Raw genomic sequence first — 60,948 nt, forward strand, 5'->3', positions numbered from 1 at the left:
TCGCTCCATATGTACACACTGAAGGAAGACCATGTGAAGATATTGTGAGTGATGGTCTATAAGCCAAGAAGAGAAAACCTCAACAGGAACCAAAGTCAACCGGCACCTTGATCTTGAGCTTGCCAGCCTCCAGGCTGTGAGAAATAACTTTCTGTTGTTTAAACCATCCTGTCTATGGCACTTTGTTATGAAAGCCCTAGGAGACTAATATAATGAGCAACATCAGAGTACCACTGGGAGGTCAGGATGGTTCCAGCGCCTGGTTTATACAACGCTGGTCTTCAGGCAGAAACTGAACCCAAGAATAGACAGAGCTGGGGCTCAGAGAAGTCTCCCCAGTCATTTCAAGGAGGAAGGAAAAAGAAAGACAGTGGAGAGTGATTTACTACAAGTGACTCATCAATTCACCAACTGAAGCTGAGAACACTGAACCAGGCCAGTTAAGATAAGAGCATGGCGAGGGTCAGATATGGAGAGAGCTGAATACTGTGGGGCAGGCAGAGGAATTCTGTGTACATGTGGTCAGGACAAACCTTGAAGCAGAACAATTCACACTCAATGTTGTTCATGAACCAAAATGTCCTGAGAATCTCCTTCCAGCCCCCAGAGCCTAACTCTTCCTCCATTGTAGGAGAATTTCCAGCCATCTGTGGCAACCTAACCTTTTAAAACATTAAAAAAGAAAAGAAAAAAAAAATGGGTCAAGAGAAAAAAAAAAAAAAAACCTTTGCATTACCAAAAAGTTTAAACACTGAGTTTATAAAAGAATTTATCTACTGAAAGCAGTACACATACAGGGAAAAAAAAAAAGATTCTTAGGAAGCATTTGATTCAACAATTAGGGCACAGCCAATCAGAGCCTTAACTCATTGCAGCAAATACTAGTCTTCTGTGCAGAGGTTTGACTTAATTCCTCTTTTCTTTGCAAAGGGATGAATGGTAAAGATAGTTTAAAGCATTAATTCTATCTAATTTGTAGACTTCATCTATTTGATGGAAAGAGAGCAGAGGGGGAGAGAAGAAAAAAGACCACTCCTTCCTTTATCCTCTGAAGTCATCCCAGAATTTAAGAGTGTCACATAACACTCTAAGCCAATAACCCTTTTACAAAGGAAATGTGGGTGAAAAAATAAAACAACACGGACTTCAAATTTGGGCTTCCAAAATGTTATAAACAGTGAAAGGAATAAAAATTAAATTATGGTAGGAAAGAAAAAATCCTTCTGATGCTTTGTTGATGAAGAATAACATGAACGCTCTTTATTAAGTCTGAACATCTTATGAAGGCCACATTTTTAGCCTCTGGCATTAATTATGGTTGCACCACTGATGGGGTCCAAGGAAGCCAATTCAACCCGCTTCATCCTGAGGGACAGAGAGCATCCACAAGTTCAGAGAATAATTAATGATCTCCATTTTATTGTCCAACAGAGTAAACAGGGAACTGAAACCTTGTGCTTCATTAAATGAGTTGGTCAAGCCTGAAATGTGGGTCTATTTCTTCACCCACCATCAAAAATGCATTATCCACTTTGAGAAACGTGTGTCTCTTCCATTCTTCCAAAGGGCTGAGATGCGAGATGAGTTTAGTAATCATTAAACCTGAGTTTTAGTACTCGGTAAACATCACGGAATTATTTTTTACTTTTCTACCATTTGTTTACTTTTCTACCATTTGTTCCAAAGGGCTGAGATGCGAGATGAGTTTAGTAATCATTAAACCTGAGTTTTAGTACTCGGTAAACATCACGGAATTATTTTTTACTTTTCTACCATTTGTTTTTTAAGGAGAGATTAGAAGTTGGTTTCTAATCATTCCCTGTGATTATTGTGGTTTCTGCAGAATTTCATAAGCTTACAGTGTTTGCAGCAAGACTTCTTCATTGGTATGTGGCTGTGCCAGTTGCCATAATCTAGTTATCTAGTTATCATTATCATTATCAATACTAAGTAATATCAAGAATTAACAACTTCATCTAGGAGGTCATTGGTGTGAATTGCTCAGACTCTGGTGGATATGAGAAGTCATGAGACAGGACAAGAACCTTGCAAAATCAGACCTGTGGACACATTTGTATTACCTTGAGCAGGCGACCATAACAGGACACCACAAAGTGGACGGCTTAAACAACAGAAATGTATTTTCTTATAGTTATGGAGACCAGAAGTCCAAGATCAAGGTATTGACTTGCAGATGGCCAGCTTCTTCCCGTGTTTCTTCACATCATCTTCCTTCTGTGTGTTGTTCCTTCTGGGTGTTCTATTTCTCTATACATCATGATTTTTTATAAGGATGCCAGTTATATTGAATTAGGAGTCCACCCTATTCTAATGCAATTTCATCTTAACTAATTGCATCCGCAAGACCTTATTTCCAAATAAAGCCACATTCTTAAGTACTGGGTGTTGGATCTTCAACATGTAAATGGATGGGGATCATTTCAGCACAATATCCATGGGATAACACTGTCTCTCCAAACAGGTGGCCCTTCCTTTCTGTGTGTGAGTGTGTGTGTGTGTGTGTGTGTGTGTGTGTACATACACATGTTATACATATGTTATAGATGGACATAATACCTTTATTTTATTTGTTTATTTTTATGTGGTGCCAGGGATTGAACCCAGTGCCTCACGCTTGATAGGCAAGCATTCTACCACTTTGCCACAATCCAAGCCCCAGCCCTTCCTTTCTTAAACTATCATTTGAAGCAGGCAAGTATCATTCATCACCGTAATTAATTATTGTATATCTCTCTTGGTCTGCTAGCGCTGCCATAACAAAACAGCATAGGCTGGATGTCTGAAACAAAAGAAATTTATTTCCTCACGGTTTTGGAGGCTAGGAAGTGTAAGATCAAAGTTCAGAAGATTTTAGTTTCTGGAGAGGACTCTCCTCCTGGCTTGTAAGCAACCACCTATAAACCACTCTGTGCTCAGGTGACCTCTCCTCTGTGGAGAAAGAGAGAGGAGAGGGAGGAAGGAAGTGAGAGAGAACTCCAGCATCTTCAGTTCTTCTTCTAAGGGCACTGGCTCTACAAATTTAGGACCCCAAGAGGTCACTTGACCTTTATGACTTCCTCACAGGCCTCATCTCCAAATACAGTCAATTTGAGAGTTAGGTCTTCAACATCCAAATTCTAGGACACAATTTAGTTCACAAAATCCCAGATTGAGGAAACAGAGGTATACAGAGGTTAACCTCCAGGTTCTACAACTAGAACTAGTATGAAATGCAAGTGAGGCTCAACTTCAAAATCCATTCTCTGCCCTATATGCCGCGTGTACCAAACTAGGACCTAAAATGGGGAGGTTTGCACATGATCTAGTTATTTCTTTCACTGAGAGATGAAAGGAGAGGGTTGAAAAATATAAATCCTGCTTCTATTATACTAAATTATACACACTTGTCCTTTTGGAAATGAAGGGTCAAATATGGGTCATATCATATAGTGCAACCAATAATGAGAAAGGAAAAATTTTGAAAGGCCTTTCAGGCATCTGTAACCAGCAGAAGGATATGGCCTGCCTCCTTGTCATATGCTGACTGCTCAGCTCTTTCCCAGGACCCAGACATCATAAGGATCCAAAAGGGAGACTGGACTAAGGACCAGACCCCCTGGGCTGAAACCGGCTTTGAATCTCAGCTTGACTACTCATTATGATCTAATGTAAATTGGTTCATTGAACTCTCTGTGCCTCAGTTTCCTCATTTGGAAATAGAGATAATGTTCCTCTCTGTATGATCATAGTGAGCGCCAAAAGAGTTAATACACATAAGGAGTTTTAGCACAAAGCCTGGCACATGGTAAATGCTTTATAAATATTAGTTTTTATCATAATAGTCATTATTAAATTTATATTGGAAAGGGGAATAAAAGCTTTAAGAATAGAAGGTCTTGCCCAGTGATACGTGTAATCCCAGTAACTCAGGACTCTGAGGCAGGAAAATCTCAAGTTCAAGACCAGCCTCTGCAACTTAGACCTTGTCTCAAAAATAAGAAGGGCTGGGGATATAGGTCAGTGCTAGAGCACCCTTGGGTTCAATTTCCAGTACCATCGGAAAAGAAAAAAATAGAGGGTCTTAAAATATTCCCAAGTTCCTTAAACTGACTAGTTAGCTTCATGATTTCCAACTCTGCTGTGCATTGGGGGCTCTAGAAACTAATTTCCATATATCAATTTAATACAAACTATTCCCAAATGTATTCTGATGTTGGCAGGGAAGATCCAAGTAGGAGACACCTGTGCTGGAATCCAGCAGTGACCTGTCTTATCTATAAAAAGGCACGAGTATGAATCAGGCTGGGTCTATTTCCATCCCCGCCCCCACCGTCATCCATTTTTCTTCTTCCTCAAAGTCTAAAAGTTTATTGACCTGCAGCTCATAAAATGAATTACTCAAGCAGCCTTGCAATTGTCGACTGGCCAGCTTTAGATCTCTTGTTTCTCTCAATCCAATGTATCAAATGATCTGCTCCAATGCCACCCTTTTGGTAGAGGGTGGGAGGCTGGGGGAGGGAGTGATGAAAGAAAAAAATTACAAATGACTGAAGTCCTCTGTGCTCCTGGAATAGGTCCTGAGGGTGGGAGCGGTGGGCCAGGAGGGAATGTCGGTGAAGTCAAATTCAAAAGACTCAAGCCTTGTAAGTATCCTTGGCATCCCCAGGTATAAATCCAGGTAACCGGTAAGGTCCAAGTTCTCTCCAACCTGTCACACATTCCAAATCAAAGGCTGGCCCGAAGGGTAATGAGGGAGAAGGGCCACATGGAGGATACCTCGAAGACGATTCTTCCTTTTAGGGACCCGCTTGCCTCCAGCTGGTTCGGTCGAGGAGGACCCTTCACTCACTCGACTTCACCAACTGCTCTAGAGCTGCTGCTTCTTTCCCAACTGCAAGGAAAGCTCTAGACTCCCTACCACCCGGCTGCAAGAAGCAGCCACTTCCCCCACAGCCGGCCCAAAGCTCGGCGACTTGTGGCCGTCATTTGAATGCGTTTCCTTTTCAGCACGAACAAAGGTTGGAGCCCGCCGCGCGGGTCAGGAAAGTACACGCCGAGTGACCCCCGAGAAGGCAAAGGGGAAAACACCAATCCTCGGGGCGCTGGACTTTTTCGACTTTTCCTTTAAAAAGAAAAAAAGTTTTTCAAGCCGTAGGTTCCAAGAAGAGGCAGGAGGGGGGCGAGGCGGGGGGTTTTACAGAAAAGGCGCCTGGTCGGTTATGAGTCACAAGTGGGTTATAAAAGGGTCGCACGTTCGCAGCCTCGGGCTTCCTGTGCGCGGCCCAGCTGGGGCTCAGCGCCGCCGGCCAGCGCGGGACCGTCGCCAGCCTCGGGAAGGAACCGGACCGCGAGGCTCCGAGCCCGGGAGAGGAAGCGCGGGGAAAGGAGGAAGCCGCTCGGGGCCGGCAGGTACGCCGACTTGGCCCTTGCCCGCCCGCCAGCCCGCCCTCTTTCACGTGGCGGGGGCGCCACGGGGCGCGCTGCGACGGTCCCCGCGGGCCGGCGGGGCAGGGCGGGAGCAGCGCGCACGTGGCCGCGGAGCCAGCCCGGCGCGACCGCCCGCGGGTGCCCACCGAGGGGCGCCGTCCAGCGCGACCCGCCTGGGCAAGAGTTCGGCCCACGCGGGAGCCGAGGTCGCTCTGATGTTCCCGGGGGGAAGAGAGGAGGGCAAGGAGGGGGTTAAGAAAAAATACTCGTGCTCTTGGCAAAGCTTCCATAGATGATAGAGGAGGTACCTTGGTGCAGCCCAGGAGAGGCAGGGAAGAGCGCGGGACGCCAGAGGGCCAGGGTGCATCAGAAGACACTGCCTGCAGAACATGTGTCTTTTCTGTTAGTTTTTTTTTTTTTTTTTAATAATTAATAGCCTACTTAATTTTACAAAGTTGGAGTCATACCATTTTAGATATCAATGTGTTTGTTTAATAGAAATGAAACCTGAGCAAAGCTCTCCTGTTATTTATTTGCTCCCATTTGTGGCAGGGTGCAGTTTTGCTCACAAAACTCCTGTGAATGTCTTTGACATTTTACAGCCTCTAAAGGGTGGACCAAGTCTTCTGAATTTTATGTCATCGAAAGCAGGCGTATTAGGTTCATTAAGAATAAAATTTAACCCTAAATCCTGACGTTGGCAGCTGACAAAGATGTGAAAATCCAAACGATCTTAAAAAGAGGAAAACCCAACAGAGAGGTGAAGTTATCTGCATCATACAGCACCAGCAGTATCTAATGATGCTCATAATTTACATATTGTGTCAAATAGATGAAGTCAAGTAGACATTGTATTTCAAAGCAAAGTTACTGCTTATTTCCATTCGTTTGTCCAAAAAAGTAGTGCTTCTTTTATATAACTTTGACATAATGTATAATCTAAGTAAACTAGGGTACACGAACTTTTAAGAATCATAGGATTGATATTTTAAAAATAGATGTGTAAAGTACTTAATTTGTTTATCTATGTGAACAGTAATATAAGTTAAAAAGTTTTCAAAACAATTCCCTGCCTGTCATCAAACTTTATAGTGACAATGACAGGAAGTTGGCAGGGTAGGTGGTGTTATCCCCATTTTGACCATTGAGGATTGTGACTCAGAGAATTTGAGTTTTCTCTGGTAAGGTCACTCAGTCCTTCATGCAAAGGATGCTTTTAGGTACGGATGTGGGATGTGGGATGGTTGGGTTGGTTGGGGGGAGACCGCAGGCTTTTGACTCTCAGTTTAGGCTCAGTTCCATGATACCTTGCTGCCCTCACTCCCTGGTTTCTGCCAAGGGATCAAGGCATTTAGTAATTACTTCTGCTAGGGCTACTCCTTAATGAGCTGTAATAAGTGAGTTCCCTCACAGGTTGGGCTGGCTCACTCAGGCCATGGGTCCCAGCATCCATGCGTGTTAAGAAAGAGACACATCATTGCTAACATATACCATATCCTCAAAGCAGAACAGTGGCATTTGCACAAACTTCCACTCTTGTTTTAGCCTAATCATGTAAAAAGTATACTGTTTAATTTATTGATCTTTACCCCCCACCCCAAAAAAAAGTGCCACGTTATCTATTATCTTCTGGGATGGTCGTCATCACATTCTGCTGTGCCAGACACTTCGCTTGAAGCTGGAGAGACAAAGGTGAGCCAGATAGGCACGGCCTACCCTCACAATCCTAAAAAGTGCTAAGAAAGGCTAACAAGACATTGCTATACAATTAGATATCATTTCAACTGTGGTAATGTAAATGCTTGAACTAATTAGAATATACTAAGGATTTTATCACTCTTTACTTTCCATTTGCGAACATGATGAATTCATAACTTTCCTCTTTCTTCATATCTCATGAAATCAGTCTTTGGTGAATCAGAAACTCCATCCATAAAAGCTCTAGGTTTTAACTTCTGAAATTTTCTCATCAGCTATTCTATGGCATGACTAAGATCTACCATCCAATTTAAAGAAGTTTTTTCACTGTAGAGCAATAGTTCATTAACCCCCTTTTTCCTACCTCTTTGGTTTCTAACAGAAGTTACGTATACTTTTCCCAGAATTGCTTTTTTAACATGCTTCCTCATAAACAATTTTACATTCACTATCAGCAGGTTAGAGGCTTCTTTGACTCTTCTTTTGACCCTACAGGGTGGTCCAGTTTCATATTCCCTATTCTAAATAACTTGATGGAGGAACATGATGTGCAGATTTCTTACTGAAGAGTCCGACTTACTACTTGGTGTCTCCATTTTTGTGAGCTATTGCTTAGCTGAAGCTATTGATCAGCCTTAACTGTTCTGATGTGAGGCCTCCAACCCTTCATAAAAAGAGCACCCATCTGAAAACCATGGCAAGTTTCTAGTACCAACTTTGTGCAAAGTCCTGTGACTCCTTTTTCTTATCTCTCAAACAAGTGGCCAGGACTGAATCATTTCTAAAATCCCTTAAACTGATGAAATTCTGTGGTTCCGGCATGACTGTCAGACTCACTTTCACATAGCTCCTAAGGCACAGCTACGTGAATTCATATTTTCCATGTTCAAAGAAAGTCAGAGTAAGTGCTATTATAATTCACTATAGAATGTATTTTTGTCTTTCACTGGTCTTACTGGGTCCAAAACTGGCACACATTTCCTGAAACTGGGTATAGCAGAAAATGTGTAAAACACTTTTTTCCCCCAAAGAAAATATTAAAATTCAAAAACCTCTTTTTATTCCACTTTTGCACTGACTTCAATTTTCTTTAATATATATGCATATGTAATGTAAGGAATATAGATATAATAAGCTGTAATTTCATATATATATATATATGTGTGTGTGTGTGTGTATATATATATATATATATATATATATATATATATATGCTTTTATCTCAGTACTTTTAAGTTGATCACTACTGTATAATTCTCACTTGCCATGAAACACTTAAGCCCTGTCCATCACTCAGTGTCTTTGAGCTTGTAATATCCAGGGCCTCAAGCAAAACCACCTCAAAAAGCACATTTACCCTCCAATTAACACACCACATATCAGAGAAGTTCAGTGTCCTCACTCACTACCTCAAGGCTCTCATCGATGTGAGATTTCTAAAATTACCAACCTTACACAGCACCAGAAAATGAGGCTTAATGTTAATCAAGTGGCTGTGATTTAACATGGATTATGACTATCTGGGCTAATTCTGAAAAACAATAACCATATGTGGAAAGGCAAGATTAAGACACTGGCAGACGGAAAGATTAGTGAAGAATATCAAACAGCTGATTGAATCAAACTGTGAAGCCATTTAGATTATGATGACATTCAGTGAATGTGCCATTTCTCCATAAATGAGAGTGTTGTACACAAAGTGTTGTCTCCTGTCTGCTGTCTTAACAAAATGCCTTTGTCTTCTATATGCCGGTCCACTGTCAGGTAGGCTAAAAGTACTTAGGTGAATGTACGCTAGAACCAGACTGCTCAGATGTGTATCCCAGCTGTGCCCCTCCTCACTCATTGTTTAACCATGGGCAGGATACCCATGAGCCTCAGTACCCCTCTGGCATGCGGGAAAGATATTCATTCCTTAATTCCCAAAATTGTGAAGAGGAATAAGAAGCAAGTTAGTATACACCAAGTACCTGGAATAGTGCCTGGCACAAGAGTCCCAATTGAGTATTTTGTTTTTATTATCTATAAATGGATGATCTTGTCTTCAAGAAACCAACTTGGAAAGTAAGATAGGAATGGAGTCTAGAAAGTAAAAAGTATAGGTACAAAGGACTATGTTGACACAGTAAAACAACTGTTAGGTTTTAAAGTTTTTAACAGTTTCAGAATTTATCTCTTTCTTTATTCATTTAGAACCAGGGATGATTGAACTCAGAGGCACTTAACCTGCATATCCCCAATTCTTCTTCTTCCTTTTTTTTTTTTTTTTTTTGAGATAGTCAGGGTCTCTCTAAGTTGCTTAGGACCTAACTAAGTTGCTGAGGCCGGCTTTGAACCTGTGAATTCTCCTGCCTCAGGCTCCCAAGTCACTGGGGATTATAGGCATGCACCACCAGGCCCAGCTCTCTGTCTCTTTAACCAAAAGAATAATTAATAAAACACTCCTGAATTTTCCCCCCCAAGGAAACCTCTTAGAAGTTATTTTATGACTTAAAGATTGGGATAAACCAAAGAATTTTAAAATTTAATTTTATTTGTAATATTTTTGTTAGTACATTTTTGATATATATAATACTGGGATTCATTTTGACATAATCATATATGTGCCATAAAACTTGCTCCATTTCAATTCTCAAGAATTTTTAAAATGTGGCTCTTGTAGACTTTTAGATAGTTACCAAATTATATAAAGATTCATGTATAGACTAGTAAATATATCTGGACATGAACATTTAAAATGGTAAGTTAACATGTGACAGATGTTCAGGTGCTTACAAGGTATCCAGCAAGTACTGATGACAGTACCATCATCAAAATCCTTTGAGCTCCAATTGTAAGCCTCTTATCTGAGTAGATGCTTTGTATGTACTGTGTCACTTCATCCATACAATGACTTTTTAAGGAAATTCTATCTTTATGACTATTTTAGAGAAGAAACTAAGGCTTGAAGAGGTTTATTAACTTGCCAAATATTACACAGCTAATAACATTGGTCAGATCAGGATGAAACCCAGGCAAGCAGAAAACAGAACAATGAACACCCCTAGACCTTTCAGGTAGATTTACTAATTGTTGCCATTTGCCACATTTGCTTTATGCTTCCCTGTCCCTATGCATCTATTTTCTTTTTTCTATATATCTACATGAATTTCATCTCTAAATACTTTAATGCATACCCTCTAAGAGCAACAATATAGTCCTAACAGTGAAAACGCACGATTATGGCATCCAAGTGTGGTTTAAAAAATAGGGTTGAAGCCCAGTTTTTACCCATAAGTCCAGAGATTATTTATTCTCATATTCTTCAGCTTTTCTCTATGATGATTATATTTTGTGGACTGAAAGTCAAGCCTGGAATTCTTTAAAAGGTTCTATTACTAATCTAGAGTGCTAACAAATCTTATTAATGTCTTTCCACATTTATAAATTTCTACACTAATTCTCCAAGAACCTGCCTATTAATTAAATCCTATTAAAATACTCCAGTGCCAAATCTAAGCCCATGATGCAGATAGAAATGCCTTTGGAGAATCTCCATTCTTTATTGAGAGTATTTACTGAGTGTCAGCTTTATATCCAGCACTAAGGTAAGACCCAGTTTCTGCCTTGAATGTAACTCAGCACTATAGAAGAGATGGAAATAATTACCATACATTTCAATAAATTTTCTGATGGAGGATGTAAGAAGGACTAGCCACCCTGGGAAAACAGACAAGGAAAGGCATGCCAGGCATAAACAGAGCCCAGCCTCCAGGAGGGTACTGAGAAAAGGTAATAAAAAAGAAATTAAGAAAAAAAATAAGGCAAAATGGGAAAGTCCACATTTGAAGAGTAAATGGAGTAGGTATGCCTAGTGCACAGGTATGTAGCAACCCAAGATGACATCTTGGGGAACACCAACCACATATGGTGTGTTAAGGCATTGGGTAAAATGCTATGGGGTACAGAAAGTAAATGTATGGACTTTGCCTTGTAACTCAAGGTATCCAATTTGAATAGCATCGTAAGACACCTAACTTAACAAGACAAAAACCAAAACTTTCATTCACAGAACTTGCTCAGTTTGTCTAATGTAATTCTCATTACACAAATTCTTCCTTGCTTGAGGACATGGTGTGTTGAAATGGAAAAATATGAATTATGGGGCTTGGGGTGTAGCTCAGAGGTATACCGCTTTCTAGTATACATGAGTCCCTAGGTTTGATCCCCAGCACAAGGGAAAGGAAGAGAAGAGGAGAAAAATATGAACTGAGACTTGTCAAAGTAGAAAAGCAAAATTTTCCTGTCATTTAGACATATAATTAATGAAAGATAACACATAAGTTCCAAAGGACATTTTGTTCATGCTCAGTGCTGAGAATTAATATTGAACTCAAGTGCACAGAGAAGGCCTCATAGAAGAGGCAACTCAAAAGGCAACATGATACCCCAGAGTTGATAACTCCTATCACATTTTCCTCAGGTTGTGGGAAATAAAAGGATATTTTAAAATTATTAATGAAAAGAAAATATTAATAAATTTTCTTATGGAAGCATGATATTAAAAAGTTTTAAGTTCTTAGGCACATGGAATACCTAAATATGAAATAAGAAAGAATGGCCATCATTAAAGCAACAAAATTCATCTCTCACTTTCTTTTTTTTTTTTTTTTTTTTTGATCCATGTTTGTTTTATAACATTTCAGAGGTTTGGGGCCAGCAGCTGAGCCAATGTGAGGTCAGGGTATTGAAGAAGTCAGCCCCTCCCTGGGACACACTGGTCCAAGGGAGAGAGACAGGCTCAGGCTGACTACTCCTATATCTCCTAATTACTCCTCAGACTTATTCTGGGGGGTGAGAAATCCTAACTTGTTTTTTTCCAATTTTTATCTGAAAAGTGAAGGTATTAATAACTGTCCATAATAAAACTAAGAAGGTTATTTACCTCATAAATAAGTTCTACAAATCATTTTGGTAAAAACTGTCTGGTTTTAAAATTAAGAAAAGCAGTATAATCCTCTAAGGCCAGTATTCTTTTCTCTTTTGTGTACTCACAAATATCCAATGTGATATTCTCATAGATCCTGTGATATCCATGTCAACTTTCTTCTGAGACAGTTCATAAGACATCACAGTAGTCAGATGCAGTGGCACACACCTATAATCCCATATAACCCCAGTGACTCGGAGCCTGAAACAGGAATATCCCAAGTTCAAGGCTAGCCTCAGCAATTTAGCAAGGTCCTAACCAACTTAGCAAAACTTGTCTCAAAATGAAAGAATTAAAAGAGCTGAGGATGTAGCTCAATGTCCGTGTTCTACCCCTAGTATAAAAAAAAAGTAGGTACATCACAGCTTTGCTTTAATGTATTAAATATCACTATTGGCAAATCCTCAAAAAATACATAAAGAATTGTTGGATTAAACTGTTTCATGTGCAAGTGGCTCTTTTCAATAGGAGCTATTAATTTAGAAATAGGTGTTTTCAATGGAGCTCTTAATTAGAAATAGCAAGAGAAGGGATTTAGAATGTTATAAAAGAAAAATATCATGACATAATGAGGTTAGAATTCTTTTCCCAGCAATAGCTTATATCAGAAATTTTTCTTAAATGCAAAATTAATGCTGTGAGAGGTAATCCTGACATTCACCAATACTTCAGGATATGGATTATTCCTATAGAACAACTGTCTTACTTTGAGAAGACGCATTTGTGAGCTTTAGAAGATGTGGCTGCCAATGCTCACCATCTCAGTTGGTGGCAAATCAAGCCATCAATCCCCTTTTAATGGTAGAACTAAGGATTCAAGAGGAGATATAATACTCTTTGCCCCATTTCCTGACAGCAGAGAAGTTGACTAATCTCCAAAACCAGTTACTGAGATGTAACAGAAAAATTATATTCTATACAAAATGTGATAAATTTCACCAAATAAACACACTCGAGAAAAATAATATTTGAAATTTATTTTTGCCAGAGAATATTGAAGGTCTTTACCATGAATTATTGAGAAGTTACTTTATATGAATTTTGATAACATGCAGAAAGTTTGAAACACGGAACAAATGAAACTTGGTTGATACTGTCAGAAGAGATGTTTCTGAAGAAGGGTCTAAGGAATTCCCAGTGAAGGAGAAACCTGACCCAGCAGCAGTAAGGTTCCTGGCATACATGAAGAGAATGTCTCTTCTAGTCAGAGGCATACACTGAGGTTTGTTTAAGCAAGTAGATACATATTCAAAGGAGAACAGGGCAATCTCAAGAGAAAGATGCCTTTGGGGTAAAGCAAGGAATATACATTCAAGAAAGAATGTGGGTCATCTCCAGAGGGAGAGGCAGCAATCTGTTATGTGGGGTGTTTTTATAGAGGAACAGTTCCTAGGGACTGGACTAGAGGTAGTGCCAGGGTGCAGCTACATGGTTTCCCTCCAGTTTTCCCTGCACTTGCACATTGCCCTCAAGTTACTTTTGCAGACAAGAGCACAAGTGCAGTGCAACTATTCATGGGAACTTTGCATTTCCATAGTTATGGGTGTGAAACTCTCTCATTCCCAAATTCCTATCTCAATACTATTTAAATACTTAATTTGTGGCTGTTTTATGATGATCAAGGAGAGTATACACTCTTGAACAATTTTGGATATACTCATCTTTTCTCTAAATCACCCTTTATTCCCATTAAAACCTATTTACCCTGGGATGACTAGCTAACTAACCTAGTAAACAAGTGTAAGTTTACTTTCCCCACCCAGTTCCTCCTTCCCCAAATAGCTTATTTGCATTTCAAGAACAGCCTACCTGATACCTTACCTACTACCTTGGTTCTCCCACCCAAAGGAGAGGGTATTATTTTAAGAAATTCAGACTAAGAAGAAGGGAAGAGAAGTACTATAGTAGAACAGTTTTTAGAGGGGCAGGTCTTTGGGACATCATGTTTGCAGTCACCCTTCATGCTTTGAATCTAAGTTAAAAAGTAACCAAGAAATTGTTGTTACTCCAAATATTAACTGTAAGTCCAAAATTTCTCAGGATCTTATATCAGTCTTCACTGCTTATTTCTATGATCTAACCCAAAACAGCAGTTACAGAATACAGAGAATCAGAATAAGTTCTGAAGGGAAAGTCTGATACTGCTTCCACATATCCAATTACATGATTTCAGTAAATGGATTCATATACATGAATATGATATCCACATTAATGATTATGTTTTTGACAGGTACACAAAAAAATAACTGGGAAAATATTTCAAAGAAATTATCTAAACTAAACCACTTTAAATTTCAAAAACATGACATTTCTTTTCACCTATTAAAATGGATTTCTAGCTAGAATTTATATTGCTATATTGATAAAGATATATTCAATATAAATAGATGAAGATTCTTTTTATAACAACAAATAAATAGTTTTCAAATATTTGCATACTTCAGAGTGAATTGTTAGGACATCCCATATGAAATGCAACCACTGGTTAAAGAACACTTTATAGAATGTGGTTCCTTTGATATGGAAATATGAAATGGTTAATGCTGAAAGTAAATAGGAAAATATGGAGACATAAAACTGTGGAAAGATAGAACTTATCATGATTCTTTTATAAAGAGACCCTTATAAGATGAATGGCATGTATAGAGGAGTAGTGGTGATTGTTGAAGAACATTAATAATGTGTTAAATACCACTGAACTCTAAACTTAAAAATGATTAAGATGGTAATTTTTATGTGTATTTTACCAAAAAAAAAAAAGAAAAAAAATATTTTCCTATTCTTCTCTGAATATACAGCAGATAATATCTTTTCCAGCAAATCACTCAGGTAAGATTAAAAAGATATTTTGAAATCCTGTTTTCCCCATCCCCACCCCCCCAAAAAAAATCATCCTTCAGAAAAGAGTAATTTAAAGGAAATTTTCCCAAAGTGCACCTTTAATTTAGATCTCACTATAAGAGGAAAGGTAACTTGCCATATAATGAAAAAATATTTGGTATTATTATTTGATACATATAGTGATTTATCTTGGTAGATTTTTATGCAAGGTGAAAAAGATTGTTTTTCACACTCAAATAGTGAGGAGTAATTCTTTCAAGTATTAGATCTAACATAGAGCCTATCCTTAGCCACTAAGAATTGTTGATGGTAAAACTAATATTAATGTACATTTCATGTGTTGTAGGCCTGAAAAAAACTGGGAGGGTGGGTTGAAATATAGCTATAGAATTAACTAAGTAAGACCCCAATCCAATTTATCTTATACAATGCACAAATTCCTCTTGTATTGTGATACACTGTACATTATGGTCACCATATTCTTATCACTTGGTTAACACTGACATCACTGACTGCCTAATCTATAATTCTGTATAATCCTCCCTCTATCGCTCTGCCAGCTGGGTACCTACACTGCCTCCGAAAAAAGCCACTTCATTTCTTTTGACCTTATGACATCATCCTCTGCCCAATGACTTAGCCAACAGATTATACTTTCTTGTCTACAATTGCTAATTTCCATTCAGGCACATAGAACTCTTTTGTTAGCCCAGGTTAAAACACTAAAAGTAAACACTGCTTCCAGATTAATAAACAAATAACCTTCTGTTTATTCTAAAGGCTAGAGGTCTACTGAATATGTTTTTAACACAATTCTTGGATATTTTCTCCCTTAATCTGTTCATTGGAATTAATGTTTTCATCTATTATTGTGGTTTAAATAAGACTTAAGATTTTATACTATATTTAGATAAACTGCTCATTTCTCTGAAGAATTAGGAATTCATCAGAACTAGATCACAAAGCTTGTGTTTGAGCATTAGGAATAAAAGAAGACCTGTATGACTCTTTATTTCAATATACCATTTGAGTTTAAAACAATGTGGAATTAAAAGCTATTAAAATTTTTAATATAGTATAACAGCATCAAAATACTGGTCAATTTTCTAAATAATCAGGCAATTCATATGTATGGTAAAAAAGATAAAAAGAAAAGGATCTAATTAATTACATTTAATACTTATACTCATATATTACCTTTAGAGAATAGGAATAAGTAGAATAGTAGACAAACAATTTGCCTTAAATACAAACTACATATGTCTTTTTAAAAGAAAGTTCAATTTTATTGGTTGGGGTGGAACTAACACTAGAATATTACTGTGTATTCACTGAGCATTAACTGTATCCAAGGCACTTTGGAGGGGGAAATCCTTATTTTTACAATCTTTTTTGAATGAAATTCTATAAAATGAATTAAGATTCTGAAGTGACACTGTTTAATTCAGAGCTTTTCATCATGAAACTAATTCATCTCAGAGAACAGCAAAGTTAAAAAAATACTATCAGTAAGTATGATATATGTCCTTGGTTTGGAAATTTCCAAACCACGATATTCTGCCCTGTCAAAATACATTCATTGGGGAATTTTTAACTTTAAACATTTCTTTTGAATGTAATCACATTTTTACATCTAGCTGGTTTCATTATTAAAAGAAAAGGTGATTCCCCTTTGGTACTAAAAGGGATCACATACTTGAATGATGCTCCAACTTCTAGGTTCTGCTATAGTAACACTGAAACCAGAAACTTGTGGGAGAAATGTCACTTTATCTGTGAGGGTAAAATCTGACTCTAACAGGAAATAGCAAATTCATCTTTTTCTTTTCTCTAATCGACTTTGCTGAAGACAAGTCGTTTGAACACAGAACATTCTTTACCATACTTCCTATGTGTTGATCAAAAACAAAACTACTGAATCCTGCTTTCCCCAAAGGAATCTCTAAATAGCAGATGGGGACATTTTCACATGTATTCATTTATAGGCCAGACCTGCATTACCTATAACATATTTCCTAAAAGAATAAAAATAAAACCTCAATGACTTTACAGAATGAAAATCTAGACCAAATTCTACCTTTGTAAAACAGGCTAATTTTGTTTTAACTTTCATAAATCAAAAAGTAATATTTTGAATATCTGGGCCTTTGAATTATCCAGCTCCTAGATGAGTTACAAATCATAAGACAGAATACTATGTTGGATCTCAAGATCTTTGCATTTTATTTTAGCATTTGAGGACTTCAATAAGTGTTTTTGTTTGTTTTAAAGATGATATATGTATACATATAACTACAGAATAGAATTAAAATACAGTTTTTAAAATAGTCTTCAAATAGGTCTAGAGGTACCAGTACCATCTTTTAATTTCCAAATTCTCTACCTTTTTTCAACAAAAGGCTTCATGGGATTTAATGAACACTTTCAAAAGAAATCATAAGACTAGTTTACATTCAGATTTATGTTGTACTACTCCATCTTTATAACTGCATGTGTACACAACCATCTCTCTCTCTCTCTTTGCAGGTGGCACATACCAGGAAGGGGAAATCTGTGGTTTACATTCTGTATGCCTCATCCTCTGAATGTCGGAAGCCTGCTGTAGGCTGTATGCTGTTAATGCTAATCGTGATAGGGGTTTTTACCTCTGACTGACTCCTACATGTTAGCATTAACAGGGTATGATGCCTGTTACTAGCATTCACATGGAACAAAATGCTGCTGTGGGAGGATGACAAAGAAGCATGAGTCACCCTGCTGGATAAACTTAGACTTCAGACTTTATCATTTTTTAATCTGTTAATCATAATCTGGCTACTGGGATATTCCACTGTAAATTTTAAAAATAAGGTCATTTAAAAGATTTATCAGCAGTATTCCAAGTGCAAAATTGTTCACTTTAATCTTCTAGTTCACATATTTTTCTCTTTAATAGAAAATGCATGTGCATCACTTTTAATTCAAAGTTACGGTTGGTTTGCTATAACTCTTCATAAACAATTGTAATGACTCTATTAGAACACAGGCTAAATATATTATAAAACAAATTTATTTATCTTTATAGTTAAAAATTAGAAGGAATACTATTCTCCAGTTACATTATGGATTGTCTTGAAACATTTTTAAAGGATTTAGAAATTGGCATTTTCCCCCGGTAACAATTTCTGATATAAACATCTTTTGTTTGAATCTGAAGGGGAAATTGAAGTGATGCTAAATGTTTTTTAAATAAAATATTATAATAAGTAACATGGTTATATCTGAGAACTATGCACCTGTTTTTCCCTATAAGATATAAATATTTAATTTGAAATTTTTCATATTGGAAATCAAGTGCCAAATCTAGGTTCAAGTTCAATAGCTTAAACATATAATAATGTTGTGGAGTTAGAGAATCAATCTTTCCATTCTAGTCCTGTTTCTTCATCCATAGAATGGGGATAAAACTTACAAGGTAGGTGTGAGGCTTACATGAGATACAGAACTATTGTGTAAGATAACAAAGTACACAGTCAACATTGAAATAAAATTAATATGAGATGAGTTCCCCTACTTTGTTAGAGAAAAGCCAATGACTTGATTTACAGAATTCTTAAGGTTTGGATATATATGCAGTTTTTCCCATAACTAATTATAATCACTTACAAATATATAGTCAATGTAATTGTTAGCACATTTTGTACTTATTTTAACACTTTCAACATTTTGTCTTTCAGTGTAACCAAATAAATCTCATGAGTTTTAAGTTGACTTAAAATAATTTTTGTCATAGCCCTTTTTCTTTTGCAAAGCACAAAATGTAGTTTCAGAAGATATTTGTACAGAAAAAAAAGTATAAGGATACAAAAGGGAAGGTTTTAAAATTTTTATTGGTGCATTATAGCTTTACATAATGGTGAGATTTGTTACATATTCATAAAAGCAATATAATAATATAATTTGGCTGGTATCATTCCCCTGCACTAAGGGGAATGTCTCTGACTACTAGACCACAGTATTCTCATGTAAGACCTTCCCTTGGCTTTACCCCTCTAAGATGCGTGTCCTGCCAAGATCAATGTCTCTTAATCCTTGGAATTAACTTGTTACTCCATGAAGCTCCACTGTAGATACATCACCTTCAGTGGTGTTCCTTTGAACTATTAATTTGATCTGATACTGTACATCCTCAAAGAGTCCTTGTTTTGAGACCCAATTCTTCAAAATCCTACTTGCTTCCTACAGCCACAAAGTCACAGAATGTTAGGATGAGAATAGACAATTCCTGTTATTATAATAAAATAGATAATTCCTGTTATTATAATAAAAAGCTATGAGCACCACAGAGACACTTTAGGAAAATGAAATACCCTGTTTGAAAACACTGGCCTATACTAAATGAAGCTTAAGCAAGTTACTTGATCTCTATCCCCCTAAGACTCAACAATTTCCTCATTGGTAAAATAATGTATATATTTTATAAGATTTAGGCTTAAATGAAAATAGTATTATATGTAAACAGCAATATCTTTTATGCATTAAATGACAAATAAATACAAACCTTAAAACTTTTACATTTCAGTCATCTAAACCAAATGATCTGCCATAGCAGATATCCCCAAGGACACTCTAGTGTCAACCTAAACATAGTCCATTCCATGGTTACAACCTATCTAACCTAAATACTGCCAGGATCACTGGGTTTTCTCTATGCCCAACTCTCCTGAGCTTCTGTTTGCTGATTTCCTGGTTTTACCTGGATTCCTCCTGACTAACATATCCAGTCATTCCAAGAATTCTTTGAGCACAAGGAAGACCGGGTATATGTTTGGAATTAAGGAAGGAGAAGTAACAAGAGTAAGGGTGTGCACTCACAAGTGCACCTCCATATGGACACCTCAAAGTGGCAAAACTAGGGTGGTTTAAGTGAAAGGGAGTTCTCTGCAGGTTGGAAAACATAATAGCAACCCAATTTTGTACAGAGAAGATTAAATTAAAAATTATTTAATTAAGAATTAAATGAGGCACTAAATTATGCAGGACATGATTTTTTTCTAAAAAAAATTGTGTACTCTCAAGCACTACCTAGGATTTAACATACATCCCTAGAAATTTGCTGAATTAGAAACCAGGCCTTTCCTATTTACTGTCCAGCCATTTTATGGACCCAGTGAGGAAAAAAAAAGTGGATCCTAGTGGCACATGCGTACAATCACAACGACTCAGGAAGCTGAAAGAGGACCACAAGGTCCAGGCCTACGTGAACAATTTAGTAAGACCTCCTGTCTCAAAATTAAGGGCCAGAGATATAGCTTAGTGGTAGAATGCAGAGACCTGGTAGCCTGTGCCTGGACCTGGGTTCCATAACTAGGAGCAGACACACAAAAAGGCGGGGGGAGGAAGGAAGAAACAAAGTCAAGACATTGAAATATAGAAAACATGGCATATTAGAATTTTTCTGAGAACAGAAGATGGCCAGTAACTCAAAGAATGTGAGAAAACCTGAAGAGAAAAGGAAGATTGAAAAATAAATGAATAAATAAGAGTCCATAAAGGGGAAGCTCACATAAAAACTAGCCCAGTATGTGGCTCTATACTAATACTGACTAGAAAACAGTGAAACCAACAGGTAAAGCTTGCACAAGTTTAGCTTTCCTCTTTGGGTTTCATATCCTCTCATAGCAATAAGGATAAGGGAAACATGGTTCACACTTAATCTTAGCCAAAAGGCCAAGAAACAATAGAAATATGGTTCACATAAGTTTTTGTTGCTGTTGTTGTTGTTACTGTTTTAACAAATCTCATTATTTCAGTGTTACTCTTCACCTGTCTAAACCATATACTTGTAACTACTGCAAGTGCCATCCCAATGATGTCTGCTCCATCTTCACTCTTCTATCTTTCTCTACGGTGCTCAGGGATTTCCCAGTTCATCTGCACTTGACTTACTACGTGATAACCTGTTGTGGTGTAAATGACTACATTAGAAGTGATAGATACCCTTGACTATGACTGAACCACCATCTTGCATATTCATATGCCCATCCAGTGTTTACTGATTTGATCATACCATTTTTATTCCAAATGAAATTCTAAAAACAGGAGTTTAAATATAATGAACACTTTATTTAAGGATGGACTGAGCTCAAAGAGGTGATTTTTGATAAATAAATGTTCATTACAGCAAACAAATGACTAAAAAGTTCTACATACAACTGAAAAACAAGAGAAGTGATTCTTAGTCGGAAAGCTTATCAGGGTGCAAATTCCCAGAATCCCACACTTCCAGAGATTCTGATTCTGTAATGAAGCTTGAGGAAATTAAATTTTTACCAGACTGACGAGTTGATGTAGATGCCAGTGGTTGATAAGTCAACTCTAGAAACAGTAGCTTATACACAGTGCTACTGTTGGTGTGATAATTAGGGATATGCTCAGCAGAAATCCTATAACATACAGATCTAATGTCTGTTTAGATATTGTTCACTCCACATAATGGGAGACTGCAATGTGGGCTGAATGATAAGAGAAATCCTGTGGTTCACCTCTTTTGGGACAAGCAGCAATAAGGGTCCAAGGCTCATCATCCCTCTCCACCAAAAACATCCTACTCAATAAAATCCTCCTGACCTCAAATTCTGCCACAGAAATCAGTTCCTCTATGTTATACTACCAGCTAACATGATACTAGCTGCAAGCTATCATCTGCTGCTCAGAGCAGTAAAGAGGGAAAGTCAATAAGAAGGGTCTAGATGTCAGTTCCTGCCCAGCAAAGAGTGTAATAACAGAACAGTCACAAATGTCACTGCCATCTCCTCATACTTGTACCACCAAGATTTCAACAATCATTATACCTAGTCTCCACTTAGGGACACCTCTTTCCCAAATCCCAGTAGTTCAGTAGTAGTTCTGATTCCTTAACCCATGCTGAGCACATAGTAAAGAACTGTGAAAAGGGTTACACCCAGAAGGGAACTTTCTCCTCTGCCCTCCCAAAGCTGTTTGAAGCAACCATGTAGAAGTTTTACATTGGTGCCACCTTTGGTCTGTTATTTGCATATATACTATCCTTTCTAGACTAAGCTCCTAAAGCAAAGGAGTATCATTTTAAACTTTTCTGTACCACCCCAACTCAGGGCCCTGCTCATAGCTACTTAACTTGAACAGGAAAATGTATGCAAGTTTTCACTGACACTGAAAATTCGAATTTTTCTGCTTTTGGAGCTTGTACTGGCATATGTATGTTTCAATTTGAGGAATTATTTTTCAAGTTGATATGCATAGGTTCTTTTTGTTTTTCGTAGTTGTAGATGAACAGAATTCCTTTATTTCATTTGTTTATTTTTTATGTGGTGCTTAGAATCGAACCCAGTAACTCACTTACACAAGGCAAGCGCTCTGCCACTAAGCTAAACCCCGGCCCCTATATGGATTCTTTAGAGACAACTCAAGCATCAGTTTGGTTCTCTCTAAATTCTTCAGAAAAGCAATCTCCAAGTTCATTTTAATAAAATTCTATTATTTAATATCCATAAATGAAAATCTGTCCTTAGCAATATCTCTACATGCAATTATGACATAAGACCAAACTCTGATGTTCCTTAGAAATAATGCTGCATTATCAGTCTTCCCTAAAACATTTTTGCTTTTCTTCAATATTTTTAACTATATATAAAATATATAATCTGCTTATTGGATTAATTTATCTTTAAAAGGATTTTATATTTATCAAAATTAAAATACACAACTTTTTGACCAAGAATCACCTATGAGAGCTTATTTTATAGAGCTACAAGCACATGTATAAAACCATATGTATATAAGATTATTAATTATAATATTGTAATAGAAAAAAATTTAAAAATTGCCAAGCACAATGGTGCATGCCTATACTCCAAGCAACTCAGGAGACAGATGCAGGAAAGTCACAAGTTCAAAGCTAGTTTCAGCAACTTAGTGAGCTTATCTCAAAAAAGGGGGAGAGGGGCTGGAAATGTAGTTCAGTGGTAGACTGTTCCTGGGTTAAATTCCCAGTATTATAGAAAAAAATTTTTTTAAATCAATCTTCAATAAAGAACAGATTAAATAATGGTGCATCTATAAATAGGATATAATATACTGAAAAAAACAGAAGTGAATGTGTAATTAAAAAAAACTTAAAGTAATGAAAAATAAGGACAAGATTAATCCAATAAGGCAGGAAAGGACAGATACAAAGAAATGATAATCACAATAAAGTGTATATAAGTTGAAGTCTGTTTATTAAAGACAATAATTTCAAGACTGAATTTTTTTATTGGTTATTCACAACATAACAAAGCTCTTGACATATCATATTTTATACATTAGATTGAAGTGGGTTATGAACTCCCAATTTTTACCCCAAATGCAGATTGCAGAATCACGTCGGTTACACATCCACAATTTTACATAATGCCCTAACAAGACTGAATTTTTTTAAAAAAATTTAACAATTTTATGTTGTTTATAAAAGAGAAACAGACCTAATGACATAAAAACGTTGAAAATAAGTATACTCCAGGTAAACACTAAAATAGAACTAGATTAAAGAAAAACTAGAGGGTGGAGCAAGATGGGAAGCTCTGATCCTCCAATAACCATCTCCCTAGTGACTCATCAATTTGAGCATCTATTAATGTACCAAACTACCTTCATAACAGCTAAGGAAGCAAGTCTGGTTTTAGTATAATAATAAGAATAAAAATGCATTGAAGAAGGCAGAAAGGAAAGAATTGAGGAGTGTTAACCTCATTTACTGAGTTAACCAGGCTGATAAATAACTGCCTCCACCACTCTTCTCCCAGCCTCAGGCAAGAAAGGGGAGAGCAAACTCTACCAATGGAGAGAACAGCTCAAAAGCTAGCATGGGACTTTGGGCTTAGAGCTCAGTCTGGACCCACAGCAGACAGAATAAGCAGCAGGCAGGAAACAAAGGCCCCTACACCCAGGCCAGAGCTGCCAGATGGAGCCTTTAGACCTCACCTGGCATCAAATGAGACCTGCACCCTGAAGGGACAGACACATCATTGTCAGTCCATCAGAGTGGGCCTAGGTCACACCACTCCTGCAAACTGAACAAGTCTCTGCATATGTGAGAGAAAAGTGCAAACTAAGGTAACTTCAGGCATGGAAGTCAAGGGATTATTTCCTCTATACCTCTCCCAACATTGGGAAGAAAATTTATCCCTAAACCAGTCTCACATACACAATCTCTAGACCTGCACTAACACTAGATGGAGACTTGCACCCCAGTGGGATGGTCTCATGTTTTGGACCATATCACAAGAGCTGTGATGTAGGCTTGGGCACACTCCTGATACTGTACAGATCCATACAACTGTGAGACTCAAATGTAACCAGCTTAGCACTGGCCTTGGTGGTCAAGAGATTGCCTTTAGCAACACTACTCCAACCTCAGGCAGCACAGGGTGGAACAAAACTCCATTTGCTGAAGGTAGGACAGTAGTAAGCACAGGATTTCACCTTGGAATTCAGTGTAAACTGGTAAGACCTAACACCAAGGAGACCATAATGTTCCCTATTCCTAAGTTAATGCCTGCAGATGGGGCCCTTGCAATAGCTTCAATGCCAGGGCAGAGGCACATGGTACCAGTCTATCAGACTCCTATTCTATCAGCAACAACTGTGGCTGGTGTTGGGCCACAAATCTGCCTCAGCAATAAGCAGTCCATAACAGCATGGGCTTTTGTCCTACCCCAGCACTGCACTGGTCTCTATAGAATGTGAACTGAGAGTATGCATAGTGCTGCAGCATTGGTAACCACAGGCATACCACAGGAGCCTGGAGCTATGCCCTCCCCCAATGACTCTGCCCAGAGCCAGCAGAATCCCACAGTGCCTGACCACAGACAGACCAGTGGCTATGGCCACAGAATCTAGGCCTTCCCCAACCCCAGGCAAGACTACTCTTTTTTAAGTACTCTCCAAGTTAAACGATACACTAACCACAGATTTGGGATAAACCTGGGCTTGGATCACCATCTAATACTAAAGCAGCAAGAATAAACCAGCAGCAGACTCATGCAAACCCAGGCTTAGAACATACTCTAGTGCTGAAGCTGCAGTCCAGCACTACTAGCTCAGAAAAAACACCAGGATCAGAGAAAACAGGCAGCCTGCTTAGAATTTCTGGAAAGAAAGGCACAAACAATCCATATTACAAAAACTGGAATAAATGCCTAATTCTTCAAGGTGAAGATGACAATGCAAACCAACACTAAGAACTTCCAGGGAAACATGAACCCACATAACAGTCAAAATATAAGCCAGAAATTAATCAATGACGAATAGGCAAACTCAGGTGAAGAATTTAAAACAGCTGTTTTAAGGAAACTCAATGAGCTTTAAGAGAAATGATTCAATACTCTGACAGAGACACAAAGAAGCAATATTTTAAAATCAGAAATCCTTGATCTAAAAAATACACTCAGTGAAATTAAAAATGTGATAGAAGGCATCAATAGCAAAAAAAAAAAAAGATCAAAAAAAAAAAAAGAATTAGTGAACTCAAATACAAGGTATTGGAAAATACACATTTAGAGTACAAAAGGAATGAAGAAAACTTATGGGAACACTGGGAAGCACTAAGAGAGTAACTAGGCTTCAGAAGGGTCTTGAGAATGCCAATGGTACAGAAGCTCAAAGAGATAATAAGACAAAACTTCCAAAAGCCACAGAAGGACAAATACCCAAGTATAGGAAGACAAAAGGCCACCAAATTTAACTCCAACCAAATCTACCCCAAGACATCTTTCAAGCTCTCAACAGTTAAAGACAAAATTCTCAAGGCAGCAAGAGAAAAGAAATAAATAATACATAACAGTGTCCCAATTTGCTTGACAGATTTCTCAGCAGAAACCTTATAGGCAAGGACAGAATGGCATGAAATTTTCACAGTACTGAAGGAAAAACACTGGCAACCAAGAATACTGCGCCCCGCAAAACTTCCATTAGAAATAAACAAGAGGAAAAAATATTCCCAGATGTACAAAAAGTGAGAGAATAATGTCCATCCAGATCTATAGGAAACGCTAAAGGAAGTTCTTCAAACTGAAAGAAAAAAATGAGTAAGAAGAAAATATTGGAAGAAATAAAACTCACTGGTAAGATAAATTCAGAATGCTTCATATTTGGTATGAAGACTAGAAAAATTAAAATAGTAACTACATTAATATGTTAAAGATATAGGCAATACAGAAAGGTGTACAATGGGTATAAAAAATTCAAACTGTGGAAAAAATGAATTTCTTGTGTGATTTTTTATTAGTATATTTTCTCCTTTTTGTTTCTTTAAATCATATTAGGTTGCTATCATTTCAAAATATCTTATTATAACTTTTCTTTGAGAGAGAGAGAGAAAGAATTTTTTAATATTTATTTTTCAGTTTTCGGTGGACACAACATCTTTATTTCATTTTATGTGGTGCTCAGGATGGAACCCAGCGCCCCACGCATGCCAGGCGAACATGCTACCACTTGAGCCACATCCCCAGCCCATAACTTTTGAAAAATGGTTTTGTTACCCTCTTAATAACCACAAAGCAAAAACTTATCATAGACAAATCGTAAACACAGGCAAGAAATCATAACACCCCACTTTCAGCAATGCACAGATCATCCAGACAGAAAAGCCCCCCCCCCAAAAAAAGGGCAGAATTAAACCACATCTCAGAACAAATGGGCTAAAAGACATCTCAGAAAGTTCCAGAATATATATTCCTCATCAGTACATGGAACACTCTGCAGGATAGACCATACGATATAACAAGACTCAACAAATTTTAAATTATTAAAACCATCTGGGATATCTTATCTGACCAAAATGCAATGAAAACTAGAAATCAATCAAAAAAATTTAGAAATTATATAGATTCATGGAAATTAAACAACTTACTCTTCAACAACCAATAAATCAAAGAAGAAATCAAGAAGGAAATTTAAAATCTTTTAATTTTTAGAAACAAATTAAAATGGAAATACAATATACCAAAACCTACAGAATGCAGCAAAAGCAGTATTGACAAGGAAGTTTATAGCAATCAATGCATACATCAAAAAAGCAGAAATAAACAAGTAACCCATTGCTTCATCTCAAAAAAAACCAGAAAAACCAGTACAACTGAAACCCAAAATCAGTAAGAAAAAGAGTAAAGAGCAAAAATAAATGAAAAATAGACTAAAAAAATTTTCATTTCAACAAAATTAAGATAGTTTTTCAAAAAAATAAACAAAATTGGCAAACCCCTAGCTAGACTAAGATAAAGACAGAATCAGAGATGAAAACAGAAACATTACAACTGATGCCACAGAAATACAAAGGATTATTAGAGGTTATTCTGAACAATTATACACCAACCAATTTGATGACCTAGAAGAAATGGCCAAATTTCCAGACACATAAATTTTACCACAACTGAATCATGAAGAAATAGAAAACTTGAACAGACCAAAAACAAGTAACAAAACTGAATCAATAAGTCTCCCATCAAAGAAACGCCCAGGACCAGTTGATTTCACTGTTAGTTCTAGCAAATATTTAAAGAGGAACTAATATCAATTCTTAAATTATTACAAAAATTGAAAGAGGGAATTCTTCAAACTCATTCTATAAAGTATTATCCTGATACCAATATTAGTCAAGGATACAACAACAACAACAACAACAACAAAAACAGATTAATATCCTTGAGGACTACAGATGCAAAAACTCTGAACAAAATACTAGTAAATCAAATCCAAAAGCTCATTATGTATATATGCTTCAATATCAATAAACATGATAAAACGTATCAATGGAATGAAGAACAAAAAACATAAGATCATCTCAATTGTTGCTGAAAATGCATTTGACAAAAGTCAGTATCCCTTTATGATAAAACTCTGAATAACTTAGGTATAGAAGGAATATATTTCAACATAATAAAGGCCACTTATAATAAGCCAACAGCTAACATTATACTGAACTGGGAAAAACAAAGTTTTCTAAAGTCTAGAACAAGACAAAGATTCCCATTTAAATCACTTTTATTCAACACAATACTTAAAGTCACACTCAAATCAATCTGGCAAGAGAAAGAAATAAAGGGCATCCCACCTGGAAAAGAGAAAGTCAAATTATCACTGTTTGCAGATATCATGATTTTATAGATGGAAAATCCCAAAGACTTCACCAAAAATCATTAGAACCAATACACAAATCCATCAATGTTGCAGGATACAAAAATCAACAACAACAACAACAACAAAAACATTATTGCCATTGTTATACAACAATAACAAATTATCTGAAATAGAAATCAAGAAAGCAATACCATATATAATAAGCACAAAAATTAAAATACTTAGGAATAAATCTAACCAAAAAATGTAAAAGATCTCTACAATGAAAACTATAAAATACTGATGAAAGAACTAAAGATGAAAAAATGGAAAAGCATCCTCTATTCTTGGATTGGAAGTATTAATATTGTTAAAATGTCCAGACTACCCAAAATGATCTAGAGTCAATGCAACCACTACCTAAATTCCAATGGTATTCTTCACAACTATAAAAAAAAATCCTAAAATCTCTATAAAACACACACACACACACACACATTATGGATCCTTTTTCTTCACATCTTCACTAGACTAAAGATAATGGAAGTGCTGGCAAAGATGTGAAGAAAAGGGAACCACACTGTACCCTGCTGGTGGCAGTATAAATCAGTATAGCTATTAATAGAAAACTATATGGAGGGTCCTCCAAAAATTAAAAATGTAACTACTGCATGATCCCACTTCTGGCTATATATCCAAAGGAAATAAAATAAGCATGTCAAAGAGATATTTGCACTCCCATGTTTATTTCAGCACTATTCACAACAGTCAAGAAATGAAAGCATTTGCAGGTAAATGGATGGAACTAGAGAATATCATGCTAAGTGAAATAAGCCAATCCCCCAAAACCAAAAGCCAAATGTTTTCTCTGATAAGCAGATGGTGATCCATAGTGGGACAGGAGGATAGGGAAGAATGAAGGAACTTTGGTTTGTATAGAGTGCAGTGAGGAGAGGGCTGTAGTAGTGCAGAGGGGAAGGACTGTAGAAAGAGACAGACATCATTACCCTAAATACATGTATGATTACACTACTGGAGTGACTCGGAACCATGTACAGCCAGAGAAATGAGACGTTGTGCTCCATGTGTGTACTATATGTCAAAATGCATTCTACTGTAAAATAAATCAATTAACAAAAAAATGGAAACAACCTAAGTATCCATCAACAAGTAAATGTGGTACATATACACAATGGAATGCTATTAAGACATCAGAAGGACAGAATCCTGCCCCTTGCTACAATATAGATATAACTAGAAAGCAATGTGTTAAATGAAACAATTCAGGCACTAAAAGACAAATACCACATTATACAGACTATAAAAAAAGTTGATCTCACAGAAATCAAGATTGGAAAGACTGTTACCAAAGGCTAGGTAGAGGTGGGTAGAGGGGATAGAGAAAGATTGGTCAATAGCTATTAAGATATAGTTAGACAGAACACTGATATAGCATTTCAAAATCTCTGGGACACTATGAAGGCAATGCTAAGAAGAAAGTTTCATTGCATTGAGTTCATTCCTTAAAAGAATAAGAAGTCAACAAATAAATGACCTAATACTACATCTCAAAGCCCTTGAAAAAGAACAAAACAACACCAAAAGTAGTAGAAGACAGGAAATAATTAAAATCAGAGCTTAAATTAATGACATTGAAACAAAAGGAACAATTTAAAAGCTGACAAAATGAAAAGTTGGTTCTTAGAAAAAATAAATAAAATTGATAAACCCTTAGCCACTTGAGTAGAGAGGAGAGAGAAAACCCCAAATTACTACAATCCGCAATGAAAAGAAACTATTTTCAAAATTTAAACTCTGATAAAATACAAAATCTTGAAGACATCGACAAATTTCTAGAGTCATATGATCTACCCAAACTGAATCAGAAGGATATATACAATTTAAACAGAGCAATTTCAAGCAATGAAATACAAGATGCCATCAAAAGCCTACCAACAAAGAAAAGCCCAGGACCAGACAATTCACATCCAAGTTCCACAAGACCTTCATAGAAGAACTAATACCAATAGTCCTCAACTTATTCCATGAAATAGAAAAAGAGAGAATACTTACAAACTCATTCTATGAGGCCAACATCATCCTGATACCAAAATCAGACAAAGACATCAAGAAAAGAGAACTTCAGACCACGCTCCCTGATGACCACAGATGCAAAAATTCTTATTAAATTCTGGCAGACTGCATACAAAAACATATTTAAAAGATGAAGTTCATCCCAGGGATACAATGTTGGTTCAACATACAAAAATCAATAAATGTAATTCATCACATCAATAGATTAAAGACAAGAATCATATGATCATCCGATTTACAATAGCCTCAAAAAACAAAAACAAAACAAAACAAAACAAAAAAACCCTGGGAATCAGCCTAACAAAAGAAGTGAAAAACCTCTATGATAAAAACTATAGAACACTAAAGCAAGAAATTCGAGAAAGACCTACAATAAAAACTATAGAACACTAAAGCTAGAAATTCAAGAAAGACCTTAGAAATGAAATTAGCAGCAAAATAAAATTAAACCTATATCTCTCACCCTGCATAAAACTCAACTCAAGTGGATCAAGGACCTAAGAATTTGACTAGAGATCCTATGTCTAATAGGAAAAAAAGCAGGCACAAATCTTCATCATGTCAGCTTAGGACCTGATTTCCGTAACAAGACTACTAAAGCACAAGAAATAAAATCAACAATCAATAAATGGGATGGATTCAAACTGAGAAGTTTCTTCTCAGCAAAAGAAACAATTAATGAAGTGAAGAGAAAGCCTACAGAATGGGGGCAAATTTTTATCACCCAGACATCAGATAGGGCACTAATCTCTAGGATATCTCTCCAAAAAACACCAAAAAAAAAAAAAAAGAACCAAATCAATAAATGGGCTAGGGAAATGAGCAGACAGTAAACAGTTCACAGAAGAAGATATACAATCGATCAACAGATTTCTGAAAACATGTGTAACATTTCTAGCAATTAGAGAAATGCAAATCAAAACTACTTAAGATTTTACCTCACTCCAATCAGAACGGCAATTATCAAGAATTCAAGCAACAGTAAGTCCTGTTAATGATGGGGGGGGGGGAGACACTGATTCATTGCTGGTGGGATTGTGAAATGGTGCAACCACTTTGGAAAACAGTATGGAGATTCCTTAGAAAACTTGGAATGGAACCACCATCTGACCCAGTTATCCCACTCCTCAGTCTATACCCAAATGACTTAAAATCAGCAGGCTACAGTGATGCAGCCACATCAATGTTTATAGTAGCTCAATTCACAATAGCTAAACTGTGGAAACAGCCTGAAACAGCCATGAAAACTCCTGGTTGCTCCCGCAGTCCTAGATGCCTAGATGCCCTTCAATAGATAAATGGATAAAGAAACTTGTGGTATATATACACAATGGAATATTATGCAATTATGGCATTTAAGGATAAATAGATAGAGTTGCAGAATATCATGCTAAGCAAAGAAAGCCAATCCCAAAAAACCAAAGTTCAAATGTTTTCTCTGGTAAGTGGATGCTGATCCATAATGGGGGAGTGGGGGAATAGAGTAACTTTGGATTGAGCAGAGGGGAGGAAGGGTGGGGGAGGGAGTATGTGGCAGGAAAGATGGTGGAATGAGATAGACATTATTACCCCTAAGTATGGGTATGATTGCAGGAATGGTGTGACTCTACATCATGTACAACCAAAGAAATGAAAAGTTGTGCTCCATTTGTATAAAAAAATAAAATAATAATAATAAAAAGACATAGGGGTAAGAATTTCTGGTGTGGTATTGCACAGTAGGGTGACTATAGATAATGATAATAAACTGTATACTTCAAAAAGCTAGAAGAAATTTTGAATGTTTTCATCATAAATAAATGATAAATGTTTAAAGACTAATATATTTACCAGATTTTAAAATTATACAATGTATACATGCATTAAACATCTAATTATCCCATAAATATGTATAATTTTGTATTTTATGAGTTAAAATGCTAATTTAATTTGAAAACAGAAAAATAAGAGCAATAAAACCAAATTGAGAAAAAAAATAATTACTACACATCAAGAGAAGCATTATTTACTGATAGAAAAAATAATAATTTGCCAGCAATTTATAAAAATCCCAAACCGGATCCTAGCTATTTAGGAGACTTTAGTAGAAGGATCACAAGATCATAGTCACCAATACCATGTCTCAAAATAAATTTAAGAAAAAAGACTAGGGACGTTAGCTCAGTGGTAGAGCACCCTCAGGTACAATCCCCAGTATGACCAAAACAAAACAAAAACCCCAAAGCAGAATACATAGTACAAAAAAAAAATCTCAAAATAAGCAAATATTGATTTAATCACAAAGAGAAATTATAACATTCACAACCATTTTCCAAGAATGAGCTGCAAATAATTGTTTGTGGCACAATATATGGTCTATTTTAGAGAAGGATCCATGTGCTACTGAGAAGAAAGTGTATTTACTCGTTGATGGATGAAAGAGTCTATATATATATATATATATCTTAAGTCTAAGTTATTGATTGTATTATTGAGTTCTATAGTTTCTTTCAGCTTTTGTTTGGAAGATCTATTCATTGGTGAAAGAGATGTGCTAAAGTCACCCAGAATTACTGTGGTCTGATCTATTTGACTCTTCAACTTGAGAAGAGTGTGTCTGATGAACAACATACGTGCTCCATTGTTTGGGGCATATGTATTTACAGTTGTTATGTCTTATTCATGTATGGGTTCCCATAAACAGTATGTAATATCCTTCTTTATCCCTTTTGATTAACTTTGGCTTGAAATCGACTTTATTTTACAGGAGGATGAAAACCCCTGGTTGCTTCTGCAGTCCATGTGAGTGGTATGTTTTTTCCCAACCTTCCACCTTCAGTCTGTGGATGTCTTTTCCTATGAGATGAGTCTCTTGAAGGCAGCATATTGTTGGGTCTTCTTTTTTATTCCAATCTGCCAGTATACGTCTTTTGATTGGTTGAGTTTAGGCTATTAACATTCAGAGTTATTATTGAGACATGATTTGTATTCCCAGTCATTTTTGTTTATTTGATATGTGGATGCTGATCCATAATGGGGGTTGGAAGGAAGTTTGGGAGGAATGGAGGAACTTTAGATAGGGCAAAGGGAAGGTAGAGGAAGGGAGGGAACATGGGGGGTATGAAAGACGGTGGAATGAGATGGACATCATTACTGTAAGTATATATATATATAAAGACACAAATGGTGTGACTCTACTTTGTGTACAACCAGACATGAAAAATTGTGCTCTTGTATGTGTACTATGAATTGAAATGCATTCTGCTGTTATGTATAACAAATTAGAATAAATAAATATAAGTTTAAAAAAAAAGAAAACAGACTTTAAGACAACTCAATCAGAAGTTGCAAACCAGATCTTATAAAAACCACAATTGTGAAAATAATAGAGGTGGGCACGGTAGTACATGCCTGTAATCTTAGTGGCTCAGAAGGCTGAGGCAGGAGAATTACAAATTCAAAGCCAGCCCCAGCAAAAGGAGGCACTAAGCAACTAAGTGAGACCCTGTCTCTAACTAAAATACAAAATAGAGCTGGGGATGTGTCTCAGTGGCTGGGTGCCCCGAGTTCAATTCTCAGTACCAAAAACAAATAAATAAAATGAGAGAGAAGGATTCATCATACCAGAAATCACAACATGTTACAAAGCTATCATTATTAATAATAAACTATGTGATGGTAGCACAGGGATAGACAAATGGACCAATGAAGTAGACCCAGGCATTTAAAGGAACCTGATATATGCCTGAGTGATACAACCTCTAAGAGGAAAGGGGGAAAATGCTCCAGAATAACTATCTATTCTGGAGTGAGAAGATCCCTTTCCTCACTCTACATACAAATATAAACTTGTAATAAATGTAAGAAGGAAGATTTTAAAATAAAATATATTAAAAACTGCCTTATACCTCAAGTTATGAAAGATTTGCTTATATTACTTAAACAAGTCTAAGTTATTAAGGAAAAGGTGATAATTTTGCTCACCTTAAAATTAAAGAAAACATAATCCAAGTTAAAAGGAAAGCCAGAGGAGCAGATATTTGCATTGACAGAGGTTTAAATTTTTGTATATGAAGAACTCCTACTAATGAGAATTCAAATTCTAATTTTAAAAAAATATAAAAAGTTGTAAATTTCTCAAGAGTAAATCTTACTAGACAAACAAATGAGGTGCTCATCAGTGCTACTATATACTCAGTAGCAAACAAACTGAATTAAATGATCATGTATGTAAATAGGATTATGTATATCCAACCAACAAAATATTTCAATGTTTGCAAAGATGTCTGTGAGGGAGCAGAGAAATAGAAACTTTCATACTACTGATAGGGACTAAACTGGAACAACTATTGTGGAGGCCAAACAATAATGTTCAGTAAAGTGGAAGACACATGGTACATATCTGTAAATACCCTAAAGATACTGACAAATGTGAACATGAAGAAATATGAACAGTATAATTTTCTGTAGTACTGTTTATAATACTAAAAAACCAGTAACATCCTTAAAGGTCATTAGTAAGAAAACAGGTTAGTGATGGGATTAACCTTGCAGTGGAATATTATATGGCAGACAAAATGACTGTACTAAACTAGTACTAAAGTATTTACAAGCTAGCTATTACTTAAACTAGTACCAAGCATTTTACTGTACTAAGCTATTTATAAGTGGTTGCAACATGCCATACATTAAAATATAATGCTGAGCAATCAAAGCAAATTATAAAAGGACACATTTCATGAAAACAGTATGTTTAGTTTTTAAATTCAGTGAATACTTTATATACTGCAGTAAAAATGTAAAATCATGATAAGTACAAACAGGATAGTGATTCTTCCTGGGAAGGGTCTGAAGTAAATAACACTAACAGTAGTTAAATATGGACAGTAGCTACATATCAATATTCTTGGCTGTGAACAAAAAGATTTATACTAGTTTAAGCAAAAGCCATATAGCATGGGCTGGGGATATAGCTCAATTGACAGAAAAAAAGGAAATCGCTTATATCTCTCAGACTTGAAAAATATCCATTATCTCGCCCCAAGGCAGATGCCGAGGAAAACCTGCTGAGCAGGCCTCCACACCTTGTACATGAGACCTGGACCAAAACTGCCTTGAGGTCCACCTGCTGCTCTCCTCAACAAAATGGATCCTGTGTACCATTCTGTCTTCACTGCTTTATTCCAGCTTTTACACAAGTGTGTCCATTGGGGAACTGAGCCCTAGTTCAAGAAGGGGTAGAAAACTAAGTTAGCAGTCTTTTATCTAGTTTTGTGCAACTAGATGTCTCTATGTCCATATTTGGTAAAATAAGAACTGTAAGTCAAAAAAAACAGTGATTTTTCTAATAGTACTAAATGCCAAAATATCAGGAAAAATGTCCAAATAAGGATTTATTAAATTATTTCTTGTACTTCTCTGTATGCTCAATATATTTCACAATTTAAAAAAAAAAGTTAAAGTATAAACTCATGAACAAGGGAATGGAAGAGAAAACCAGCAGCAAACATCTTTCTAAAAGATGAAAAGTAAAGTGATGAGTGCAGCAGTCAGTGCCTAGAACAGAGGTGGAGGGACTTCCACATAGAAAGCTGCAGTCTGACCAGCAGGGCCAAGAGCAGCACAGAGACGGCAGAGGTCAGTAGAGGGGTTAGAATTAAAGAGATTAATAAAGGACTGTATACAAACCAACTGGTCTCCATACCAAGTCCCCCATCTCCAAATACAGAAGGGCCTGAATCCAGGCATTGCCCCCAGGTAAATTACTGGGGATATATTTTATAAAAAATAAGCAAAGACATGTCTAGAGAAAATTGGGGCAGTCAGTACAGAAATTATTGCCAAGAGTGAAGACCTCTTCATTCCAACAGTTAGAAAACCCCCAATGTTACAGTTAGCTTTGTTACTCATCCTAGTGGTGCCTACAAGAAGCCAAATCAATCTTCTCACATTTACATTTTAAACTATAAACAGGACATCTGACAAAGAGCCTGAAACATGAAAGTAAAAGACTCAGGTTAAAAAAAAAATTGTCAGAGGAAAGAATACCCAGGGATAAGAAAATAAATAAATGATGAACGAATAAATTAATAATAACCCATAGAGGTTCATGAAGATACACATCTGTTAAACATAAACAGAATTGTTATGAGCAATAAGTAGAAGAGAAAGCTTTCAGAAATTACAATATGCTTGAACTAACTTTAATTATATACAGGTAAGAATATAAATCAGGGGCTGGGGATGTGGCTCAAGCGGTAGCACGCTCTCCTGGCATGCGTGCGGCCCGGGTTCGATCCTCAGCACCACATACAAACAAAGATGTTGTGTCCGCCGAGAACTAAAAGATAAATATTAAAAAAAATTCTCTCTCTCTCTCTCCTCTTTCTCTCTCACTCTCTCTTTAAAAAAAAAAAGAATATAAATCAGGAAAAATAGCAGAGGAAAGAAAAAACAAGAGAACAAATACAGAAGATCCAAATCCAACTAAACGGTGTCAGAGAAACAAAGAGCAAACCAAAACAAGGTGTAAAGTTAAAAAAAAAAAAAAATAATAATAATAATAATATTTCCTAGACCAGAAGAGAAATGTCAAAAATTGAAAGGACCTATCAGGTAACATGCAGAAAAATCAACTGAAGAGACCTTCAAGCAGATATGGAATCTCAGAAGTTTACAACACCAAAAATACTAAGGTCCTAAAATTGTCCTTTGCATGTTTGGAGTTCAAGGGTGCAGATTTTTGTTTGTTTGTTTCACAAATATTAGATGGTAGAAAATAACTGAGTTGCTTTCAAAGTCCTGAAAAAAAAATTATTCTTCAACCTAGAATTTTATGTCTAGTCAAACAGTGCATCAAATGTAAGAGCAAAACAAAGCCACTTTAGACATTCAAGGGCTTACTTGAGATGAATTATAACAAAATAAGAGTTAGTCAAGAAATGGAAGGCACAGTCTCCAAAAGAAATAGTTCCCACCCAGAAAAAAAGGAAGCCTGTGAGAATCTCAGAAAACTTTTTCAGACAAGAACAGGCAGAAATTCATTGGCAAAAACTTTTAAAAGACTCATAATCGAGGTTTGTTCAAAGTGTGGGGAAACAGGCACTCTTAGACAATACTGCCAGGAATATCATTTAGTCAGCATCTGGTAGCATCTGTCAATAATTCTACTACCAGAAATCTATCCCTAAAAATTGCTTATATGTTGGGCAGTGTACACTAGTACATGAATGAAAGTGCCTGGATTCAAATTTCAGGTTTGTCAATTTCAAGTTCTATGATCTGTCAGTCTCCTCATTTATAAAACAGAAACATATTCTCAACCAGTTGTCATGAGAATTAAATAAAATGCTCCATGCGAAGGGCTTCTTAGCACAATGCTCAGCACCCAGTAAATACTCAGTTAACATTCTCTATTTACAAACACCTTCCATTTTGCACAAGAATATTCACTGCACCACTGTTTAAAATGGTTAAAACTGCAAACAATATAATCCTATATGTTTTTTTAAAAAATTACACATGTATGTGTACATGTATGTTTATAAATGTAAGAAAAAATATGCTAAAGTATAGCATCCAAGGAGTAGAAAAGGAGGAGATTGTTTTTGTGTGACATTTTTATTAGGAGCAATATAAGTTGTTTTACCCTTACAGAAAGGATAAGGTAAAAATGGATATCAATCTTAGGAAGAAAAACAGTTATCTCTCTAAGCACATAAAAACATTATATTACAAACCTTTATTTTACTATACATATTTAATTTTAGAAGTTATTAGGTAGACACACTTTCCTCTGTTGGTTTAGTTTGATCTTCAGTTACCTGTAAAAACATGAATAGCTTTACTTCTCTAATAAAGACTTTCAATTTTACCCTTCACCCACCAGTTTAAATCATTCAAGCTCCTTCTTTCATAATTGTACTTTGACTTTTTCCTTCAATAGTAATTATCATAAAAAGTTAAACAGGGGGCTGAGGATGTGTAGCTCAATGGTAGAGTGCTTGCCTAGCATGCCTGAACCCCAGTACAGTGCGCGTGCGCGCGCGCGCGCGCGCACACACACACACACACACACACACACACACACACACACACAGTAAAAGAGAGAAGAAACATTTGAAGACCAAGTTATCAATATAATCTATAAATACAATCCATTCAAAACCAAGCTCTGAGGCATGCTATATCTAGGCTTCTCAAATTTATCATTTTATTTTTCATCTATAAAACAAAAACATTTGTAAAAGCAAAAAATACCAAAAGTGCTACATGAGGTGTTCTAAACCAATTTATTTTATTGTGAGGTATAATTCCCTTAAGAATAAAACATTGGAGGTTTTGTGCAACTAGATGTCTCTATGTCCATATTTCTATTCTGTCACTCAAACTCAGAAACAAACTGGGCCAAGTCTGAATTCCTCAACACCCCAATTCCTATATTATCTATCTCAGTGATAGGCTCTACTCAGCTCCCTAAACCAGCTCCCCTCTTACCTGCAGATTCCATCCACACTCCTATTCATCTGACCCAAGAAACTTTCATGGTCATTCTCACTACTACGATTGAACTTTAGAACCTCAACCTTTTCTATCCCCTAAGTGAACTCTTGGTTAAAGAGTTATAGCTATCTTCCACGCTGCCCCCAGAATGAGCTTTTAAACTGGAATCGTTAAGCTGGTGTGGGGCGACATACACTTATAATCCCACCTAAAATTACACTTGTAATCAGGAGGCCAAGGCAGGAGTATCACAAATTCCAGGCCATCCTCAGCAACTTTATAAAACCCTGTCTCAAAAAAAAGAATTGTTTAAAAGGGCTGGGAATATAACTTGGGGATAAAGCACCCCAAGGAGAAGGAGGAGGAGGAGGAAGAGAAGGAGGAAGAGAAAAGAAAATTGAAATAGCTCATCAGTAGGTCACTTCCCTATTCAAAATATATGAGTAACAATCCAGTTACTCATATATCATCTTCAGCAATAGGTTAGGGGGAAATCAGGAATGCAAGTTCCAGACCAGAAAAACAAATCCCTCAAGTTCTATGTCCAACAAATTTCTTTGGACTTACTTATCCACCCAGTTACCTATGACCTGTACATTCAAATTCATCTTCATTCTCCATTCCTCCATGCTTCTAGGCAAGTGGCTTCCTCTGAGATAAGCCTCAACCCATCTCACAGCAAATTATCTGCCTGGCCTACTTTCATGATCCTTTAAAACAGTTTAAGAGATACCAATTCCTAGGAACCTTCCTTAACCAAAGATCAGTTTGGGTCCTTCTCTGGGCCAAAAGCTCAAATGTATACTACTTTTAAGTGTGGTCATCTCACTAAACTAACTTTCTTAAGGCAGCAGATGTGTTCTGCTCATTTCTGAACCTGGCCTCAGTAAAAACCAATAAGTCTGTGTCAGATGAACCAAGGAATTTAACTTACTCCCTCCAGACAAGCAAAATAGAGTGTGAATTGGTCCTCAGCACCATTAAAAAAAAATTTTTTTTTATAACCCCCATCCATGTGCTAATAATATTCAAATTTGGTCTTACACAAACATAGCAAACCCTGAATGTGTAGACAGGCTGCACAGAAGTACAGGCAAAGAAAACAATACAGGAAGGTAAACAAGCAAGCAAGAAATCAAACTAATGAATAATTATTTTATTAAGAGATTACTCTAAGGATGTTTCTTGGAGAAGGTAAGACTCGGGCAAGGATGGAAGAATGAGTAGGCAACTGGGAAATGGGAGTCCAGACAGAAATATCATTAAAAAATAAGCAAACTTAAAAATAAGTTTGATGTGTGCTGCTAAGTAAGCTTGTGAGCTTTACTGGAGTAAGGGGAAATTAAGGTAAGTAGGAAGGGCTCATGAGGCCACACAAGTAAAAGAGAAGAGTGTAGCCTATGAAATAGTGAATAAAGATAGTGGTGGTCAAGAAATGTAATCACTCCTAGTAGTGAAATCTAAATGCTAATGACTGGATAAACTACAGGCACACAAAATATTCAAATCCAGGTTTTCAGGACATTTACACATTCAATGTCAACAGTCAAAGCAGCTTTGAGATATAGCTGACAAATTTATCTTTTAAATATTCATTAAGTTTTTAAAAATTATCATGCCATCTAATTAACACTAATACAACTTTTAAGAACTACTACTGTTATACAGTAATATTTTCATTTTTCTTCAAGTTCCACAGTATCATTTCCATGTTATTAACAAAATCAAAAGAGAATTACCAAATTACAGCTTTATTCTTTCCAAAATACTACTGGGGTAAACAATCCCAATACTAATTTGGCTACTGAGACAACTTATCCCCTTTGGCTTTTGTTGCTTAACAAAAACTTCATAGAAAGAAAACACTTACCATTTTCCGAGATCTTTCCAATAGCTTATCCCATATTGTAAAATGTGCCTGAAAAGAAATTATTTGCTGTGAATTAAATAAAGCAGGAAAGTTGAAATAAAAAGGATTAAGTCTTTATGTGGCTTTTAAAACAAACATATAAATAAAAAGCTAGGTGGTACTAATTTTACTACGTGGTTACAAAAGTGAATCTATGAGGAAAAAGGTACTATAAAAAATACCTGCTTTGTTTGGAATTGAAGAAAAAAAGACTTAAGCACTGAATATTGCCATTCTTCTCTTGTCCTTCATCATTTCCATCATAGAAAACATTTTTTCTAATGGGAAGTAAAACTGTGTCCTACCTTCCCAAAGATTGCAATTCTTTCCCTAAACAGCCAATTTTAACATGTTAGAGGCCATTCTTTAAATTCTAAGCAATCACAAGAAGCTTAATAGGAACCACTTGTGACATCTTCACACTGAAAGGGCAGACCCAGAGTATTTAGCAAATTGCACTAAAAAAAAAAAAAAAAAAAGACGAAACCTAATGAATACAACAGTAAAACTATAGAACCAATTTTATTAATCCTTAACAATCTCATGTAATGGAGAATTATCAGAATGTATTACTGAAAATTGCAAAGTGCATATAAGCCCATCGATCTTATTAAGTCAACTGAAGGTGATACTTGGGCCATATGGGGGCCAGTGGCTATGTCACAAAAAATGAGCTCAGAAAAAACTATAATAAAAGTAAAATTACTAAGTATCTACATGCAAACCCTTTTGGAGAAAGAGCAGAAGGGAAAATGATATCTTACTCAGGCAAAATGAACAGCTGGTGCAAGACCTTGGGATATAGTTGGTGAGAGAGAGAATGGTGTGAGATGAAGTCAGCAAAAAAGGCAAGAGCCAGATAATGCAGGACTTTGTGAAACAGGGAAAGGGTTGGGATTCGACCAAGAGAAATCATTGTAAAGTTTGGGCCAGAGGAATTACATAATCAATTCGTATATTAAAAAGATCATTCTGACTATTAAGCAGAGGATGCACTATGGAAGGCAAGAGTGAAAACAAGAAAAGGGAATGAAGAGAAAGAGGGCATTGGGTTAGAGAGGCAGTAAGAGATATGATGTTCACGATGGATAACTCAGAATCCATGTTTTAAAGTCAAGAATTGAAAGGATTTGCTAATGGATGAAATGGACCCATAACAATGAGGGAAAGAGAAAATCAAACATTTCTTGAAACAGCTAGGCAAATGATGGGACTATTTCTTGAAATGAGAAAGGCTAGGAAAGGAAGCATGTATACATGAAAAAAATCAAACCCATGTAAAGCATGTATATTTCATTTAGATAAATGAAAAGACATACTAGGTTAAAAGATTGGAAAACAACATATTAAAGATGACAGTTCTCCCCAAACTGCTGTAAAGGTAAAGTGAAATTCCTACTAGAATCGCAACAAGATTTTTGTCAACACAGAAAGAAGTATACTAAGCTGTGCAAAATGGCACATGCCTATAATCACAGCAGCTCAGGAGGCTGAGGCAGGAGGATCTCGAGTTCAAAGCCTCAGAAAAAGCGAGGTGCTAAGCAACTCAGTGAGACCCTGGATCTAAATAAAATACAAAATAGGGCTGGGGATGTGGCTAAGTGGTTAAGGATCCCTGAGTTTAATCCCGGTACAAAAAGAAAAAAAAAGGAAAAAAAATTGTACTAAAATTTAACCAAATGGAAAAGAACTAGAATAGTTAAAACAATTTCATAAAGAATAACAACATGGGAGAAATTATTCTATCTGATTTCATATCTATTTATGGCAAAGGTAATCAAGACTGTGTGGTATTGGCTGAGATGGAAATGTGTGATCAATGAAACAGAACCAAGAATCAAAATATAGACCCAACACAGATATGTCCAGCTGATTTTTACTATATCAATCTCCATGCCCCTGGCTGTGATACTGTATTTTAGTTCTGAAAGATGTTACCATTGAAAAAACTAGGTAAAGGTACCTAAGACTTTTCTGCATTCCTTCTAATAGCTGCAATTATCTCAAAAATAATATTTTAAAAAAAGGAAGATTAGCAAGGGGTAAGGGGAACTTGAGTCATAAACAGATCATTAAAATTTAGGGAAAGAGCATCTCAGTGTAAAGCCCAAGGTGTTCCAACATGCACATCCGAATATGCACTCCAATATTCCCTCAATGCACCTTCACTTCCTGCTAATTTAAAAAATTAAAATACTACCTCAATTTGTTTTAATTTTTTCAATAATTATTCCTTTTGTGAATTTATTTTTACAACCTGGGCAAACTTGTTTTTAATCATAAACTTGAGTTTACAAAATATTAATGGTCTACCACTTCAGGAAAATTAAAATTCATGTCCTTCAAAGTGGTATATAAACCAAGTCTAGAATCAACCTATTCCCAAAATGGAACACCTGAAAATTTAAGTTTTACTTACTCTTAAATGAACGGGTAAAGACAGACCCTGGAATCTTCTTACAAGATTTGGCTCAGTGGGTTGAAGATTGTGAACTGCTGACACTTCATACTGGAAGCAAATACTTGTTCTTGGAATAAGAGGGCCCTCGCTCACATCAATGAAATCACCAATTCTGATTTGATTTGAAAAGTAAAAAAGCAAAACTCAACACCAAATCATTTACAATAGTTTGAAAAAGAATTCACTCATTCTACTTGCTATTACATGCCAGCTCAGAGACTAAACTCTGAGAATTAAATCAAGTGAAACCTTCTCTTAATTAGCATTAATCTAAATTTAAAGATCTTTAAGAGTCATGGAACATGTCATGTTAACAAGTGCTTCCAACTGAACCATCAGTCCAAATCTGACAGCCTACAACCTTTCAATAACCTATTGCAACAGTGTTTAGAATTCAGTATGTAAAACAGGTTGTTTCCACAAAGAGCAGTTTCTAGAGGAAAATATATTCCATCCAAGTCAAGAAAACATGGGGCTGAGAAAACAGAACCAAGTCTCGAAGTCATTTTTGCATAATGCATTGCCCTAGGAATTGTTCCTCATGCAAAAACTCAATATAGGAGACAGGTGCGGTGGCACACTCCTGATTCAAGCAGCTCAGGAGGCTGAGGCAGGAGGACTGCAGGTTCAAAGCCAGCCTCAGCAACTTAGGAAGATCCTAAGCAATTTAGAAGATCCTATCTCTAAATAAAATATAAAAAGGGCTGGAGATGTGGCTCAGTGATTAAGTATCCCCAGGTTCAATCCTCAGTACAAAAAAAAAAAAAGTCAACATAAGCAAAACCTGATACAAATTCATTATTTCTGTCACACACTTTATTCAGGTAACAAGAAAGCTAAGCTTTCTTAGTAGCACAGCAGCCAATTTGGACTTTTACTTACCTATGTAGCTTTACAATTCTTTCAGGGTTCTGAGATGCCTTCTCTTCTATAAAATCTATTTTGTACCTGAAAAGCAGCACAGAAAAAAAACATTAATTCTAAGTATACAAAAAAGTGTTTAAAGACAAGTCCATATCTCTTCCCCTTCCACCATGGTTTTCACTTAGAGCCTCTTGTTCTATACATACCTTTAATCTGGGACTGGTCCCACCAACTCCACTAAACTCTCCTCACCAAAGTTACAGGTACCTGCTTGGTACGAAACTAATGGACATTTTTCAGTCCTCATCTTCTTAACACCAGTGCTCACCTCTACTTCTCACAATTTTCTTTCCACCTGCCTCAGTGATCTCCCCTCCTTCTTGCTATTTTCTCTCTCTGCCAGTCTTTCCCTACCTTGTAAGGATTCTATCCTAGACCCTCCTTTCCCTCTAACCATCCTCCCTAGGCTAGCTCCTTGATTTACAAGGTTTAGCTATCACTTATGCAATTTTATCTTCCAGTTATACTTTAATCCACTTCCCCAAGCTGTATATCTAAGACCCTTCTAGACAGCCACCAGGATGCATCACAAACACTCTAAGTCCTCAAATTTCCAAAGTCAACAAATCATATCCCTCTTTTTTCACCCAAACTTATTCTTCTTATCTTAGTATTAACACTACAAGCCACCCATATATCCAAGTGAAAAACCTGTGAGCTTTCCTTGATTCCTCCTTCTCACACCATACCTACATCAAATTCACAACCAAGTCCTGTCAATTCTACAGCCTAAGTGTCTCTCAGATCTACCAAATTCTGTCAGCATCATGAAAGCACATACAGAACTGCATAGTCCAGGTTCAAATCATAACATTACTACTTACTATTAAGAGCTCTTTTTATCCCACAGTAAGTGTGCATATACACGTGAGTACCTATGTACAGGCATGATGAAGTGGCATAGTTGGGAAACGATTCCCTTGAATACTTGTCCTCCTGACCCACCTCCAAGAGATGCTCTTGTTCCCTGTGAGCCAAAGTTACTAAGGGTTCCCACCTTTCACTCTGAAGCAGAAAGGCCCAATCTCTAATTCACTTGCCATAGTACAATGCTCTTCTTTCCTCTCAAACTCATCCCCAAACCATCCCCTTTCTTCTGCCACTCACTAATCTAAGTTCCCAGGGTCTAAGAACTTAGGTGAGGGGGACAGGGAAATCTCAACCATACACAAAAGAGAAGTCAATAAAGTATACTGTCTAGTAGCATAGCTATGGGACACTTAATCCTAATTAAAATATGCCTTAAATGTAAAATACACAACAGATCCTACAGATCCTACAGATTTAGTATGAAAAGAATATAAAATATTATTACTAGTGTTTAATATTGATCATAAGTTGAAATAATATTTTAGACATATTGGTTAAAATAAATTTATTATCAAAAGTATACCTTTTCTTTTACCTTACTTTAAAATGTAGCTACCATAATATTCACCATTACATATAGAGCTCATATTATATTTCTATTGGACAGCATATGCCTAGTCTTTTGTCAGAATGTGGCTCAATGAGTTCTGATAATCCAAGATTTTCTTACAGAATCAATGCTATAATTGTAATGCATTGTAATGAATTGTAATGCATTCTGCTATCATACATATATAACAAATTAGAATTTTAAAAAAGAAAGAAAAAGTGGCCCCATCGCCACAACTAGGTTTTCCTTAAAAAAAAAAAAAAAAAAAAAAAGTATAAGTTGAGGAGATTTGTAAACCAAGTCAAGAATACATTATACATTTTGGGGCCTGAGGATGTGGCTCAGCAGTAGAACATGTGACTAGCATGTGCCAGCCTCTGAGTTCAATCTCCACTATCTACTCTAAATAGTATATTACCACTGGTTTTATAAGTACACTGGTTCCAACATATAATAAAAATGCTTCAGTGCAATGAGTAAGTTTTATTTTGTTTGCAATTCTTCTCCAAACTCAGCTGAACACAGCACATGCTTTTCAGCATATCAATTACTGTCTTATGTAAGACTATGAGGTATTTTGCTTAGAGAAATGCCAAGCTAAAATGCCAAGTTCTCCTTAAAAATAAAGAATTAACCTTAGTAACAATTTACCAAAAAGCTTTTCTCCATAACCCAGATGAGCCTATATGCTTAGTACTGTGAATCCAAATGAAAGAAAAAGCAAAAACAAATTTGTTAGGGGAGAATGTTGTTAACTTGCAACAACTGAGTATTTAGACCACACACATCCTCCCCAACTCACAAACTATAAAACTTGTAATTTACCTATAATTAAGATATTAATCTACATTAATAATATTTATTAAAGATGAATCTACAAAGAAATTTTAATAAACAATTTATTCAAATTATATGTGGAACCAACCTAGATGCCCCTCAGTAGATAAATGGATAAGGAAAATGTGGTATATATACACAATGGAATATTATTCAGCAATAAAAGAGAATGAAATCATGGCATTTGCAGGTAAATGGATGGAGTTGGAGAATATGATACTACACGAAGTTAGCCAATCCCAGAAAACCAAATGTCAAATGTTTTCTCTGATATAAGGAGACTGATTCATAGTGGGGTTGAGAGGGTGAACATGAGAGGATTAGATGAACTCTAGATAGGGCAAAGGGGTGAAAGGGGAAGGGATGGGGCATGGGGATAAAAAAGATGGTGGAATGAGATGGATATCACTACTCTAAGTACATGTATGAAGACATGAATGGTGTGAATATACTTTATATACAACCAGAGATATGAAAAAAATGTGCTCTATATGTGTAATATGAATTGTAATGCATTCTGCTATCATACATATATAACAAATTAGAATTTTAAAAAAGAAAGAAAAAGTGGCCCCATCGCCACAACTAGGTTTTCCTTAAAAAAAAAAAAAAAAAAGTATAAGTTGAGGAGATTTGTAAACCAAGTCAAGAATACATTATACATTTTGGGGCCTGAGGATGTGGCTCAGCAGTAGAACATGTGACTAGCATGTGCCAGCCTCTGAGTTCAATCTCCAAAACTGGGCAAATATACATATTTATGATAAATTATCCCTGTGAGAATTTGTGATTCAGTTTCTGTAGACCTAAAGAAATTCTTATCCATAAATTTTAACAATCTGCATGTATATATTTTGGCTTCAGACTATATCCCCTGTTATTTATTTTGTGGCACAGATTTCCCTTTCTAACTAGTTCTAAATACTAAAATTTAGTTTTATGTTCTTACAACTAAGAGAAGGTGAACAAGAAGTTTTCTGAGTAGGAAATAAAAATTGAGAAGCCTAGCAGAATCAAAAATGTTGACAAAGAAAATCCACCAAATGGATAATTCACATACAGATGACTAAGACCTGAGTGTAAACATTTTACTTCAGCTGTTAGTGCGTTCCACTGCTTAAATGTTTAATTTTATCCTTTTTCACTCAGAGTGGAAGGACATAAGTGAAAGACCAGGTGTACAAAATAATATAGTTTCTTAACATCTGTTATCACTTTAAACTGGAAAGAAAAAAGGCAAATATTTTACTATCAAGACAAAGATAGCCTAAAAAACAGAAAAGTAAAACAAAGTGAGAAAAATATTAAAGGGGCTGAGGAACATTTTTCTCAGTTCAACGAGCAATCAGATGAACAAAAGACAAAAGGCTGGGGCAGAAAAAGAGATCTTACAATAGTGAATAAAATTATGTCATGTACATCAAATAGAGTTTTCAGCATTACACATAATTTTGGAGGTTGACTATGCTTTAAATGAAACCAATATTAACACTTACTTGTTGTGTTGAAACATTTCTAATGCCACTTTTGCATCAACGTCCAGAGTTTCAAATGGAAGATCTTTATAAATTAAAGCATGAGCATCTTTTGTGAAAGAACGTAAATTCTCCTTAAAAATAAAGAATTAACTTTAGTAACAATTTACCTAAAAGCATTTCTCCATAACCCAGATGAGCCTACATGCTTAGTACTATGAATCCAAATGAAAGAAAAAGCAAAAGCAAATTTGTTAGGAGAGAATGTTATTAACTTGCAATAATTGAATATTTAGACCACACACATCCTCCCCAACTCATAAGCTATAAAACTTGTAATTAACCTATAATTAAGATATTAATCTGCATTAATAATATTTATTAAAGATGAACCTACAAAGAAACTTTAATAAACAATTTATCCAAATTATATAGCCTTATGTTTATTAAAACCATAATAATAAGTAGAAATGCTAATAAATAGTAAGACATAAAAATGTGTTTACACTCATAAATAAAGCTTATAAATGCATCAGAAAAATATTATTGTTTTCATAACTCAAAAAGTTCCACTAGAAATGCAGTATCATCACTGACCCTGTATAAAATACTGTATATGTTCAAAATTATAAGTTTCCATTTAATAAAATTAGCAATTTTATATAATTAAAATGATTAATATAGATTAAAATGAGATTTTTATTTTTTTTATTTTTTTTATTTTTTTTATTGGTTGTTCACAACATTACAAAGCTCTTGACATATCATATTTCATACATTAGATTGAAGTGGGTTATGAACTCCCAATTTTACCCCAAATGCAGATTGCAGAATCACGTCGGTTACACATCCACAATTTTACATAATACCCTATTAGTAATTGTTGTATTCTGCTACCTTTCCTATCCCCTACTATCCCCCCTCCCCTTCCCTCATTTCATACATTTTATACATCATTACTAATACAGAGAAGATCAAGCATGATTACATGAATAATTTTTATAATAAAATTCTTTCCATAAAAAACTTTTTTAAAAATATTTATTCTTGGGGCTGCGGATGTGGCTCAAGCGGTAGCGCGCTCGTCTGGTGTGCGTGCAGCCCGGGTTCGATCCTCAGCACCACATACAAACAAGGATATTGTGTCCGCCGAGGACTAAAAAATAAATATTAAAACAATTCTCTCTCTCTCTCCCCCTCTATCACTCTTTAAAAAAAAAAAAAAAAAAAAGATCCTTTAAAAAAAAAATATTTATTCTTAAGTTTTAGGTGGACACAATATCTTTATTTTATATTTATGTGGTGCTAAGGATTGAACCCAGTGCCTCGTGCATACTAGGCGAGCACTCCACCACTGAGCCACAACCCCAGTCCCTCCATAATAAATTTTCTATCAGTTGTTTTCCATGAAATGATTCATTCTTACAGGGATAACTCATACCATAAAAAATCTATAGTCATGGTTTAATATAACCATTTCTTCAGTCTATCTTGCCCCTACTTTCTCTAAGTCATCTACAGAACACTATATAAAAAGAGAGGCAACAAGTTTCATGAGTTTTTATGTTAAAGTGAGAATTTATTCTTATATTTGGACACATATGTAAAGGAAGAAGCTACCCTGACAAGAGCCCAGAGATCACTAAGAAACTTTACAATTTCTACCTACACCCTCTCTTCCTTCTCCCTTTCTCCTATTCTTCCTTCCTGTTTTTCTCTTCTCAATACTAAATAATATGGGCAGGAGTTAAAAAGAAGTAACTTAGCCTTGGTAGGTACTTCAAGAAAAAAAAAAAAATCAAGGAGGACATAAAGCTTCAAGACACCTGACTATGCTGCTGAGAATACTCTCATCCACATCTCTATCTGAAATGCACTGAAAAAAGCGATACCATAAGCAGTACCATTCAACAATTATAACAGGAATCATTTTAACAGAGAAAGGTCTGGACTCTAAAATAAAGACTCCAAAAAGTAGACTTACTTTTGTTGGCGTCCACTCATCTAGTCTCTTATCCAAAACTACATCATAGCAGAATGCACCAGCAATTACTATAAATCCAACCAAAATAAAAAGCAAAGTCAAATCAAAGCAAAGTTAGGGCAGAATGTTAATAATTTACAACAACTGAATATATAGAACATACAATGAAAATTAGCAATCTCTTCTAAATCTATAAATTATAAAACCTTTTGCCATTATTCCAGCTGTTTATCAGAATTCTATTAAAGTTTCCCAACCTCAATATAAACTGATCTTGTGTTAACCCCAATCACCAACACTTTTTAGACATTCAAGTTTTCCTCACAAATACTATCACTACAGGGATCTCAAAAAGATACTAGATATAAAAATTCTAAAAGAACAAGATATTTATATCCTCAGAATAATTAAATGTCAAGTTTCTTTTACAACACTTCCCACATAATCTTCAATTTTTTGTTTTTTGTTATTGTTGTTCTTGGAATTATTTCTTGAGCTTCTTTCAAATATTTTTGGTGTATATGTTTTTTAAAAATACACACATATCACAATCCCACTATACATAATGATGAGAAATCCGAGCTTCAGCAAAATTACAGTATATGTACCCTTACACCTCATCAAAGTGGTGTCCCTCTCCAAAGTCACGGTCATTTCTGATGAAATGGTAGCACAGCTCTTTTCAGCAGTCTACTAAATACTCCTATTTCCTCCTCCTCCAGAATTTAATTTAGACATAAAGGCTTAAAATGGTTAAATATCTTGACAGTATAATTTCATGAAATTCCTATTCAAGAGGAACATCTTCCTCTAATTTTCTTATGTTAAGTACTGATATCCAAAGATTACTTCATATTTTGTAACAGGATAGTTTTTACTACCTGCAAGAACTGAAACGTGTATATGATGGTAACTTACATAAAATTAGAATTATCTGTACATAATCAAAAATAGGTACAAAATTTTCAAAGATTACAAAAAAACATATAAGTATATTTATATGTGTACATTACCAGGAACTTCTGGAGCTCTGACCAAACTGACCACATACTCATCTTTGAATGCCCTCTCTATTACACAGCCCATCATCATGGCACAAGAACGCCAATAAGCCTAGAAAAAGAAAAATACACACAAACATAATATATATTCAGAGTCACTGAAGTTTCTACAATATTAAAATTTAAGTCACTTTTTAACTTAGGAAATATTTCTCCAATTCCTCTACTCTCATAATGTAGCAATAGTTACCATCAAGCCATGACATTAGCTCTACCTAGGAAAACCCAGCAGAAAATAATGCACCAATTTCAAGTTGTTAGCAATGTTTCTGTGTAGGATATCAGACAAACCCAGGAGGCTAAGGCAAGAAGATCACAAGTTTGAGGTTAGCCTGGGCAACTTTAGCAAAATCCTTCCTTAAATTAAAAAATAAATAGGGCTGGGGACATAACTCAGTGGCAGAGTGCCCGAGTTCAGTTCTCAGTACAAAAAAAAAAAAAAAAATCAAATGCTGTACTAGTTACCAGCCAATAGGTTTAATATCTGACACTATTTTTACCACAGAATAAAGTTCAATTCTTAACAAACTATGCTAAAGTAAAATAAATATATTAATATATAACTGGTGATACCATTATAAACATGGTGAGAAAAACTCAACTTTTGATAATTATTTAGGACTTTAACCTAACTAACATCATGTAATACATCACTCAAGTTATTCATATTTAGGGTGAAACAGCCTCACCACAAACTGGGTTTTCATTTTACCAGGACACTGGGATACATGGATATACCTGATACAGTATCCATGCAATGGCCATATCTGAATAAAAGAAGAAACAAACATCCTGCACCATACCTAACCATCTTATTCCCCTTACCACCACTACTTTTATAAAGCATACAACTTCTGTAAGCTCTTCTCTACTTCTAAGGATCACAAGAGTGAGGTCACTTGGTTGTGTTGACAGAGACTGCTTTATTGTATATTTTTTTTAATAATTTTGTTTTGCTTAAATTTTTTGTAGTTGTAGATAAACAGAATACCTTTTTTTATTTGTATATGGTGATAAAGCTTGAACCCAGTGCCTTGCACATGCTAGGCAAGTGCTCTGCTACTGAGCTATAGCCCCAGCCCTCATTATATGTTCTATACAATCACATTACACTAAAAATAAGTAACAAACCCAAACATTAAAGGCAAGTTGCAAAATGTTCTTCATTTATTCTACTTCAGTGATTTAAATGTCAGTTGAACTTCAGTGAGAACGTCTAGGTTCAAATCCTGGCTCTACCACTTCCTAGACTAGTAACCTTGGTCATGTTGTGGAACATCTCTTCGTCAGTTTATTCATCAGGAAAATGGTGAGAGCAGCATTGAGTCTAGAGAGTTTTTATAAAGATTTAATAAGTTAATACCTGTAAATCACCTAGAACAGTGCCTGACACATAATACTCAATGCTATTACTATTATCATTTCTATCATTTTCTTGTTTAAATGTTTAAACAAATATTTATGAACACCTACTATATGCAGTCAAGGACTAGATCCAATAAGAAAACAGTTCCTATCTTCACAAGGTCAGGAATCTAATGCCTTCATCAATTTATAAGACAAAATTAAAATACTGGTTTCAGAAACAATAGCCAAATGTTGCCAGATTCTAAAGAATTTTGACAAGTAAAACCCTAGCAGAGTCCACAGGGCAGATGGCACTTTAATGCAACCATAAAACATAAACAGAATCTTAATAGGGAAAAGAAAATGTTCCATATTGAAGAAAGATCATTAACAAAAGGAAGGAGGACAACACAACTTAAACTATTAATGACCAAGTACTCTAGTATGGCCAGAGCAAAGATAAAGTGAAAAGATGCAGTGAGAGATGAAGCTGGAAAGGTAGGCTGGGGGCAGATTACACAGGACCTGGAAAGTTATTTGCAAAATATCAGGTAGGCATTTCTTTAGGGGTAAGTGATATGACCCTTAGTCAAGTCACTTAATAATAAAACTCTATAAGCAGATGGTGAAAGAAGACATTTAATTACTAAAATCAAAATGGAAAAGAGTGAAGAATTTATTGAAATCATCTTGAAAAGATGATCCAAGGTTGAATTCAAGCAGGAGTAGTGGGAATGGAATCACCAGCAACATAGAGTATTTATCAATGAACATAAGCTGAATTAGGTCATGAATGTAAGACATGTCATATAGTTTTCTCAATACAAAATACAGAAAAATAAATGCTACAGATACTTTTTGAACTATTAAAATACCTAATATAACAAGTAAAATACCTATTAACTAATACAGTATAACATATTGTAACATATATTACAATATAACATAAATATTGGGCATATTCCTACTTTTTATATTCCACAAAAATTTAACAAAAGGAAAAAATGGGAGGGGGGAACATAGAGACAGAAATACCTTATTTACTTCTCTTGGATCACGATCTTTGAAAGTAAGAAATTTAATTTCACAGGACTTGGTCAAAGGCTTATACATTTCCCAAGGCTGTCCGTCCACAAGAGCCAGAATGGACTTCCTGCAGTACCACTCACTCAAATCTAGGAATTTAAAACTGATTGATGATCTAAATCTAACAAAATCCAAGTGAAAAGTTACAAATATAAGGGCTATATTAGGAAATAAAACAATGGAAAGGCAAAATTCTGTGGGGGTGTTTTTGCATAAGTATTACATATTATATCCATAACTGATTAAAAAGTACTCTATACACTTCAGATAGTGTTCATTATTAATGAAATCATCCAAACCATTTTTAAAAATCATTAAAGCTAAGTCTAGTTTGAAATTAATATGTCAATTATTAATAAAAAAAAATCTTGTAAGGGCTACATTTAAATATTCAGCAAGTGACAGCATGGATATACTTATGATAAATGCACACACAACTTAAAAGAAGAGGGTAAATATGTTAATATACACCCATATAAATCTCCTCTAGATTGTTTTTAGATTTTGTCCCCAAACCACCTTTTATTTCTATAACATGGACTGCTAAGTTAAATACTGTGGTTACCATTTTTTAATTATGAATACAAATTCACATATGAACCAGTGAGCTCAGGCTTACTCTTTGACCCAGAATACAACTGATCAAAAGTTTCAAGAATATAGATACTCACAAAAATGGTCAAACTATGAGGTCCAAATTATTAGTCACTATATTAAGTTCCAAAAAAGCAAGATCATATCTATCATTCATCAACATACTCAACACTAGTCCTAGAATATAGCAGTTGCTAAATAAATGTTTATTAAATGACAAGTTTTAGAGGTGATGTTGAGGGTGGCTCAGAGACTTCATCTCTACACAGGATACATATAAAAGTCCATAAGGGCATTATTCTCCTAATACCCATGATAGATATAACAGAGGTCCAAGAAATACTTAACATAGTATTATTTATGATAATAATTAGCATAAGTACTAATTCAAGTGTATGGGGGAGAGTTGGGGGAATGCTAAAATTAATTACTTAAATGGAATCATTGCTGAGTTTTCCAAAAGTTTAAACAATGCAGCTGGTCATACCCGTGTATATCTATTTGGGGAGCTAAATTTAAATACTAGCATTTTCTGGGCATGGTGGTGCACGCCTATAATCCCAGCAATTGGGGAGGCTGAGGCAGGAGGATCATCAGTTCAAAGCCAGCCCCAGCAACTTAGTGAGGATCTAAGCAATTCAGCAAGACACCATCTCTAAATATAATATTAGAAAGATCTGGGTATGTTGCTCAGTGGTTAGGCACACCTGGGTTGAATCCCTGATACCAAAAACAATATATAATTTCTATCAAAACTCTATCCAAACGTTTTGATTCATCAAATGAATACTTAGAGGCTTTTTCCCTTTATTTCCACACCAAACCATACATGGGGCCCAATTATCTCTGTTAAGATTTAAACAAGGGATTAAGGTTGTGGCTCAGTGGTAGAGCATGTGCCTTGCACGTGTGAGACACTGGGTTCAATCCTCAGCACCACATAAAAATAAATAAAGATATTGTGTCCATCTACAACTTAAAAAATATTAAAAAAAAAAGATTTGAACAAAACAAATATTTTTACTCCCATCACATTCAACCCATGCACACTTCCAATTATATATTTACTACACATACACATAAATGCAAACAAAAACACAGCACACAAAGAGGCATGTGGCAAGCAGATAAAAAAAAAAATGTTAGGCTTGAAGAACTTAGAAAGGAAAAGATGGCAAACAAAGCTGGACATCTGAGGTCATGGCTGTTCCTTTATCCCAAAATCCTTCAATAAGGCATGCATGATGACTATTCCTACCACAATCAAAAAAGACAAGCCCACCAGTGACAATGCATTCAGGTCTGGACTTCTTTTGCCAGAAAAAAAAAAAATTATTTTCCTAAACACAGCCAGATTCAAGCAAGCTACAGGACAACTGTGTACTACAGCACCAACCCTGAAATACACATAGCAGCCTCCAGAGCTAAAGGGGCAGTAAACAGACAATAAGGTGCCAGGTAAAGGAGAACTTCTGAGAAGCTGGGAAAGCAATTACAACATGTCGTCTCCTCTGCATCAGTTCTTCAGCAGGGCTCATATAAAATGGTCAGGACTGTATCCTGATTCTGTTACTTACGCATGGCACAACTGTAAGGAGTTGAAATGTTTTTATTCATCACAAAAACTGTGCCGGAATCAGTTTTTCCAACATGTTTAACTTCAATCTTCTCAGTTCGAGGAGTCAGTGATAACTGTCTCTTTTTCTCTTTATTAAAGAGGTCATTCCGCATTTCTGTCAGCTCGGTAGGTGACAGTTGAACTGCAGGTGATGTTGCTATAAATCCTAAGGAGAAATGAAACATGAAGGCTTTAAAAAAATTGGGTAACTTACTGCTAATACCCAACCCCACTCCATTCCTGCATCACCATCCTCCTATAATACAGAGGCAACAGAACTTTGAAAGCCATTCGCCAAAACTGCTCCCAGAAATAAACTTAAACCACTTTCCAATATTAAAAGTTAAAACTCAAAGAGACAAAAACGCAGCTAGCGTGGAGCTGCACCTCTACTTCAACTCTGTTCTTTCACATCAGATCCCTGTTTCCCACCAACTTCCTCTGTAGTATTCCAATTGCGCTTCACAATATAGAGCAAAACCCAAGCACCACCACTCATCGGGAGAGTGAATCAAGTTGCCCAAGACCTGGAAGGGCCTGGGGAGGACAAGAAGGCTCAGGAGACTGCAAGTCCCATACCCAAACCATCAACAGTCTAGGGCAAGAAATGCTGCATTTATCTTCCAAATCCTAAATCAGGGATTTGGCACGAGAGGTACAGGGAGATAACAGCACGTTTAGAGCAGATGCTGGCTCCTTCCTGAAGGCATCAGAAGCATCAGTGGCTCCACCTTTGGCTGGGTCCCAGCTCCTCCCGGACCCCTCGCGTCCCCAGATTTGTCCTCCCAGGCTGGGGCGAGGGCGGAGGGGGCAGAAGACCCTCCTCCTTCCTCAGCTCTTCCGACCTCCTGCCACCCACTTCAGGCCCCATCTGGGCAGACACTCTCTCAACGCTTTGCTCCCCTTCCCCACGGCCTTGGAAACTCACTCCAACCAGTCGGGCCGCCAGAGGCGGCTCTCCAAAGTCGCAGTCGCCGGACGGTAGCAGCCATCACTTCCATAGCGGGTACGGGAACCGCGACGCGCAGGTCCGCCTCCGGCCTCCTCCCGCGGAAACTGGGAATGCGCGCTGAGGTTCCGTAAGACAGTTCGGTTCCGGGACCCGCGCTCTGGCGGCGCGCCGCCACGTGGGGGCGTATTCGCGCCTCACCAGAATTAGTCACCCGCGGCCAGACGCTCGGCAGGGGCGTTCCCGCGGCGTGGCCTGAGCCGAGGCGCTCCGCCCACAGGCTGTGGGTCCGCCGCGACCTGGGATCTGCGGGGAACTGGTGTCACCTTCAGGGGCGTCAGAGTCCCAAGCGCCCTTTTGCCTTGTGAGCGTTCGGGCTGCACTGCCTGGGCGAAACCCGGGCGTCCCGCAAGGACTTTCTAGGGAGGAAAATTGAGGAAAGGCTGGTCCTGTGGGCTCCAGGTCTGCGGTCACCGCGCGGGGCACGGAGACGCCGCCGTCCGGCCCGAGGCTGCACTCGGTTTTGCAGGGTGGCTCCTTTTGACCAGCCCTGTTGCTGTGGGCTTGGAAACGCGGCCTGTAGACTTTGGAGAAAAGTCTGGAATCTGCAGAGCTCTTTTCAGACGGCCTGGACTCGTTTATGCACCCCAGGGCGCAGTTTTCGCCTCCTGTCCCCTGGTGTCTCCCAAGAAACCCAGGCAGAGCCTGGCGCTCGGTGCATTTGTCCAATGGATGAGTTAATGCCCTGGGGAAACCTCCGGGGCAGTGTCCACGTCCTTTGGCTGCCTGAAGCAAGCCTCCTGTATGTAAAGCCTGGAAATGGTTTTATCCAAAGGTGTTCAAAGCCTCTCCGGTTGATAAATTCAGCCCGCGACCCCCCAAGCCCTTCGCCCTTGACTGGCACCTGGTGGAAGTGCCGGCTGAGTCGCCTCCTCCTGGCCACACCAGCTGTCCCGTCTCCTTCCTCCAAATTTTACACTGTCCACAACTGCGTGGGGGAAAGTGCGTCTTCACTTTTCGAATGAAAAACATGGAAGTGAGTGACTTGAGCAAGGCTACATTTTACCAGACTCTCTCTCTCTTAAGATCATAATTAGGTTGGCGAAGTGTCCATATATACACATAGAGGGGTGTTCTTCTCTAGTTACATACAGTGATTCCATTTCAAGCCTGTTTGTTTGTTTTACTTTATTTATTTATTTACTTGGTACCAGGGATTGAACCCAGAGGCCCTTGAACAACTGAGCCACAATCCCAGCCCGTTTTAGTTTTTATTTTGAGACAAGGTCTTGTTCAGTTGCTTAGGGCCTCGCTAATTTGCTGAAGCTAGCTTTGAACTCGCCATCCTCCTGCCTCAGTCTTCCCAGCTGCTGGTATTAAATGTATGCACCACGGTTTTCAACCCCTTTCAAGTTTTTGTTTCACCAGCCTTTTAGAGACTCTACCCATTTAATGCCACCTAACAACAGTATATTATTGCTCTTAGAACATTTTAGAGCAACATTTAAACTAAGACTTTGAACACAAATTTTAGCAAGTTTAATCATAAACGCATTTGAAGACAGGTAACTGGAGCTCCTACTATTACAGGTATTAACCTGGTTGGAAGGATGTCACTAGTGATAATTGCCAACAAATATTGACCATGTGCCTATCATAGGGCTACATTTATTAATTTTCACGACTGCCCTGAACAATAACCACAATCATTCTCATTTTCCAGGAGAAGAATTCAGATTTGGAGAGTCTAAGAGATGTTCACAAGGCAGATCTTTGGCTAAGAACTCCCTTAAAATAGTTTTTTTCTAAATCATCTTGCCTTCTTTATCTACCCTCTCCCCAAATCTTAGTTCCCCTCTTGCCAGACTCTCTCCCAAAGAGAAAGAATCAGGTCTGTGGCAGTGAATATCTGAGGTGAGCCTGGAACATTGTTGTTCCAGAAAACAAGGAAATACTCCAAGAAGGGCAGAATCATGTTAGAAGCATAGAGGATCCAGCTTGAGAAAGCTCTCGTTGTCCAAATTTAGGACACTTTAAATAATAAAAAGAATTGTGCTGAAGGACTATAACTGTTCAGATTATAAACTAAAACTCCACGAGCCCATAATGAAACCCAAGGATAAATGGCAGTGAGGAATGGAGGGAAATATTTTGTTAGAAAAGCATGCCAGATGCTAAATATACTAGGAATACCGGGGTGAGAAAATGTACCATTCTGCAACGTTCAGTGTAATAATTGATTCAGCATGGGATTATGAGTGCACACTAAAACGAGGCAAGTTTGTTGGGGATCAAGATAATCACATAGCCTCTAAGTAGCATCTCATAAACTACCGATTAAACACAGAGGGACGAATGAACTTTTTCAATAGAGAAATCTGGTGTGTAATAATAGTTTGGATCTTAAATGTTCCCCCAAAGTCCCTGTGTTAAAGGCTTGTTCCCCAGTGTATGGCACTACTGGGAAGTGGTGAATCTTTAGTGGAAGAGAGAAAATTAGGTCATTGGGGCATGCCCTTGAGCTATTGAGACCTTGGGCCTTCTTTATTTCTTTGCTTCCCAAGCTGCCATAAAGTGAATAGGCCTTCCCTGCCACTTACTCCAACCATTATGTACTGGGCCACCGTAGGCCCAAAGCAACAGGGCCAAGTGATCATAGTCTAAAACCTCTGAAACCTGAGCCAAAATAAACCTTTCCTTCTTATAAATTGATTATCTCAAATATTTTGTCACTGACAGAAATCTATGATGGATTCTACCTTAACAAAGTGGTTAAACTTATCATCCCCCCAAATGAGACAATGTGACATTATTTGTGCCTCCTCCATGCTTAAAAATGACATCACCCATGTAGCACTCCTACCACAAATATTTAACCTGAATCAAAAAAATCATGAGATGAAGAAATCAGGTATAACCAGAAAGTGAGATATTCTACAAACTGATTTGACTCCAGAAATACTGAAGAGACAGACCAAAAAAAAGTTCAGAGAACTGCTCAGAATTAAAGGCGACTAAGGGGACATACAGCTAATAGTAGTGCAAGATCCTCACTTGGATCTCATATCAGAAAGACAAAGACATTTAAGATGTTACAGATGTTACTATTGTGTTACAGAATTTTGAACACAAAATATATATCAAGTAATGTATCAATGTTATATTTCTTGGATATGATAATACTAATATTGTGGTCATCTAGGAGAGATTCCTTGTTCTTATAAGATACATATGGAAATATTCAGAGTTGAAGTATCATTATACCTATAACTGACTCACATAGTTCAAAAAAATTGGAGGCTGTATATTAAAAGAAGGAGCAAGAGGGATTTAGCAAATGTAGCAAAATGTTAATGATTGGTGATCTGAATAAGGGTGCTAATTGTACTACTCCTTTAACTTTATTCTGAATTTTTTCAAAATAAAAGGGTTGGGGAATGCCAGGCATCATGGCGAACACCTGAAATCCCAGAGACTCAGGAGGCTGACTCCAGAGGATTGCAAATTCAAAGCCAGCCTCAGTAACTTAGCAAGGCCCTAAGCAACTTAGCAAGACCCTGTCTCAAAATCCCCTGGGTTCCATCTTTGGTTCAAAAAAAAAAGATTAGGGAAGTGCTGGGGAGTGATACTGGCCAAATATATTGTTATATTGTGTGCATATACAAATATGTAACAACAAATCCCATAAATAGGTGCAACTATAATGCACCAATTTAAAAAAAGTGGAAAAAATGGTTGGGGATAGCCACAGTAGTTTTCAACTGTGAAAGTGATTTTCCTCCTCACTGGGCATGTCAGTGGCAGCCTACTGGCCAGCTGTGGTCCTCCAACTTTATTCCAGAATCCAAGCTATAGAAGCAATCCCTACTTGGGTTTGCTCTGCATGCTACAGGGAATTACAATGGCTACCCCATGCACTGGCTCTTACAAGCTTCTATCAGACTCACCTAAGTCTTCGTCATTCACAGTCCTCTGACTCTAGCAAGTCATGCAGCCAAGACTAGTCAGGTGTTAGCACCTGTGTCCCCCCACAAATAGGGAGTCAGTAGATAAGATTATAGAATTCTCTTTCAAGGAGGAAAACAAACCACTGGAATCAAGGATCCAATAGCAGCTGGGCATTGTGGCACATGCTTGTAATCCCAGCAATTTGGGAGGCTGAGGTAGAAGGATCCAAGTTCAAAGCCAGCCTTAGCAACTAACAACAAGACCCTGTTTCTAAATAAAATACAGAGAAGGGCCAGGGTCAGGGGGAGTGTCAGTGGTAGAAGGCCTCTGGGTTCAATCCCCCATACCAATAAATAAACAAAATCCAATAGCATGGTAGTTTTCCCAAGATCATAAAGATGGTCTAAGACTCAAACTCAGAATTAACTATCTTCAATGTCCTTGCCTTCATTTTACTCAAATTCATATTTTAATTCAAATATTTTATTTTACTCTTTCAAATTACATGCATTCACTTGGATGGAAAAAATTAGATATAGTTTTCCTCCCTGTACTTTTCGCCCTTCTCAAGTTCTTGCCAAAACTTCACATAGGATACACTGTTAATAATTTCCTGAACATCATTGAGAGTTCTGGAAATCTCTATCAGCTGACCTAAATATATCTTCTTATTTTTCCCTTTTTTGACCCAAAATGCAACATACCA

The 60,948-nt window shown here is 36.6% G+C and overlaps 1 protein-coding gene across 2 annotated transcripts; it reads right to left on the reverse strand.

Annotated features, from left to right (window-relative positions):
* Nucleotides 1–23,156: 23,156 nt before the first annotated feature.
* On the reverse strand, nt 23,157–56,616 carry Mrpl39 (mitochondrial ribosomal protein L39). 2 transcript variants are annotated; one of them, XM_078044489.1, is made up of 11 exons: nt 56,274–56,427; nt 55,305–55,511; nt 53,083–53,222; nt 50,653–50,752; nt 49,640–49,707; nt 47,677–47,789; nt 43,882–43,947; nt 42,958–43,111; nt 40,500–40,547; nt 37,867–37,950; nt 23,157–35,349 (listed from the first exon to the last, which is right to left on the reverse strand). In XM_078044489.1, the coding sequence occupies exons 1-10, from the start codon at nt 56,344–56,346 to the stop codon at nt 37,903–37,905; spliced, it is 1,017 nt and encodes a 338-aa protein (XP_077900615.1). In that variant the 5' UTR covers nt 56,347–56,427; the 3' UTR covers nt 23,157–35,349; nt 37,867–37,902. The 2 variants fall into 2 exon arrangements, with proteins under 2 accessions (XP_077900615.1, XP_077900616.1); XM_078044490.1 differs by lacking the exon at nt 23,157–35,349 and having other exon boundaries at nt 37,854–37,950; nt 56,274–56,616.
* Between the last annotated feature and the right edge of the window lie 4,332 nt (nt 56,617–60,948).

Source organism: Ictidomys tridecemlineatus, chromosome 3, assembly GCF_052094955.1.
Source record: "Ictidomys tridecemlineatus isolate mIctTri1 chromosome 3, mIctTri1.hap1, whole genome shotgun sequence".
NCBI classification, from domain to species: Eukaryota; Metazoa; Chordata; class Mammalia; order Rodentia; family Sciuridae; genus Ictidomys; species Ictidomys tridecemlineatus.

Bases quoted from the DNA above. Each gene is read 5' to 3' on its own strand.
- Mrpl39 (XM_078044489.1), bottom strand. From the start codon at position 56,346: ATGGAAGTGATGGCTGCTACCGTCCGGCGACTGCGACTTTGGAGAGCC. The intron at 53,223-55,304 runs GTAAGTAACAGA...TTAAATTCCTAG, and splicing joins TCCTTACAGTTGTGCCATGC to ATTTGAGTGAGTGGTACTGC. The intron at 47,790-49,639 runs GTAAGTCTACTT...TTTATTTTTAAG, and splicing joins ATGAGTGGACGCCAACAAAA to GAGAATTTACGTTCTTTCAC.